Source organism: Haliotis rufescens, unplaced genomic scaffold (genome assembly GCF_023055435.1).
Source record: "Haliotis rufescens isolate VD_foot unplaced genomic scaffold, xgHalRufe1.0.p SCAF_71, whole genome shotgun sequence".
In the NCBI taxonomy this organism is placed as follows: Eukaryota; Metazoa; Mollusca; class Gastropoda; order Lepetellida; family Haliotidae; genus Haliotis; species Haliotis rufescens.
In genome coordinates this window covers 1,075,087-1,138,326 of record NW_025964363.1, presented here as the reverse complement: position 1 = coordinate 1,138,326, position 63,240 = coordinate 1,075,087, and the positions used below count along the sequence as shown (strand labels likewise).

At 42.1% G+C, this 63,240-nt stretch overlaps 2 protein-coding genes and 1 long non-coding RNA gene across 5 annotated transcripts; 2 read left to right on the top strand and 1 right to left on the bottom strand.

The window, feature by feature from the left end:
• Window positions 1-985: 985 nt before the first annotated feature.
• Window positions 986-29,036, bottom strand: LOC124122574 (inhibitor of nuclear factor kappa-B kinase subunit epsilon-like). Of its 3 annotated transcripts, none has more exons than XM_046485636.2 (19): window positions 28,952-29,036; window positions 19,577-19,860; window positions 18,744-18,881; window positions 16,776-16,905; window positions 16,264-16,354; window positions 15,652-15,745; window positions 14,522-14,682; window positions 13,964-14,074; window positions 11,745-11,924; window positions 7,946-8,148; window positions 7,331-7,481; window positions 6,865-7,051; window positions 6,264-6,376; window positions 5,943-6,059; window positions 5,152-5,253; window positions 4,376-4,472; window positions 3,809-3,870; window positions 3,293-3,364; window positions 986-1,956 (listed from the first exon to the last, which is right to left on the bottom strand). In XM_046485636.2, the coding sequence occupies exons 2-19, from the start codon at window positions 19,760-19,762 to the stop codon at window positions 1,896-1,898; spliced, it is 2,256 nt and encodes a 751-aa protein (XP_046341592.2). In that variant the 5' UTR covers window positions 19,763-19,860; window positions 28,952-29,036; the 3' UTR covers window positions 986-1,895. The 3 variants fall into 3 exon arrangements, with proteins under 3 accessions (XP_046341592.2, XP_046341593.2, XP_046341591.2); XM_046485637.2 differs by having other exon boundaries at window positions 28,948-28,966; XM_046485635.2 differs by lacking the exon at window positions 28,952-29,036 and adding an exon at window positions 22,875-23,043.
• A 16,535-nt stretch (window positions 29,037-45,571) lies between these two features.
• Window positions 45,572-52,110, top strand: LOC124122581. The gene is made up of 3 exons (XM_046485654.2): window positions 45,572-45,731; window positions 49,026-49,496; window positions 51,803-52,110. The coding sequence occupies exons 2-3, from the start codon at window positions 49,091-49,093 to the stop codon at window positions 51,865-51,867; spliced, it is 471 nt and encodes a 156-aa protein (XP_046341610.2). The 5' UTR covers window positions 45,572-45,731; window positions 49,026-49,090; the 3' UTR covers window positions 51,868-52,110.
• Window positions 52,111-57,705: 5,595 nt separating this feature from the next.
• LOC125376729 lies at window positions 57,706-62,253 on the top strand. Its single transcript, XR_007219220.1, has 3 exons — window positions 57,706-57,762; window positions 58,185-58,701; window positions 62,013-62,253. It is a non-coding gene; the product is annotated as an uncharacterized LOC125376729 (long non-coding RNA).
• Window positions 62,254-63,240: the final 987 nt, after the last annotated feature.

Here is a 63,240-nt window from a genome sequence, read left to right as displayed (position 1 = left end):
GCTTTTACTTCTCAGCCCCCTGGGGAGTATACATCCCAAGCTGCCTCTGAGGCACTGAGTGGATAACAATCACATTGCCATCTCATCCTACCGGGTACCCAGTCACTGCTAATGTGGGGTAATGTGTGTGACCTTTTGATGTATATCTTCATCCACAGTTTTATCTTCTATGATTGTAAAACTAATCCTGTGTATTTCAATATTATATATTGATTTTTTCATCGACCGTGTGGTTATTTCACAATTCCAGCCACCTCGATCACCAATTCTCACTGATCTCAAATGCAATGAAGTGTTATATAGCAGTGTAATTTATTGTTTCTATTGAGATTCACTAGAAGTTAATAGCATTGTGTTGTGACAATGGTTAGTTGTCAGGAATGTATTTCTATCTAATGTAAGCAGTGGTGTGGAAGTTACTATATTTAGATGCTTCAGGAGTCAAGTGTAATCTAAACTAATCAAGCACTGTATAGAAGCTTTATCAGGGGACAAGAGCGTGCTTCTCGCATCTCACATTACATCAAGACCAGTGGTTGTGTGAAGATCATTATTTTCCCCCTGGATATTCAGCCTAGGCCTAGTTTAAGTTTGACCACTGCCGCTGCCAGGTGAATATTCTTTTTAATGACTTATTTGTTATTGCAACTGCTTTTGTACTTTGTACGGTCATTGTATTTGTACTGCCATAGAAGATTGTTCTACCTCTCTATTGTATACTACCATTGTATTACTTTAAAGTCCTTTGTATTTTTATTTGTAGACCTAGTTAATTTTAAAATACAAGTGTTTATTGTATAGCATTTCTTTGCTGTTTGTTGGTCCACACTGACTTTTTGCGTACATATTTCTGGGTTAACTTATTGTTTCAATGTCGAGGTGAACACGTGACAAAAGCCTGACATTCGCGGATCTCAGACGCAATGAAGTGCATGGAACCACGCATACTGCCCTCTGGTGGCGAGTCACAACACGATTACAGACATACAATTCAGTTATGTATTTACCTTTATATTTACAATCAGCGGTTGCTAACAGATGTGAATGAATTGGTATCAATAGATGCATGTAATTACAATGGGAAGAGAATTTACTTAATATATATATTATCAATTTATTTCAAAGTTCATTTCTTAGACAACAGGCTTTACATAAATATTTACCAAGGTTACATAACTGTTTAACATCTTTTATACTTACCATTTGTATAAGTTGCATATTAATTGACATTTCCATTAATATCGTTTAATAAATATTAATCTAAGACAGAATATGGATATTTAATATGAGAACAGTAATTAGATTATTCCTACTGGTTGGCTGCCGATATATGCCCACGAATTGCAGTTCTTCTCAAGTTGTTAATCGCATTCCGCAGAAACGTCTTTTGTACAACTGAGATACTGTTGCAATAGTATTGTGATATTACTACCAGTACCTTAACCTCCACACTATGTTATAATTGTCTAGATATCACAGATTTGCTTAGCACATGTATTTACATGTCCACGTGCCTCCAAGGATTTATGGGAAGGCCACGTATGTTTATGTCTCTACAAGAGTCCATCTGAAGAACATGTATGTCCATATGTATCCGACAGTCCATCTGAAGATAACCTATGTCCGTATGTATCCATGGGTTCATCAGAAGGATGCGTATGTCCACAGTCCAACTGACGCACATGGATGTCCTGATGTCTCAAAGAGTCCCACTGACGCACATGGATATCCATATGTCTCAAAGAGTCCCACTGACGCACATGGATATCCATATGTCTCAAAGAGTCCCACTGACGCACATGGATATCCATATGTCTCAAAGAGTCCCACTGACGCACATGGATGTCCTGATGTCTCAAAGAGTCCCGCTGACGCACATGGATGTCCTGATGTCTCTAGCTGCTGTCCAGACTGAGCAACTCCAGTTCCGGCAGATGGTCCATAAGGTCCACAAACCTGCAAGGACAACAGTACACGTGGTCACGGTGATACATCATCCACATATTCTTGGTAATGACTTTGTAACCCTAATTTGAGTTGTGGTTTGTTTGTTGTTTAACGCCGCACTCAGCAGTATTCCAGCTATATGACGGCTGGTTTATCTTCACGTGGTTTACTTTTGTCATGTCGAGGGAGCATTGTACGTTTATAAGTATAAATAGTTGATGCAAGAGAATACCCAGTATATATTACCCGCCCAAACAGATCCCATTTGGCGCACAGGTCAAACAGCTGTGGAAATAGTAGGGAATGTGGTGTGGGTGTCGTCACTGTACACTCCATCTCATCTTCCTTGGTGAGTGAGTGATTGATTATGGTTCTAAGCCGCTGTTTGCAATATTCCAGCTATATCACAACAGGGGACACCATTGTACCCATGTGAGGAATCAACCCGGGTCTTCGGCATGAATAGCGAACGCTTTATCCACTGGGCTACCCGACCGTCCCCTACCTGGATGAAGCTACAAGGAAGGAATTTAGACATTTCTTCCTTGGTTTGTTCTCCCGAAGACTGAAGTAATTATTCCAGATCAAATGTTCAAGATAGTCAACGATTCATATTACATGGCTCGAAAACCTGAAGTAGCACGAGACTTGAAGATGATATCCCTTTCTAGGCACCAATACAGTGCAAAACCTTGATCAACAAACATTATTTTCGCAAAAAGGTTAAGCACGCTCTACCAGTAGCATCACAACGCACTCACAATATCCATAGCAAAGTTGTTAGCCTATTATTGTATTGCGTGCACACCCTCAGCACCTATCTGATAACGAAACTGTTTCGCGAACACCTGGTGGCATCTTTATATATTTGTGACAGCATTTATCTATTTTATTTTGTCACTATTTTGTTCGGCCTCTCCTTTAAATGTCGTTGATATAACAAGTCAAGAATACTTCCATATCTGTTTCAATAATAAGGAAATACGACCTGCTTCCGGAAGACATCGAGAGACACGGGACGCCTAAAGTAACATTGGAATTACCTTCCTGCACACGGCCCAAATGTACTAACTATCATTTGAGACTTATATGTAGAACATCCCAGTGACGCTATAAAACGCACAATGATGAAAGCAACATTTTGGGATTAAACGTGCAAAGAATGAGCGTTCACTGACTTCCTTAATAAATATAAGCATGATAAGATTCCTGCAATTCCAATTTCAGCTCATACAATAAACATGGTTGCTTAGTTACATTTTGGATCAAATAGAACACTGAAGACTTTTTATAAATAAGAGTTATATTCACATTAATGGAAAATAATTATGAAATAACAACAAACCGTTTTTTATTGTTTTCGCATTCTTCTGTCAACTGTCTGACGCTGAACCGAGAACGCCGGGAGGGACCAGATCTACAAACGAGGAGGGAGTTTCAACAGCGTTGTCATCTGTTTCAATTCTACCAAGGTGTGTCAGTTTCAACTCAATAGTCTACCAATTTGCTGTCACCCAAAAGCACGGTTACGAACATCGGATTCTGGCACGCCTAAGGGACGCAACTCTACTCAGCGACTTGCGGCGCCATTGACAACATAGCCATCACTGTCACCGATCTAAAATGACTTCACTGGATAACAGATGCGTTTTTAAAACTAAACTCAAATTTAAACTGAGAAACTATCAAATCTATAAGTTATTAATATGTACAAACCAGGGAACTAGATGATACAGAAATACAACAAACGGCCACGAATATCATACTCAGTTGGGGAAACATGTCTAGAACTGTTAACTGTTGTACAATGTTGTAACTAGACACATATATTGTATTGGGAACTTTAACGAGGTCTACTTACTGAAACAATGTGGCGACACTTGAAGCAATGTGTTTCCAAGCAATGTCCGAGGATTTCCAACACTGCAAAACAAACACCCCACGTCTTTAAAAGGCAATTAGACGTGATACACATCAGGAACAGAATTTATAGATGTCAACTTCTTAATTATGAGGAACACAACGTTTCCTCGGGTTATGGAGGAGTTCCTCATAATAAAGAAGTTCCTTAACCACGTCATGTTGAGATAGCGTTGTTGACTCTCAGTGTCCCGATACCTAATAACTAGCCTTGTTGTATAGAGAGGCCACCTTTCTTTGGAAAAGTACAATAAAATGTAAAATGTGTTTGTATAACAGAAACACAAATTGGGAATATGTATCTCAAAAATATTGTTTAATTGCATTTCTTTCCAACCTAAAAATTCGGGGATATTCAACCTCAAATGAACTCAAAACAAAATGTATTAGTCAGTTTCATACGTCTTTGCGTTTTCATAGTAAAACCAAAAAAGGTTGAGTCACACAAACTGTTGTTGTACCCGTCTGTGATTATGTGACAACAGCGTATATGCAGCTCGCGACTTACCTCTTTCAGTTTTTCTGTTAAAACCGCACTCTCCATGTCGAGTTCTTCTAGCATCTTCTGAAACTGAAGCAACGTTTCCTGGTGTTCCAAATACACCCTGAAAGACAAAACATATCACCGTGGCATTGACACACAGATACATCAGATGACATGGTTACATGCAGATAACGTGGCCCTTCAAATGTTGATTGTTGTAAACGGTAAAAATTGAATAAACGATCCGAGATCGTTACTTCCAGAGGTTTTGTTTGTTGTTTAACACCGCACTCAGCAATATTCCAGTTTTTAGACGGCGGTCTGTAAATAATCGAGTCTGGACCAGACAATCCAGTGACTGATATCATGAGCATCGATCCACGCAATTGGGATACGATGACATGCATCAACCAAGTCAGCGAGCCTGACCACCCGACCCCGTTAGTCGCCTCTTACGACAAGCGTAGTCGCCTTTTAAGGCAAGCATGAGTTGCTGAAGACCTATTCTATCCCGGATCTTCACAGGTCACTTCCAGAAGTTGAAGAAGGGTATTGTCACAGACCTGTCACAGAACTGTCATAGATATGTCACAGACCTGTAATTGAACTGTCACGGACGCGTAATTGAACTGTCACAGAACCGCCATAGATATGTCACAGGCTTGTAATTGAACCGTCACGGACGCGTAGTTGAACCGTCACAGAACCGCCATAGTGTCTGTGTCTGTTCTTGGTGACAGTGAAGGTTTTACGACAATGCCGTTTCGTATCATATACAGAAAACTATAAATTCAACTTACCCCTTGCATTCCTTGAACTTTAAATGTGATGGGTGCTTGTGATGCATCTGATGATGTTGCCAGTGAGATATGCTTTGCTGGCACAGCTGTTCCAAGTCCCGCCTGGAAACAAAGGGTACCAGTGAGCAGGGAGAGCCTGATCATTCATCACGTAGGAAGTAAAACAAAGATTAGGGGCGAGGGACTGAATTGTGCCCATTGCACTACTCGGCATCGTTATGTTGTCTACTCGCCGGTGTCCGCCTGGAGTCTCTGATCACATGGATGTTTACTTCATGTATGTGGACAGATGACGGAAGGGGAAATACAGAGTTAAATATTGCCAGACACTACCGGACATTAATCTGATTCTGTAATAGAAAGGAAATGAATATTGACTGGTGAAAATGTAAGATTTGGCCTGGTACTTAGTATTTTTAAGGCCAACCTTTCATTTGTCCTTTCAAGCCAGCATTCCTTGTTTTCTGAAAACCAAGAGAGCTACAGCCCATTACTGTTGTCATGACAACGTTAGCAATCCATAGCCACCATTCATACACAGAACATACATAAACTCCATCTGATTTTGACTTCTCGACGTCATATTCTATGAAATGTTTAAAGGAACATAGGCTATATATGTACGTTGAAGGATGGTCCCTCACACAAGATGGTTACCGTTATATTGTTTCGTCATCAACTTTCAAGGATGTTGAGGCGTTTTCAGGGAATGCATTATAGCGGTGAAGTGTACACATACGTTCACACGTCATCCGGATAGTTTTTGTTTTATTCTCCTGTTTACAACCCACCTGTCCTTCTTGTGCATCAACTCGTCACATTCTGACAGCGGCAGCGAACTTCTTCTCCTCCGGATTCTTTGCAAAATAGTTTTTGTTTCTTCAAAAATGCTTTTTAACATAATGGGACTGAAACAAATACAAACGTAATGAGTTGAAATACATTCTACCTAATCATACAACTTTGACAAATTGACATTTTCCTTTGTAAAGAAATAAAGTTATAAACGCTTGGATATGCATATAATGTTTTCATGATGGCTGTTAATAAAACACGTTGAGTTAATGAAATTATGATCACATAAAATAATTGAATAAAAAAAATGTCAGTACCAGTTTAAAAGATCCGAGGTATCAGAGATGATGGGTGATGATTCTAAATGTTCGTTCCATTTTTTCCTAAATCTACATATTTCATTCTTCAGTAGACAAAGTTTTCGATGAATCTGGAGAAGAGAATAATGAACATTATAAACCAGATTTTGGGGTGATTACTATTCGTCATGATAATATACGCAGTATACATAAATCTACTGAAACTAAAAACATTTACAGTTATACGATGTGCAAGCTGTATGATGGTGATGACTGGGTCCCGCCATTTTGTTTGAAAGAAATGCAAGTTATATGAGAGGTGGAATCTGATTGGACAATAGGAGGGGCATAGAAGGGATATAACTCGTAAAAGCCACTGGTGGCGCTACTAACGAGCCCAGAAATTCCAGCCTTGTTCAGCAAGGGTGGAAACTGGACTTTCAGAGTCAGTTAACTCCCTTGCCTCGGGAAGATAAGAACAACTATGTCCGGGAGAAGGCGGATGTTTCAAATGACAGGTTCAACATTAGTTCCCCGAGAACGGGAAGCCATAGTTGCAAAACTGTGTGTCACAGTGTTCCAAAGGTTGAGCGAGTACTGAGTGTTCGTGTGTACTTACTGTACATACTGACTGTTTGGCTTTGTTTGTGTTCTGGGATATGGTGGAGTCATATTCGCGACTGATTTCCTTTCTGGTAGATTCGTAAGATTTCATCATTTCAAAGCGGGACTGCTTTTCCTGACAGGTTTCCGATAGAACTCTGAACTTCTTTTCAACTCTTTCCAACAAATGTTTCAAGTAGGACCTGAACAAACAAATACGGGTTAGAATAAAGGTTTCTCCTGACAACGTTTAAAACGTACTTGGATTACAAATTACATTTGGCGTAAAACACAATTTGGTGATGAAAGTTTCATAAATGCATCACTAATGACAGTGGTTCCCCAAAATACGGTTTGTCTCGTCCTCTCACAGGAAGGAATTGTTTTGAAGAAGTGACACACATATTCAAACAAATATCCCGTCCCGCCCCTATTCTATGGGCAATTGATGGGCCATGAGTTATGGAGAGAAAGGTTCCTACCACAAAGACAGCTCTGCTCGCTTTTGGCCTTTCTCCACCCTAGCCGATGTCATTACTTGAAGTAGAAGATGGAAGACAAACACACATATTTTGGACGCAGTCTTCAGGTCAGAATCTAGAGATGGACGGACGCCGAACGTAGGCTCTTGGCCTGGAAAACAGAACAAAGCACATTCATGTAGCTCCTGGCTTTCCAGGGAATTTACAAAGAGTATTTTTAGTAGTAATGTTATAGGATCTATTTGTTTGTTTGTTGTTGCAATATTCCTGCTATATGACGGCTGTCTGTAAATAATCGAGTCTGGACCAGACAATCCAGTGATCGACATCATGGGCATTGATCCACGCAATCGGGATACGATGATATGCATCAACCAATGTCAGCGAGGCTTACCACCCGATCCTGTTAGTCGCCTCTTACAACAAGCATAGTCACCTTTTACGACAAGCATTGGTTGCTGAAGACCTATTCTACCCTATTCTATTCTATAGGATCAATAAACACACAGTAAAATGTTTAGAGATGACGACAATATATGAACTGAAGTACCAAGCCATGGAAAATAGACCAATCATGTCATGCTTCGCGGAATTATATTGCGAATGGTGAAGTACCCAAAGTGCGGTTGGAGCAACTCTCCTCCTCCGACTCGTCTTTGTTGACTAGAATGATTGGTTCTTCCTCGTCTGCATTGACTGCACTCAATGGATAACTAGCATTGACCACCTCCCATAGACGCTGGTCATGATGGAAGAGCATTTGGTGCGGAGCTGGAACCTCCGTTACCATGGCAATGGCTTCCTGAAGCTCGGACAAGCTGAAACAGAGAAGTTTAAAAAAATCCCCACACTGAATAATAGTACGTCCGCGCCACAAGGTTGAGCTGTGATGCACGGCACACGTAAAACAAAATCTTATGTATGATGGCGCCGTTGTACATAACAATCTCAGCACGACGACTGTCGTAAATCTGGAAGTAACGACAACCTTTGCGCTAAGATCGCCATGGACAACAGCTCCCATATTGGTAACGATTGAGAAGGCTTACACTGAGCTGACTGCCATTCTAAATAATTCCAACTTCATTAATATCGATTCGGGCACAAGGTATATACAAGGATTTAGATTAAGAAAACATACGTCTTCAACTGACGCAAGGACGCAAAAAGGTAAACAATGTGTTCCAGAATATGCAAGAACAATATCTCCCGACGTCCTAAACTATGTTAAGGTTCCAAAAGGTATTGTTTTGGTCCTTCTTTCTTGAAGAACTGAAACATATTCAGTTTCCAAGCAACCCTCATCCGCAAGCAGACAAATCCATGAACATATATTGGGTGGACCAGCTGGAACAATACGAACCAGAACTAGCTTCAAAGACCGTCATGCGACTCTTACTCAGAAGCTTTTGGATCAAGGTTACAACATTCAAGGCCTCAGTAAAGCTTTCAAAATCGATGTTCGATGCAATTCCCTATTGTGACTTGTACCATATGTTGCCGGGTTTTTCAGATGAACATTTGACTTGCCTTTGCATGTGTTTGTGACGGGTGCCACCGGTGGGCAGGATACGCTCACCTTTTCGCGAACACCTGGTATCATCACTATTTGATAGTGATTCCTAAACACATGCTCATGATATAGTCGGAATCGTACAATCGACAAATTCCTATTGGATATGGAACGGATTTGTCGCTTTATTTATGTGGGAGGTGACAATACCTTGGTGATGTAGAGGTATATAAGGTGTGAAGTGACAATACCTTAAAAAAGCTTGGTGATGTAGAGGTATATATGTTGTGAAGTGACAATACCTTGGTGATGTAGAGGTATATAAGGTGTGAAGTGACAATACCTTAAAAAAGCTTGGTGATGTAGAGGTATATATGTTGTGAAGTGACAATACCTTAAAAAAGCTTGGTGATGTAGAGGTATATATGTTGTGAAGTGACAATACCTTGGTTATGTAGAGGTATATAAGGTGTGAAGTGACAATACCTTGGTGATGTAGAGGTATATATGTTGTGAAGTGACAATACCTTGGTGATGTAGAGGTATATAAGGTGTGAAGTGACAATACCTTGGTGATGTAGAGGTATATATGTTGTGAAGTGACAATACCTTAAAAAAGCTTGGTGATGTAGAGGTATATATGTTGTGAAGTGACAATACCTTGGTTATGTAGAGGTATATAAGGTGTGAAGTGACAATACCTTGGTGATGTAGAGGTATATATGTTGTGAAGTGACAATACCTTGGTGATGTAGAGGTATATAAGGTGTGAAGTGACAATACCTTGGTGATGTAGAGGTATATATGTTGTGAAGTGACAATACCTTAAAAAAGCTTGGTGATGTAGAGGTATATATGTTGTGAAGTGACAATACCTTGGTGATGTAGAGGTATATAAGGTGTGAAGTGACAATACCTTGGTGATGTAGAGGTATATAAGGTGTGAAGTGACAATACCTTGGTGATGTAGAGGTATATATGTTGTGAAGTGACAATACCTTAAAAAAGCTTGGTGATGTAGAGGTATATATGTTGTGAAGTGACAATACCTTGGTTATGTAGAGGTATATAAGGTGTGAAGTGACAATACCTTGGTGATGTAGAGGTATATATGTTGTGAAGTGACAATACCTTGGTGATGTAGAGGTATATAAGGTGTGAAGTGACAATACCTTAAAAAAGCTTGGTGATGTAGAGGTATATATGTTGTGAAGTGACAATACCTTAAAAAAGCTTGGTGATGTAGAGGTATATATGTTGTGAAGTGACAATACCTTGGTTATGTAGAGGTATATAAGGTGTGAAGTGACAATACCTTGGTGATGTAGAGGTATATATGTTGTGAAGTGACAATACCTTGGTGATGTAGAGGTATATAAGGTGTGAAGTGACAATACCTTAAAAAAGCTTGGTGATGTAGAGGTATATATGTTGTGAAGTGACAATACCTTAAAAAAGCTTGGTGATGTAGAGGTATATATGTTGTGAAGTGACAATACCTTGGTGATGTAGAGGTATATAAGGTGTGAAGTGACAATACCTTGGTGATGTAGAGGTATATATGGTGTGAAGTGACAATACCTTGGTGATGTAGAGGTATATATGTTGTGAAGTGACAATACCTTAAAAAAGCTTGGTGATGTAGAGGTATATATGGTGTGAAGTGACAATACCTTGGTGATGTAGAGGTATATAAGGTGTGAAGTGACAATACCTTGGTGATGTAGAGGTATATATGTTGTGAAGTGACAATACCTTAAAAAAGCTTGGTGATGTAGAGGTATATATGGTGTGAAGTGACAATACCTTGGTTATGTAGAGGTATATAAGGTGTGAAGTGACAATACCTTGGTGATGTAGAGGTATATATGTTGTGAAGTGACAATACCTTGGTGATGTAGAGGTATATAAGGTGTGAAGTGACAATACCTTAAAAAAGCTTGGTGATGTAGAGGTATATATGTTGTGAAGTGACAATACCTTAAAAAAGCTTGGTGATGTAGAGGTATATATGTTGTGAAGTGACAATACCTTGGTGATGTAGAGGTATATAAGGTGTGAAGTGACAATACCTTGGTGATGTAGAGGTATATATGGTGTGAAGTGACAATACCTTGGTGATGTAGAGGTATATATGTTGTGAAGTGACAATACCTTAAAAAAGCTTGGTGATGTAGAGGTATATATGGTGTGAAGTGACAATACCTTGGTTATGTAGAGGTATATAAGGTGTGAAGTGACAATACCTTGGTGATGTAGAGGTATATATGTTGTGAAGTGACAATACCTTGGTGATGTAGAGGTATATAAGGTGTGAAGTGACAATACCTTAAAAAAGCTTGGTGATGTAGAGGTATATATGTTGTGAAGTGACAATACCTTAAAAAAGCTTGGTGATGTAGAGGTATATATGTTGTGAAGTGACAATACCTTGGTGATGTAGAGGTATATAAGGTGTGAAGTGACAATACCTTGGTGATGTAGAGGTATATATGGTGTGAAGTGACAATACCTTGGTGATGTAGAGGTATATATGTTGTGAAGTGACAATACCTTAAAAAAGCTTGGTGATGTAGAGGTATATATGGTGTGAAGTGACAATACCTTGGTGATGTAGAGGTATATATGGTGTGAAGTGACAATACCTTGGTGATGTAGAGGTATATATGGTGTGAAGTGACAATACCTTGGTGATGTAGAGGTATATATGGTGTGAAGTGACAATACCTTGGTGATGTAGAGGTATATATGGTGTGAAGTGACAATACCTTGGTGATGTAGAGGTATATATGTTGTGAAGTGACAATACCTTAAAAAAGCTTGGTGATGTAGAGGTATATATGGTGTGAAGTGACAATACCTTGGTGATGTAGAGGTATATATGGTGTGAAGTGACAATACCTTGGTGATGTAGAGGTATATATGGTGTGAAGTGCCGCATCTTCAGCACTGATGATGGTGAACTTCTTCAGACTTTTCAGCCTCTGCACAGAATACTCCAGGGTCTGGAATGTCCACTGCCGATTCCGATCTGCTTCTAACAGACCAGCTATAATCGACACTGACCTCTCTCGAATAGTTCTGAAAACAACAAGGACATCCATAGTATATTATCAGTCGAACAACCCCTGGTGGCATCCTCAAGTACATAACCAGCTCTTTGTCAGGGTTCAAAGTTACCGCTTGTCCGCAATTCCCTATTTTGTGCCCACGTTTTTTTTCGTGTGAACAATTGACTTGCCTTTGCATGTGTTTGTGACAGGGTGCCACCCGGTATTCTCACCGGGATAACGATTCCTAGACACATGCTTATGATATAGTAATGTTTAAGATTTATATCAGCAAAATAACACCAACTTCACCCAAACGACGCTTCCCTTTACACATGTCCCCCTTTCTAGTCACCATTAGGGTCAGTCGGGTAGCCTAGTGGTTAAAGAGTTCGCTCGACACGTTGAAGACCCGGGTTCGATTCCCGACATGGGTACAATTTGTGAAGCCCATTTCTGGTGTCCCCCGCCGTGATATTGCTGGAGTATTGCTAAAAGCGGCGTAAAACCATACTCACTCACTCATTACCTCCGTACACACGAAACATGTCGATTAATAATCCGTCCCTAGTATTCGTAATAACTTATTTGAATTTGTTTACGTTTTAATTTAGAATTCGGGACGTCATGCATGACCGAACATAAAGCCTCTTCTCTGCTAAGCCGTGTGTTGAATACGGCTACAGAATGTCTTCAAGATATGTCAAACCTGTTGTACAGACGTTACTCAATAGACTCTGACACAGTTTGAATACCATTTGACTCCTTTAACAGACGAGTCATGCATACCCTACAGAACATACACATACCCTACAGAACATACACATACCCTACAGAACATACACATACCCTACAGAATAAATAATGCCTTGGAAAATTCGTTTGTCTTGTTTGAATTTTTTTTCCACAAGAACCTCAAAGCATATTTATTTATTTAACCTCAGTATCCTTTCACAGCCCCCGTGAGGCTGTTTGCGCAATGAAGAGATACCTTTGAAAGATAAAAATCCAACATGCGTCATGTTTGACTTGCTAAAGTTCTTCCTTGTTGTTGTACACAAATGAACATCACTTAGAACGTCGATGAGTGAGTGAGTGAGTGAGTATGGTTTTACGCCGCTTTTAGCAATATTCCAGCAATATCGCGGCGGGGGACACCAGAAATGGGCTTCACACATTGTACCCATGTCGGGAATCGAACCCGGGTCTTCGGCGTGACGAGCGAACGCTTTAACCACTAGGCTACCCGACCGCCCGAACGTCGATGAAGACAGACGTTCATCAGCATACTTTACTTCAGCAGGGATGAAGAGATAGAGTAATTGAGGAATGGTTCATGGGGGTATGTTGTTTGTTTGTTTGTTGTTTAACGCCGCACTCAGCAATATTCCAGTTATATGACGGCGGTCTGTACATAATCGAGTCTGGACCAGACAATTCAGTGATTGACATCATGTGCATCAATCCACGCAATTTGTATACGATGACATGCATCGGTGTGTGTTAGTGTGTGTGTGTGTGTGCATGGGGTGTGTGTATGTGTGTGTGAGGTGGGGTGGGGGGTCGGGGGTGGGGGTGGTGTTAGGGGTGTGTGTGTGGGGGGGTGTATGTGTGTGGGGTGGGTGGCTAGGGTGTGTGTTAGGTGTGTGTGTGTGAGGGGGTGGGGGGTCGGGGTGGGGGGTTGCTAGGGGTGTGGGGGGTGTATGTGTGTGAGGTGGGGGGGTGTTAGCGGTGTGGGGGGGTGTATGTGTGGGGGTTGGGTGGCTAGGGTGTGGGGGGGTGTATGTGTGTGAGGTGGGGTGGGGGGTCGGGTGGGGGTGGTGTTAGGGGTGTGTGGGGGGGGGGTATGTGTGATGGGTGGGTGGCTAGGGTGTGTGTTAGGGGTGTGTGTGATGTGTATGTGTGTGTTCGGGCTGGGGGTGCTGGGTGACTGAGTGTTTTACCACAGTCTGCATCATGTCATCTCTATCACTGTGGCATGCGGTCGTGTCTCGACCAGGCAAACAGGTGCTTGACGTGCAAAGTCCTTGCAACAGAGGGTGACGGGTGACGGATGACGTCATTACTCACGGAGACAGATTGCATGTGTCTGGTAGCGTCCTCTTCCACCTTATGTCTTCAGAGGGTGACCGCTGTTCTCCTGCTATCGTGCCTGCTGGCTTGCACGTGATCATCATGAACCTACAGAACAGACACACATCACTGTAACCAGCACGTTCACGTCTCCATACCTACGACTTGAATCATAAGCCAGCACGGAACTATTATAACCCGTCATCATTCAAACCGAGGTCCATTCAAACTGCATTCTCGGATCCCTGGGGAGTATACACCACCTCGCCCCAGTGTTTCCTTTCCCGCGGGGAGAACACAGACACATTTCGAGCACAGTTACAAAAGGAGACGAAGGGCAGAAGTCGTAGACGATTTTGCGATCCCACCCACCTACTCTCCGCCGCCAGCGTAACGTCACCTGACTCATGACAGACGGATACTGATGTAATTTAAAAGCACAGTTGTCACGACATAATAGTCACTGTTCCCGGGTTTGTCCAGATCTGATGAAAAATACATGCATAGGCGGCTGATTAATGGTCAAGTTTTGTAGCTTGTTAAACGTTCACTCACATGACATTCCTGTTGTTGCGGACGCCGCCGTAAGGTTTGAAGGGAATGTTGCCGGTGCAGGCGTGGTAGATGGTGACGCCAAAACTCCACAGGTCTGCAGACTCGTCAAACACGGTGTTGCCACCGCTGCCCATGAAGGCCTTCTCGTACATCGCTGGATGCTGATAATAATAATAATAATAATTATAATAATAATAATAATAATTGAGATAACACTTTCTTTGTAAAGTACAGATTCTCGTACTTTTTTTTTGGGGGGGGGGGGGGGGGGGGGAATGAAAGTCCGACAACTGGTAGTCTAGATCACGTACTTTGTGTACCCCTTAGACAAGTGTAAATTGGCACGGCTCCCATTGCCGAAAGCTGTGATCCAGATGAGGTGAGGTGAGGTGAAACTGGGTTTTACGTCGCGTCCAAGATTATTGCACATATATATATATATACGTGCCGATTTATAGTGCTAGCCCACTGAGATACCATGCCGCAGTTTAACATGAATACCCAAATCAGACACAGTATACTGACTCCGAGCCGACCAGTCCTTGTTTTAGCCCCTTAATGCCGAGCGCCAGACAGGGTAACAACAAGTACCCTCGGCATTGTGTGTCCAGAACTCTTTCTGTTCCTTGGGAAACAAGAGCTCGTTCATGGATCCTACATCACTATACAAATGTACCGCGGACAATATACTTCACGGGGCTGCGTGTGCCAGTTAGCTGTGGCGTCAGTAAAAGGGATATTCTTTCCACACATCACGACAGATTTAAGACAGATGCAGAACTTGTGACAGTATATTATCAAGATAGATAGGTTGTGCTGATAGCCATTAGGTTTCTCTTCACATTTCAATTAGGGGGACTACTTTTATAACCCGGACATTTCTAGGTCTCAACTCTGTCTAGACACCATTTGGGGCAGTGGGGTAGCCTAGTGGTTAAAGCGTTCGCGCGTCACGCTGAAGACCTGGGTTCGATTCCCCACATAGGCGCAATGTGTGAAGCACCTTTCTTGTGTCCCCCGCCGTGATATTGCTGGAGTATTGCTAAAAGCCGCGTAAAACCATACTCACTCACTAGACACCATTACTGAATCATCACAAAAAGTATAAGATCATCAGAATGAAGACGCACCAGGTACTCCTCGGTCCCAGCGAGAGACCGAAACTGTCCATTTTCGTGTTCAACACTCTTGCTGGCCCCGAAGTCAGCCAACTTGTACACCACACTGTCAGAACAACAAAATACTGAAAATAATTACACGCATACGTTCATGTGTTCCACGTAATTAGAACCGCTCCATTCTAATATAATTCAAAATATAATAGAGTAACTACGTTTATAACGAACACTCTTATAACGAACTGACCGAAATAACGAACTTACTTTTTTTAGTCCAGGCCATTTGTTGTATATATGTTGTATATATACTTATAACGAACTACGGTCATTACGAACTAAAATTTATGATCCCTTTGAGTTCGTTATAACCGTAGTTTACTGTATAATCAATACAAAAATGTGTGTTGTGACGTGAACATGTACAGAATTGAATAATGTCTACAATTGTTAATTAAAAAAATATATTGTCATATAAATGTTTCAGTTCATAAACAAGAGGCTTCAACAATCAGGGCCCCGTTTCACAAAGCGATGTTAGCACTATGGCCATCATAACCTCGTGTTAAAGTGGGTTAGACGCGTTTATCTCTAAAACCCGCGCGGCTACCACAGGGCGTTACAAACCTTGAATCTGGCTTGACGTCTCTCAGGATGTTGCCCGGCTTGATGTCGCGGTGCACAAAGCCACGTTGCCGGAGGTACTTCCATCCCTGGCCTTCATGAAACAGAAATTTAGTACCAAATTACAACATATCTTACCATGATAACCGATCGCAGGAACGGTTCTTGGGGGCGATATGTTCACAGCAGCACCGTCAGTCTGAACAACATGTGTGGCGTCTCCATGGCAATGTGGATGTACACCCTCTAGCGCCTAACAGGCAGTTTGGGTTGTATACTCCCAAGGGAGCTGAGAATGATTCTGCACACTGATCCAGTGACCGGGATAGTAAAAGCGCTTTGAGCATGTCCCTGAGTGGTGTGGAAATATGCGCAATATAAATGGCCTATTTTTTATTATTTATTATTTACAGATTGAAGTAATTTATTGTTGTTGGGTTTTTTAAATTATCATTATTATTATTATTATTATTATTATTATTATTATTATTATTATCATTATTTCTACTACTTACATGTGTCATTTAAAAAGATGAGGAACTGCTGGTCATCCAGACCGTGCATGTTCTCTGGTTGCTGGAGAAAGGAGTGCAGGCTTCCCCCGGAGCAGTACTCCATCACAAGAACTCCTCGACCTGTGCCACACTGACAAAACATCCCGCATTGAAACACATGGACAACACACAGCCCTGTTTCATCTACGAAACAAGAACGAGGTCTCTATGGCAGTCACTTGGTTTCCGGAAATTGAACTGAACTGTCAATAGAATAACCTAGGACCCCTATGTCACCACTTGAACTGTCAATAGGACAACCTACGAACCCCCATGGCATTATTTGAACTGTCAATAGGACAACCCAGGACCTCCATGTCACCATTGGAACTGTCAATAGGACAACCTAGGACCTCCATGGCATTATTGGAACTGTCAATAGGACAACCTAGGACCTCCATGTCACCATTGGAACTGTCAATAGGACAACCTAGGACCTCCATGGCATTATTGGAAATGTCAATAGGACAACCTAGGACCTCCATGGCATTATTGGAACTGTGAATAGGACAACCTACAACCTTCATGGCATTATTGGAACTGTCAATAGGACAACCTACAACCTCCATGGCATTATTGGAACTGTCAATAGGACAACCTAGGACATCCTTTGCATTATTGGAACTGTCAATAGGACAACCTAGGACCTCCATAGCATTATTGGAACTGTCAATAGGACAACCTAGGACCTCCATGGCATTATTGGAACTGTCAATAGAACAACCTACGACCTACATGGCATTATTGGAACTGTCAATAGGACAACCTACGACCTCCATGGCACTGTCAATAGGACAACTTAGGACCCCCATGTCACCACTGGAACTGTCAATAGGACAACCTAGGGATCCCCATGTCACCACTTGAACTGTCAATAGGACAACCTAGGACCCCTACGTCACCACTGGCACTGTCAATAGGACAACCTGGGGCCCCCATGTCACCACTGGCACTGTCAATAGGACAACCTAGGACCCCCATGTCACCACTGGAACTGACAATAGGACAACCTTGGACCCCCATGTCACCACTGGCACTGTCAATAGGACAACCTAGGACCCCCACGTCACCACTGGCACTGTCAATAGGACAACCTAGGACCTCCATGTCACCACTGGCACTGTCAATAGGACAACCTAGGACCCCCATGTCACCACTGGAACTGTCAATGGGACAACCTAGGACCCCCATGTCACCAATGGAACTGTCAATAGGACAACCTAGGACCCCCATGTCACCACTGGAACTGTCAATAGGACAACCTAGGACCCCCATGTCACCACTGGCACTGTCAATAGGACAACCTAGGACCCCCATGTCACCACTGGAACTGTCAATAGGACAACCTAGGGACCCCCATGTCACCACTGGAACTGTCAATAGGACAACCTAGGACCCCTATGTCACCATTGGCACTGTCAATAGGACAACCTAGGACCCCCATGTCACCACTTGAACTGTCAATAGGACAACCTAGGACCCCCATGTCACCACTGGAACTGTCAATAGGACAACCTAGGACCCCCATGTCACCACTGTCACTGTCAATAGGACAACCTAGGACCCCCATGTCACCACTGGAACTGTCAATAGGACAACCTAGAACCTCCATGTCACCATTGGCACTGTCAATAGGACAACCTAGGACCCCCATGTCACCACTGGCACTGTCAATAGGACAACCTAGGACCCCCATGTCACCACTGGCACTGGCAATAGGACAACCTAGGACCCAAAGTATAGCCCTAGTTCCCGTCTACACACTTACTGTCATTATGATCACTTCTTCTATACTAGTATTTAACATAGCACCGTCATTCGACAGGGACTATATCAGAACGACACCCACTAGAGAATGTGTTTCACAATGATAAAGACATTCTTATATTACTTTTTTTTATAAATGAATAGTAACAAAAACGTACTCACCTCCTCTTCTCGTCGAAAATAGCCCACAATGTTTCGATGGGACATTCTCGTCAAAGCTTCAACTTCTCGAACGTTTTCTTGAGAGTTGCTCCATTGGGCATCCTTGAAGATCTTCAACGCATGGGTTTCGCCTGTCGCCTTTCAAAGACAATAGAACGTAAACTGCTGGAGATTCCCAACACGAGTGACATGCAACAAGAATCACTGTGTATCCGATACCGACATCATGTTGCGATACCGTATACAAGTCACGAACAACGTCCAGGCAAAAGGGATGTTCATATTCACTTCTCTGTCACACCTCTGTCACACGTCTCTGTCACACATCTCTGTCACACATCTGTCACACATCTCTGTCACACATCTCTGTCACACATCTGTCACACATCTCTGTCGCACATCTCTGTCACACCTCTGTCACACCTCTGTCACACCTGTCACACACCTCTGTCACACATCTCTGTCACACCTCTGTCACACATCTCTGTCACACCTCTGTCACACACCTCTGTCTCACACCTCTGTCACACACCTCTGTCACACACCTCTGTCACACATCTCTGTCACACCTCTGTCACACACCTCTGTCACACTACCAAAACAGAAGCATCACAATCAAAACCTACATTGTTACAGTGATGACACCAGGTGTTCGCAAAACGTATGCCCCGCCCTATAGCTACCATCCACCGTGAAAGACAGAGTTACAAGCAGTAGATGACCGAGTCTAAAAAGGAATACAGCCACTGACGGCTTTACACGGGTTCCTGTTCCCGAAGGCGAGGAACCCTCTAATGACCTTCTATACACAGCCAATATCCACTTAGTCTTACTTTTTCAACGCCGATGAAAACGTCACTCGAGGCTCCCGTGCCGATTTTATTTTTATTGAAGTAAAAATGCCTTGTGGTTTGCCCAATAGAGCCGTCTGTGACACGAAGCATTGTATGCAGTTGTAGAAGTTCCAACACGATGTACATGCATGTCAGGGCGTCGCCGACGTTGATCCTTAGCAGCATTTATTGCACCTCCTCAACCGCAGAGGAGAGTAGTCTTGACAGTGTGCACCAAGCACAGCAAGACCTTCACTTCAGCTCGGACGTCATCATTGGATTGGCTGAAAATATATAATCCATTCCAATCACGCATTCCTTGCAAATCAGTATGAAAATGATCGACGATTGACCATCAATATGAAACGAATGTTGTCTCAGAAACACACATACACATTGCCTTTCATTTCATTTACGAAGGGACCCGTGAAGATCCGGGATAGACCCATGCTTGCCGTAAAAGGCGACTATGCTTGTCGTAAGAGGCGACTAACGGGATCGGTTGGTCAGGCTCGCTGACCTGGTTGATGTCTGTCATCGTATCCCAATTGTGTGGATCGATGCTCATGATATCAATCACTGGATTGTCTGGTGCAGAGTCGATTATATTCAGACCGCCGTCATATAGCTGGAATATGTCTGAGTGCGGCATTAAACAACAAACAATTCATTTACGAAGGTGAATGTGACGATCGGGAGCTTATCAGCAAGAGAGAGTGAGTGAGTGAGTTGGGTTTAACGCCGCTTTTATATCACGGGACAACGTTATCTAGGAGGAAAGTCGAATTGATTCGCAACCATCGAGCCGACAGAACAAGGATCTTAATCGGAACCAGTCAGGGACTCTGACTCTAACATACCCAATCTTACCGGAAAGAAAATGACGAATGTGCTATTCATGTAAAACGCCCGTTTTTCCGCATTCGGAATAGATATGGACGTAACAATGGTCTTATTATAGCCTCAAATAGAAGTAGTTACGATTATAGATTATGTTATCTTCATCTGTTATGTATGTGTGTGGGGCGGTGGGGGGGTAGCCTAGTGGTTGTGTGAAGCCCATTTCTTGTGTCCCCCGCCGTGATATTGCTGGAAACGGCGTAAAACAATACCCACTCGCTCAACAAACAGTATGTACATGGTTCGCTCATGGGCGTGTGTCATGAACACTGATGCTATATGTTGAACTAGATTTTGGTCAGATGAACATCTGAACAGATTTTCTTCGTCCATCTAGATTGATGAGACTGCTCACGGAGTGGTCAGGGCGATGTATTAGCCTACTGCTTACAGTGTTCGCCGGTCACGCCGATAACCTAGGTTCGATTCCTGGTCACACGGGTGGTATGCTTGAAACGATGTGTAGATTTAAATGCACCCGTTTCTTAGAAACCGTGTCTGATATTGTCCATAATACATATTAGTCAGTTCGTAGATATGTATTAAAATCATGTCCATCCACTGAGTGAGTGAGTGAGGGAGGGAGTTAGATTTAACGCCGCTTTGAACCGTACTCCAGCTATATCACGGCGTCTCAGTTTGATGTGGGGAAACATCCCGAAGAGAGGCCGGTCTCAGACGTTTACCACTTAGTTAAAAACCCACGAGTACGGGTATAGTGCTGACAAACCCACGAGTACGGGTATGGTGCTGACAAACCCACGAGTACGGGTATGGTGCTGACAAACCCATGAGTACGGGTATGGTGCTGACAAACCCACGAGTACGGGTATGGTGCTGACAAAACCACGAGTACGGGTGTGGTGCTGACAAACCCACGAGTACGGGTATGGTGCTGACAAACGCAAAACTATAATCAGGACAAATCTGGGATTCGAACGCATGATTTTTTGTCAGGACCAAGGGACGCAACTCTGCACAACACCTAATCGCCAGCACACAAAGTCAGCAATCTAACCCACTCAGCCACCGAGGCTTCCATAAACTGGTAGTCTAGATCACGTACTTTGAGTACCCCTCTGACAAGTGTAAATTGGTACGACTCCGAGAATCTGTACGTTGCTAAGAAAGTGTTATCCCAAATATAACATTTGTTACATTTGACCACTTTCTAAATGGCATTGTGTATTCAAAGATTTCGGCCTTGGGGGCCGTGCCAATTTACACTTGTCAGAGGGGTACTCAAAGTACGTGTTCTAGACTACCAGTTGTCGGACTTTCATTTTTGTGGAAGCCTCTGTGGCTGAGTGGGTTAGATCCCTGACTTTGTGTGCTGGCGATTAGGCGCCTCACTCTGGCAGTGTGACTTTCGAATCCTGGACAGGACTCAACCCAAAAAAACACGAGAATCTGAACTTTACTAAGAAAGTGTTATCCCAAATATAACATTTGTTATGCTTTAGAAGTTTCCTTTTTTAGTCACCAGTTCTATTTAAAGTTTTGAAAAAACATCTCGTTAACCATGTACTTCTAAAAGAGGCGTGCAAGGCTGGTCACAAAGTTTCCCTGAAACTGGCCCATTTTCAGTTTCGAATATACTTTCGCTTTCACTTTTAGAGAACAAATGCAAACCCTATGTTAATACTCTACAGATAAGAGGCGAGGGTGTAACCAAGTGGTTAAAGCGTTCGATCGTCACAACGAAGGCCCGGGTTCTATTCCCCCCTGGGAACAATGTGTAAATAAAAGCGACAAACCTTCGATATTCATAAGAAGATTCTGCCAAAAGCAGAGTCAATTGTGCGATTCCGACTACATCATGAGCATGTGTTTATGAATCACAAACACATACAAAGGCAAGGCAATTGTGCACCTGACTAAAGAACAATAAAAGAAACCCAATTAACAGCTTCTTACGACAAACGCCGGGTGCTAGACCCTCTTGCCCAGTGTTCCGTGTGGACGGAATTGATATATGACATTTAATGTCCTATTATAGGGTACTGCCCATTTTAATGTCATTCATACAGCCCAGACAGAACACAGTCGTGGTGTCACACGGCTAGAGTGAGTACCGACATCGTATTTAAAAACAGTTCCACCTGGAATCCATATTTATTTCTGAGAGGAATTCTAGTGTAATAGTAGTACCCTCTCAGCTGCCGGGGCGGTAGGGTAGCCTAGTGGTTAAAGAGTTCGCTACTCACGCCGAAGACCCGGGTTCGATTCGCTCCCTACAAGGGTACAATGTGTGAAGCCTATTTCTGGTGTCCCCCGCCATGAAATTGCTGGAATATTGCTAAAAGCGGCGTAAAACCATACTCACTCATTCACTCTCAACTTCCAAAAATCATACTGTTATCATTAAAATAAGCGTTCGTTCAATTCGTTCACCTACCTCAGCGTTGCACAGACATTCGTCGTCTACAGACCAACAACGTTGGCTGGCGTATCTAACAACACACCCTTGACGACTACGATCAATTGACCACAACTGGGAGCACGTCTATTGGCGTGTTCCCCAAGGGGGAGCAGCCTCGTGTTCACAGATTCAGTGCTGGCTACATCACCATGATGCCAAACTGGCCTCTCTCTCGGTGGCAGAAATACAATAACTGTATCATAGTTTACCAAACATGATTGATAACACCTACTGAAACTATATTCAAAGTTTGCATATAAAATGGGCCCGAATTCGTTTTATCTATGATAACCTTTAACCTTCCTTGTAGAATAATGATGCAATAAGGAAGCTTTGCAAAGTATTGTTTACAGAAACAAATGTCGCAAACAAAGGTCGCTTGTTGCCAATGTCAACAGCTTGATTGCTAACATCATCGGGAAGTTCAGAGCCGTCAGAGCTATAAATAGAAGCAAGGCCTTGGGTTTTTCCATGCCTTTGTTATCACCAGTGTGACAGGTGTCCGATTGACGAGACCTTTTGGGGCAGCTGTGAACAGTCAGTCACACTTCAGTGGATACCATGATGAAATTATTATTATGTTTTTAACATGAGTTGAACAGACGACTCGAGAGGAAGGGATGGGTGGAAAGTATAACATCGAGAGAGATCGCCCATTGGACTTAAGCCCCCAACAGATTAAACAGATATACGTCATTGACCAAAATATGGACCTGATGAGCTAACTGTCACACACACACACACACACACACACACACACACGTCGTCTTCTAACACGCTGTATTCAAATAACGGGATGTGTTCGGGGATTTTTGAAAGGATCACGTTATTTAGGTCCTGGTGTGCAATATCTCTGCGTGCTGGTTACCGCGATATCCGCATTCTCTGTAAATCTCCGAGCAGGAAGGAAAACGTGATTGTCACCAGTGACACACAGCTGGAGAGTGTTTATCTACCCCGCGTACCTCGTGTAAGACTGAGTGTCCACTGATTGTTCAGCCCTGTATCTTACACACAGACGAACCATTGTGTCATGACGTCAACACGTGATGTAACTAGCGTGGCTATAAATGGACATCTGTGTGTACAGTATGCACCGTGTGCGAAATACGCTACAGTCGGAAAGCGCACGTTAAATCTCCTATATCAGTCAGTCAGTCAGACAGTATGCAGTGTTAAAAATACCCGCCTGCCCGACAGACCGAGACTGTTGTAAAACAACAAACAAATAAACAAAACGTATATGTGCGCAGTTTGTACGATATAATGTCCAGCTAGACAACCGGTTGTGATTCACTGAAATGGGTAGGTGGGGGTCGCAACAGGTGTAATAATCTGAAAGGCGAGTAAGCCCAATCCAAATTACCTCCCCTTAGTTGGTGCTTGTCCCCCATGTGCTTGTAATGCGTCTCAGCTATCCACACATTGAACCTGTGTGTGATTTCACGCTTCCATTCTGTTCCATTCTTTTGCAATTTCACAATTTTAAACATCATTGTAAATCAAGTTTGTTTAAGAGTGAGTGAGTGAGTGAGTGAGTGAGTTGGGTTTAACGCCGCTTTGAATGGCACTGCAGTTATATCACGGCGTGTCAGTTGTTTGTGGGAGGAAATCCCGAAGTGATGCAGGCCTCAGACGTTTACCACTTTGGTGAAACCACGAGCACGGGTATGGTGCTGACAAACCTAGAAACATAATCGGGGTGAACCGGGATTCGAACTCACAATCAAAATTTTCTGGCGTGCCCAGGAGACGCAACTCTGCACAGCGATTTGGGCGCCTTAGGCCAACTGTGTCCCCGTTTGTTTAATAAGCAAATAGTTGTCTATTAGTTATTCCAGTGCAGATGAGGGTGTAGTGCGTGCAGTGTGAATATACACGGGAAACAAGCTCCACTTGTACCAAGTCTGCTGAGACCCCCGTACCCTCACAAGGAATGGGCGTGCAGTGTAAATATACACGGGAAACAAGCTCCACTTGCACCAAGTCTGCTGAGACCCCCGTACCTTCACAAGGAATGGGCGTGCCGTGCCACGCCCAGGAGACTGTGCTATATTTAGGACATAAACAACGAGTGGGAGTTGTTTATCGTACAATAAAACACTGCATGGACATTAAACCACGAGGTTTAGGGCGGAGCTCCCACTCGTCGTTTATTTCTTTTCAACATAATGTACAGCCTCTTTAATGGTGATGATAAAATGTGCAAGCTTCAAATATATATAGGGGCGGTCGGGTAGCCTAGTGGTTAAAGCGTTCACCCGTCACGCTGAAAACCCGGGTTCGATTCCCGACATGGGTACAATGTGTGAAGCCCATTTCTGGTGTCCCCCGCCGTGATATTGCATGAATATTGCTAAAAGCGGCGTAAAATCAAACTCACTCACTCAAATATATATACCCGTATTTAAATAATGATGACTCCCTCAATAGAATCCGGCCTCGGCAATGTCGGACAAGTCCATTTCATGCACAGATGGGTATTTCCCGCATATTCTCACAATCCTCACGTCGATTACCTGTACCTTTTCTCCCAAACCCGATTGTCATATCTCTCCCGGTTTGGGATGAGATCGTTCGGTCTTCGCGTTTACCTACGTTGATCAGCTACACCTATGGGGAACAACTCACGAGACACTCACCGTACAAAAACATCGTCCAATATACGACGTCATCAAGTTGCGAGCGCATGTTCGAGTCTCCAGAAATGACGTAAAATAAACGTTATCATTTTCTTTGCGATTTATCGCATAGCTATGTTATATATTGGCCATTCGTCACCACTCGCCCCTTTCCGTAACCCACAAGAAGAAGCCTACCCCTATCGATGAATGTTTTGTGCGAAAATATGACAAACCAATCAGAATGCGCGAATGATTTCAAGTTCTTAGACAAAGAATGCCTCAGAAACAATCTAAAAACAGATACCCAAGACACAGTTAAATGTGTTCAATCATACTGTATAATTCCGCATGTCCAGATGTGCTGTAAATTGCATCTGAAATATATATAATATATGGGGACATATATGTGAACCATTACCCAAGAGTTGACAATTGTTTTAGGTATGCCCGTTTGCGCTAAGACGGAACCCGGTCGCAAAAATGGCCACGAGAGGGGCACGGGTTGCTATTCGGCTTGTCCCTGAATGACACGAGTTAGTCACGAATGATATATTTGCGTAACATCACTGACATGACGTCATTACAACCATTAACTTCGACTCGACCCGAATAAGGCGATCAACAGCGGATCTCAACCCAACCTTGGATATTACATAACATATATGTAGATGTCTCGTGCTCTGTATGACGTGGTTTGCCATATTTGAATGTAAAGTTCCACACGAAATATTATCACAAATGTTTGTTTACATTTGAGGGAGTGTGGCAATTTACTACAGTGATATATAACAGATCGATAACTGAGGCATTGACGAGAGTAGTATTCTGTATCTAGGCGTGCATCTTGAAAGGGATGGGACGGGTAGCCCGGGTACTCGGGTCGGATGGGTCCTGAGTAGGACCCGGGTACCCACAGTACTACCCGGACCCGTGGTTAGTCACGTGATGTATTGTTTAATGACAAAAACTCACTATAGCTCAGTGGTTACACTACAAGTCGCTAATGTTCACATTTTGTTCTGATGATGCACACATTCCTTTTGACTTGTATATGTTTGAGTAAAGATAAAGCTTCAGTCAACCTCAGTGTACGCATGATTTGATCGTTTCATAAAAGACCGTATATCTATTGTATGGTCTCTGGTTTCATAAATGTATCTAAACAGTTTTTACCAGGGCTAAGGTGTAACTATTCCCAATTAGACATTGTGTTCCCAACTCTTGAGACCTACAGTGGAAACCCGGGTAGGATCGGGTAATAGGGGGTCGGGTACCCGGGTAGTAAATTTTGACTCGTCCCTGCCCTAATCTGTAAGCTGCTAGTATATGATTCGGGGTCTCTGTGCCATGATCAGCCATTCCTACCCGTGTCCTTGACAGTGGGAATCGAATGACTCTTTACAGCGACATTGTGACACATAGCAATGACGAGGAGTCCCCACTCTTACATAGCGGCATTTAGTATTTGAGTAACACAACCGTACAGAATCTGCTGTCAGGATACCATATGGTAGGCTAGTGGTCAAGAGGCTATCTCGTCACACCGAAGGTACGGGTTCGATTCCTCACACGGGAACAATGTGTGAAGACCATCTTTGGTGGCTCCCGCCGTGATATGGCTTAAAGCGGCGTAAAACTATACTCATTCAGAACAGGACCATGATACGGTCTTCAAAACCGTTCTGCTTGATCTCAGATCTGTTCGTGTACTTTAATTGGATTAATAAAACATTATTATACCTACATGTAACACTATTATACCTACATGTTCAACCTATTATACCTAAATGTAAAACGAATATTATACCTTTTTGTACAACATACATTTGAAACAGATTTCTTGAAATAGACATGTCAAGTTACATGTGAGGGATTTTTTAACTTTGTGTATGGCGAGGTCAGCAAATCAGACAGAATTTCGGCGATTTTCCAGTTCAAGTCAATAATGACCGCTATCGTCGTCACATCATTACTCTATGTAATAGGAATGAACTCCCGTCACAACTGCAGGCCTCGACTACAGATAAGAGAGGCTGTGCAAGCCCACAAACCGTCCCTACTGCGCCGGTGCGGGTCCATACTCTGCTCTGCTTCACATTCATGCAATGGTACAATGACTGACTTATCTGTGAAAATCTTTAACGTTGTCAACTAACTAAACACTTAGGTTTGAGGGGATGTGGGGTATGTCTCAAAACCTAAGGGAAATAGAACTAATATTATATTTGGTAGGGCTGGAACGGGTCCAAATTTACTACCCGGGTACCCGCCACCTTATTACCCGACCCTACCCGGGTACCCGCTGTAGATATTTAGAGATAGGTACAAACTGTCCGATTTGGAAAGGTTTGACCTTAGCCCTGCAAAATGTATTTAGATACACGTGTAAAACGATCTGGTCTTCCATACACTGAAGTTTACTGCATCAAGTTTTATCTTTATTCAAACATATAAAAGTCAGAAGGAATGGGTGCATAGTCAGAAAGAAATGGGAACATTAGTGACTTATAGTGTAACAATAGAGTTTTTGTCATTAAAGAATATATCACGTGACTAACCACGGGTCCGGGTAGTCCTGTGGGTAGCCGGGTCCTACTCAGGACCCACCCTACCCGAGTTACCCGTCCCAGCCTTAATATTTGGGATAACACTTCCCAAGTAAAGTACACATTCTCGTATTCTTTTGGGTTGATTCTCGTACTTTTAAGGGAAATATGATTTCGTGTCCGTTCGAGGAGTTTTGAGCGTCTGGGGATATCCATACAATCTATTATATATAGCGCACACAACTGTCACGCCCGTAATATCCATATTCAGCTTATCGCGGTCATGCACGAATCTATCTCGCATGTTAGTCAGAATTGTATGGCCTCATTTTAAGCACTCTGGTTCCTCTGTGTGAAGTAGAATGACCCATCAGAGTGACCTGGCACTAATTCTACCTGTCATTGTCAATGAGGATTTGTAAAACTATTTACTTCCCGTGCAGTGACTAATGGAAAAACTCATTCTACTTCCTTTTTGAAAATACGGCGTCATTCGATGCTTCGTCGACGGTGTAGAAACTGACGCGGGTCTAATTATGCACAAAATGACTTCATTTGGCACTCGTAGAATGTTATTTCATAAAGAATCAGCTTTCTCCAGCCCTGATCAAATACTAGTATATTAATAATGATAAGCATGCTACCCTTCAGCAAGTTTGGGTGTAGTTTCATGTTTATCGCTTAAACTTAAACATCATATTATTTCAAATCAGTAAATAACTGATATGAAGTGACATCCTAAGCTTGTCGCGTTTGTTTACATGATGTTTGCGCATGCGTGTAAAAGTCATAGGGTCCATATGCCAAACTCGCTGTAGAAAACATAGTGTTCACAAATGTACCCAGCTTATTTAAATAGTGGATGAAAATGAAGCGTACCTACCTTTCTGAACCTATTACTTCGTCCGCAGTCAGATTTGCAAATGAATTTTGAGACGACAACATATCTATTTTTAGATGGGTTTTACCGCTTGGAAAATCCCTTACGTGTTCCAGCTTGATCACGTGACTGAGTCCAGCAGTGCACGCTTACTTACTTACTTTGGAGATTTAACGTGCGCTTTCCGACTGATGCGTATTTCGCACACGGCACGCTGCTTGTGGGAGCTTAATATACATGGATAATGTCAACCTTTGTTTAAACAACAACTAATTAAACATTAAGCACAAACTGTTTCAATTGTTGTTTTCAAACTGGGCGTTGACAGCACGTGCAGCTGTGAATTGCGGTCGAGACACATCCACACACCTTCAGGCGGCCATCAAGGAAGTCTCGCTTTGAAGATAACTAACACAGACTTAAGACCTTATAGAGTTCAACCGCTGAATAAAGGCATATAGTCTTGGCAATTTTACCTAGGTGTCGTTTAAAATTTATGTTATGTTCCGATAAATAAGTAAAATCGCTTGTCGCCTCGCTAAAATGTTTGAAGAGAAAAACAACAACGTTACTTCAAAATCACTACTACTACTACTACTACTACTTCTACTACTACTACTACTACTACTACTACTACTACTACTACTACTACTACTACTACTCTCTCTCTCTCTCGTTTTAATTGTACATGATTTATTAAATATTCTCCTTCATATTCAGGTCCGAGGTATGATTGGTTGGGTGTTGGAGTTGGTCAGTTCTTTCAAATACTTAGAAATACGAATTTATTTTGCATTAATTAACTTAATATGAATAGATTCATACAGTGTTTAAACAATGGACAAGATGTAAACAAAGCTTTGTTTACAATGTCAAGTGGATGTAAACAGGACTATGTTTACAACATCCAAAACATAAAATATTTTAGAAGATGAGCACATAAGAAGTTTGGCGAACTTCAGTGGTTACATATAGATGTGTAAAAAGTAATGGCCGCAACGTGTGCATAATTGGGAGTTATTTTGGTTTGGAGCCACTTAGAAAAGTATTTATATCACGGCGCCAGTATACAGCGGGAGGACAACACGGCGTGTATTGAAGGGGAAAATAAAGTGTACCGAGTTTGTTTTTTATGTAATTGAAAATTGAAAAAAAAATGTTGTAGAATTTGATCACGTCAATTTAACCATCATTGATTCCTGCTACAGTTTGTAAACAGTAATATGTGGCTGGGTAATTGTACAGTGCAGTTACAGTATACTACGGTTATAACGAACTAAGAGGGACCAGTAATTTTAGTTCGTTAGTACCGTAGTTCGTTATAAACATATATACAACAGATATGCAACAAATGGCCGGGACAAATAAACAGTTCGTTATATCCGCCAGTTCGTTATAAGTGTGTTCGTTATGTCCGTAGTTTACTGTAATTTCATGTATATAATATCGCCAATGTGCCATAATTAATCGTTCACCGCTTTGCTGAAACACATGAGCTGACAAATTAAGGTTGATCGTGAAGATTATTATGGGATTCGAACTTACAACAAACAGATCCTGGCATAACTAAGGGTGGCAACTCTGCACAGTGAATCGCGGCGCATGAACTCTGAAGCACCCATGTCCCCTCCTCCGAAAACGATGTTCGTGTCAGGGGAGGCAACTCTTTTTTATCATAGTAAGTATACAATATTCCGTGAGTGTCCGTCTTCCACCAGTTACAAATCATATATGCTGTGACAGTACTGTGCCCATTCAAGAATCCACACACACACGCGACGTTAAAATCCCATTTCACCTCACCCACCTTATACTTAATGACTATGGAAACGCTATTACAAACGGTATGGCAGCCTACTGGTTAAAGCGTTCGCTCGTCACGCCGGAGGCCCGGGTTCGATTCCCGACATGGGTACAATGTGCGAAGCCTATTTCTGGTGTCCCTCGCCGTGATATTGCTCGAGTATTGCTAATAGCAGCGTAAAACCATACTCACTCACTTTTAAAGGGGGACTCTGCTGGACGTGGCATTATCACCTTGATCAACTCAGCAGAGAGAAACCCCTTACCACATACTAGTAGTTTTATAAGGCTATTTCTAATTGGGTGAGACCCCCCCCCCCCCCCCCCACACACACACACACAGCCACACACACACACTGCATCTGCATCATGCTCCATATATAGATGTAGGTAGGATTACGAAATATGGACGGGATATTTCATTGACAGGATATTCCTCTCACATCTTTTCTCACGATCATATCTTATAAATACAATACAATACAATACAATACAATACAATACAATACAATAAAATTCAATACAATACAATACAATACAATACAATTCAATACAATACAATACAATAGTTACACTCATTGTGTCGTGGGTCATGTTTGTAAAATTACATTTTTGTACTTCAAGATGTTGTCCTCTTCTTTTGGGGTCACGCTGAGCAACATTAAAGCTATGCTTTATCTATCGTATATCTTACTGACATGCAAACATGTTACATCTGTTGTCGATGTGTGTTTCATGTATGTAGAGTAGAGTATCTTTCTTGTGACGAGTGTTGTCCATGCTACGTGTTTGACGCACACAGAATCATCCTCGGCTGTCGAGGGCAATATATACTGATGGAAATCGAATAAGGGAATCGTGCAAAATATAGGGAAATAAACTTTACTGTCAGTACATTGGCTATAACGCACATACAAATTCAACACGACAGAATCAAATGTTGAGATGTGTTTGTGTGCATTGTTTCCAACGCGTATTTGGTAGACAAGGCTGGGAACTCATGATAGCATATCATTTTACTGTGTCTAAAACGTAGTGTTCCCTTATTTATTTCCACCAGTATAGATAGTATTATGATATTATGATTAATAATTGAGTAGATATATACTAGTAGTACCCAGGATAGTCGAAGAATATAAATGGAATATAAGTGAGTGAGTGAGTGAGTGAATGTATACGCAGTTCAACTATGTTACGACAGCCTGTGCATTATCGAATATGACCCTGATAAACCAGTGACTGATATCATGAGCAGCCATCACGCCGTCTGAACTATGTCACACGTAACCTTGCAAATAGGGGCGGTCGGGTAGCCTAGTGGTTAAAGCGTTCGCTCGCCACGCCGAAGACCCGGGTTCGATTCCCAACATTGGTACAATGTGTGAAGCCCATTTCTGATGTCCCCCGCGTGATATTGCTGGAATATTGCTAAAAACGGCGTAAAACCATACTCACTCACTCACCCTTGCAAATATATTTTAGTTCATTCCATCAACATAACGGATGTGTTTCTCTTCGAGTGAATAGTGTTTCAGTATGAATATTATCATCACACGATTCCAAGGGTGAACGTGGAGAGAAAGACTTCGAGCATGGCAGTTACGGAATATCCCAGAACCCTCATCTTGAGAGTTGTAGCAGTAATTGGATCCAAACATTAAGAGATATATTCACTGCACAGAAAAGTGGTCACTATACATGTTGAGGGTCTGTACAGCATGATAGCGGGTATCAACTATGTAGAGGGGAATGTCCGAGTAACTCTCCATTCCTTAAAAATAAAGGAGCAGAGGCCCATTATTTTTAAGGAATGAAGAGTTACGAGGATATTCCCCTACTTAAAACTCATCCCTACTTTAACACTTTGACAAAATATTCTGTAGTTGAAAATATTTGAAAAATTCAAATGCTTTTTCAGGATAATGTACAGTTGACAAGCAACTCTCCATTCCTGAAAAATAATCGAGCGTTCAAACAATAGAATGACGTCGCAGATGTGTTTTAATCCTGAGGAATGGGCGGGAGTACCGGAGTACTTGTATGACATAATCATGTAATAGTCACGCTACATTGAACCAACGATCCATTGAAGCACGGGTCACCGTGCCATGTATAATTCACCGTAACACGTGAAGAGAATCGTTCAAATATTCCACCAGTGTTTGTTTGTTTGTTTGTTCTTTGACGCCGCACCCAGCAATATTCCAGCTATATGACCACCGTCTGTAAATAATCCAATCTGGAGCAGACAATCCAGTGATTGATATCATGCGCATCGGTTTACGCATGTGGGAAACTATGTGTCAGAACACAAACCCATGCAGCCACCCCTTACAGCACGGGCTGACTTACATTCTTCCCAGACTTGCCTCGTGTTGCCCGGGATGTCAGTGTCGAGATGAGTTCATGAGCTCCATGTCATCCCTGTGGCGAGGAGGAGGTATTCTGAAACTTCCACTACAGGTATGACTGCAACGTTAGAAATGCGTCTTTGAAATGTCGGAAGCAACTTGTGAACGATTCCAGATAGGTAGATAGATACACGGGGGTGTAGGCGTTGAATATGCACGTGTGTTTAGGCGTTGAATATACACGTGTGTGTACGTGTTGAAAATACACGTGTGTGTCGGCGTTGAATATACGGGTGTGTGTAGGCGTTGAATATGCACGTGTGTGTACATGTTGAATATACACGTGTGTGTCGGCGTTGAATAAACGGGTGTGTGTAGGCGTTGAATATGGACGTGTGTGTACGTGTTGAATATACAGGTGTGTGTAGGCGTTGAATATACAGGTGTGTGTACGTGTTGAATATGGACGTGTGTGTACGTGTTGAATATACACGTGTGTGTCGGCGTTGAATATACAGGTGTGTGTAGGCGTTGAATATACACGTGTGTGTACGTGTCGAAAATACACGTGTGTGTGTAGGCGTTGAATATGGACGTGTGTGTACGTGTTGAATATACACGTGTGTGTCGGCGTTGAATATACAGGTGTGTGTAGGCGTTGAATATACACGTGCGTGTACGTGTCGAAAATACACGTGTGTGTGTCACATCAGAGCGTGTGTTAGGAATTCACGGGGAATTCCCTCCACATCTCCACTTTCAGGGTCACGTGAGCCAGTACAGTGTATTGACACGCAGGTTCAATTCAGGCACTGTGGAGGTCGTAAATCACCTGCTCAACGCGGTGGTTATCACAAATCAAACAATTTCCAACAAGTTTAACTCGCCACGCCTGGACATGTTTCTTCCTGGATAGAAATAAATAAACCTGCCCTGCAAGTGTTCAGGAAACGAACAATGCAACTCAACGTCTTGTCACGAGTCTCGTCACGAGTCAGAAAAGAGATCACATCTCAGCAACATCTCCGATTGAATTACGGCAAACATGATGTACAGGGTAATAAACTATACTGAACAACAAAAGTTCCCGTGACATTGAATAAGATTTAATGCAAAGTTATGATTTTTTACCAAATCTGAAACAATTTCGGGTTGCAACAGATAAAAGACTCCTGCAAGTGTTCAAATGGTTTAATTTGCCATACTGACTTCAGAAAATGCGTGATTTAATAAAAAAACATGAATATGCCAAAATGTCAATTTACAAGTCAATAGCGTGTGTGTCCACCTCTGGTTGCGATGCAAGCAACACATCTTCGTCTCATGGAATGGACCATGGCCAGGCGTCACACAAAGTCCTTTGGGATATCTGTCCATATCTGCTGGAGCATGTTTCGAAGTTCCTCGAGTGTCTGTGGAACACGTGGTTGACGTCGAAGGCGCCGATCCATCTCATCCCACATGTGCTCGATTGGTGAGGATGGATGACAGGGGATGACATTCACGTTGTTTTGTTGAAGAGAACCCTGAACAAGTCGAGCAAGATGAGGCCAGGCGTTGTCATGTTGAAAGGTAGTGCCTGGGCCATGACGACGCAAAAACGGTAGAACAACAGGGCCGATGATCTTGTCGCGGTAGCGCTGTCCATTGAGATTTCCCTCTACCACTATCAAACGGGTCCTCTATCTTGCTGTAATCCCACCCCATACCATACAGCTGCTGCCCCCGAACCGACCTTCTTCCATGACACAATGATTGACGAGACTCGTCAGTGAATAGAAATTGTCCCAACTGCATGGCCGTCCAGCGTAGACGCTGTCTGCACCACTGTAGACGTGCTTGACGGTGGTTTCCTGTCAAAATGGGACGTCTGGCGGGTCTTCTGGCGACAATCCCTGCACATCTGAGGCGGCGACGTACGGTTTGTGAAGATATACGTCGAAGGCCAGGGATGCTTCTTGCAGTCACTGTTGCTGGCTGGAATCGATTTGGTAGGTGTGCTGTTCGAATCCAGTCGTCTTGTCGATTATTGGTTACGCGTGGCCTGTCACTCCGAGGATGGTCTCTGACTGCATTCGTCTGTTGCCAACGTTGCCATAAACACCAAAATGGTGTTTCTGTGGACGTTAAATTGCAACATCACGTTGACTATATCCTGCTTCAAGCATACCAATAGCTCGCAGTCGCTCAGGGGCGGTCGGGTAGCCTAGTGGTTAAAGCGTTCGCTCGTCACGCCGAAGACCCAGGTTCGATTCCCGACATGGGTACAATGTGTGAAGCCCATTTCTGGTGTCCCCCGCCCTGATATTGCTGGAATATTGCTAAAAGCGGCGTAAAACCGTACTCACTCACTCACTCGCAGTCGCTCATTTTCGGACAGGCGTGGCATTTCGTAATGTTGAATAATTGCGTAATTTTGTTGTTTTTCTGAGTGGTTGTCAGCACGATGCTAAACAATGCATATGGAATCCCGTTAACGCACATGTTTTTATACCAATTTTTGGGTAGTGAAATGCATGGGGCTTGCATAAAAGTCAACTTTTGCATGGAATGCATGCTTTTCTGTAGCAGTTGCGGTTTTTGTGACTTGATTCCATAAATGTACTACAATATTGAAAAACAAACTTTACTTGTTTGAAAAATACACAAAAATATTAGTGTCACAGGAACTTTTGTTGTTGAGTATAGTATACGAACAGCACACACGGACATGGTAGGGCAGTCTATATATAGTCTTGTTGAGGGTGGATCTTAACTCACTGAGTTATATTTAGATTGTATTTGAACGGATGAGTAAGTTGGGCGTGAGTCGAGGCTGCGTGGCCGGTATTGTTACATGCGTATTTATAGATTACGCGCGCGTGCACCTTTGTTCACAAAAGCGTGATTCATTATCGTCACGTGACTATAAACATGAAGCGTTACGAATGTACGAGGATATTCCCCTACTTGAAACACATTCCTACTTTTACCCTTTGACAAAATATTTTCTTGGGGAAAATATTTTCAAAGTAAACCAGAACTCTGTAAACCAGAGTCTGTATTTGTACTGCGTGAGGCGCCCTTGCGTGATGCACGAGGAATGCGTCCTTTGCCGCAGTTGCACGTGCACCAAGCACCGTCGCGAGTTGATATTTACAATGCATGGTTCAGGGCTCTGCATAATTTCGTGGGGTCCTGAACTAGTATTATATCAATCGCTTACACGTTGGAATTATACGATGGCGGGGACCCAATGGACAGACGCAACGACAACGCAACGTTTACAATTTCATGTTCCTTGACATGTTCAGTCGGCCATTCATACGTAACGTATGTCCATATAGTCACGCATATCCATAAAGTCACGTATGTCCATATAGTGACGTACGTCCATACAGTCACGTATGTCCATAAAGTCACGTATGCCCATATAGTCACGTATGTCCATACAGTCACGTATGTCCACATAGTCACGTATGTCCATACAGTCACGTATGTCCATATAAGTCACGTATGTCCATTTAATCACGTATGTCCATTTAATCACGTATGTCCATATAGTCACGTATGTCCATATAGTCACGTATGTCCATACAGTCACGTATGTCTATATACGTTGTTTGTTGTTTGGATGTGTCAACCTTCGTCTCGAGCTCGGGTCTGCTTACAACAATTGCCGCATTCGATTTCTGCGTCGGCAGAACACAGAGCTAAGAACTCAAGGTTTTAAAGCCTATGAAGTTGATAGTCATAACATTGACACATCTATTCTACAGATATGTATAGTTACAGTAAACTACGGTTATAACGAACTCGAAGGGACTATTAATTTAAGTTCGTAATAACCGTAGTTCGTTATACGCATACATACAGCATATATATATACAACAAATGGTCGACACTAAAAATAAGTTCGTAATATTGGTCAGTTAGTTATAAGCGTGTTCGTTATAAACGTAGTTTACAATAATTTAGATAACTGGGTTTAAATTCATGCCTTTGAATTTCTTTCAAATGTGTGGTCGGTATCCTGGCGTCTTGACATCGGCGTCACTGAAGATACCACCACCGCCTTCTACTGATCCGACATCCCCTCCACCTGCATTCCACACCATGGAGGGGCGGTGAATACACAGAACAATCTAGACAGTGTTAAACGTGGGATGAATGAAGTCTACAGTGACTCACGTGTGTTGCACGTGGCCGGCCTGACATGCGTGTAGGAACCTATTCATATTTTTCACTTGTCTCACATGCCACATTTCTTACTCAGAGGAAATGACCAATACTATACGTTGCATATCTTCAGGTTGTGTGTCACGCTCTTCAATACCACAACAGCGCCGTGTTTAACAGCAGGGAACAAATTGTCTTTCATAGCTCAACCACTGACAGGTCATACAAGCGACACGACAGTATCGAAACAGCGCTAAGTACTTCTTCGAAGGATCGTCACGATATGGCCGAAAGTTTCCCGATGTGACGTTTAATTTTGACTCACTCACTGATACTTCGAAGGAACAATACTGTTTTGTCAGACGGAACAGAACGTCTTTGCTGGAAAGATTGGTATTGATTTGTTTGTTTGTTTGTTTAACGCCGCACTCAGCAATATTCCCCTATATCACGGCGGTCTGTAAATAATCGAGTCTGGACCAGACAACCCAGTGGTTGACATAATGAGAGCATCGATCCACGCATTTGGGATACAATGACATGCATCAGCCAAGACAGTCAGCGAGCCTGACTACCCAACCCCGTTAATCGACTTTTAAGACAATTAAGTACCATTCGCCTTTCACGGCAAGCATGGGTTTCTGAAGATCTATTCTATCCCGGATCTTCGCGGGAGGATTGGTATTGAGCATACAGTGAGACCCCCTGAGTCCAGGACCCCTGCTATCCGGACGACTCTGTGGGGGTGAGTACATCTGTACTTAGGACATCGTGACATTACGTTGTTAATCTGGACGCTGTCACTGGCAACGGTACCATCAGAATTGACGAAGAATCGCTTGATGTAAATGTTAAGAATATTAAAAGTGAGTGAGCTAATATGGTTTTACGCCGCTTTTCAATATGCCAGCAATATGACATCGGTCGACACCAGAAATGGGGTTTACACATTGTACCCATGTGGGGGAATCGAACGTGACGAGCGAACGCTTTATACACTAAGCTACCTCACCGCCCCAATAATGATGTGAGTCGGCTTGGTTTAACGCCGCTTTGAACAGTACATTGTGATATCAAGCAACTGGAAGTGGGCGAAAAGCCTGCAAAGATGCATGTCTCGAACGTTTACCACTTTGGCGATCACGGGTTGTAATGATTCCGGAGACAACGTGTTTTTTTAGCCAAAATGTAGTCAAATAGTTATTCTTTTTTTTGATAAAAAATACGCGACTCTACAATTTCATTAATCATAAGAAATATCCTGTGTACGATTCCGAATACTGAGTGTATCATCGTCACGTGTTCAGGAATCACAATCAAATAGTAATGATACCAGGTCCCACCGGCGGCACCCGTCACAAACACAAGCAAAGGCAAGTCAATTTTTCACCCGACAAAAGCACGGGAATGTATGGAACAAGTCAATAGAGCTGTTCCTCTTAACATGTCGGTACCGTCACATGGTAGTGTAATTGTTAAACAATGTTGTAGTTTGTATTACATTGTTTCTGCTGAGATTCAGTAGAAGTTCATAGCATCGTGTTTCAGCAATATTTAGTTGTCAGGAATGTAGTAATATCTAGTTATGCAGTTGTGTGGAAGTTGCTATATTTAGATGCTTGTGAAGTAAAGTATTTTACTCGAATCTTCTGGAATGTTCTAGTATAGCTGTTGTATTTTGTACTGTCATTGTACTGGTACTGTCATTGTACTGGTACTGCTATTGTAACTACCTTCCAGTTATTTTTATTGATGTGTAACCTAGTTAATTTTATAATACAGTTGTTAATCGCATACTATTTCTTTGTTGTTTGTAGGTTTCACACTGCGTTCTACTGCGCACGGACTTCTTGGTTAACTTATTGTTTCTATTTAGAAGTCGGCACGTAACAATAATTACGAATCCAATCAAGATTCGAACATGACCAAGGTCTGAAAATCGGTTAAGAGGAAACAGGTATAGTCCGGTATATGTCAAGTTCATTTTGTCAAAATGTCCTGATAGTCTACATCCGTAGTACAACTTAACAATTTAATCCATTTCTAAATTGTCAAAAAGTGCCGTTTTGCACCGATTTGGTTTGAAATAACAAGTGTTACGTTTCCTCCCTCCAATGCCCCGACATGGCCGGCGTTGCTGTCACTGTCCGAGCCGGCGTTCACGTCTTGCCTGACCCAAGACGAGCTGGCGTTGCCGTCACTGTCCGAGCCGGCGTTCACGTCTTGCCTGACCCAAGACGAGCTGGCGGTGCCGTCACTGTCCGAGCCGGCGTTCACGTCTTGCCTGACCCAAGACGAGCTGGCGGTCCCGTCACTGTCCGAGCCGGCGTTCACGTCTTGCCTGACCCAAGACGAGCTGGCGATGCCGTCACTGTCCGAGCCGGCGTTCACGTCTTGCCTGACCCAAGACGAGCTGGCGGTGCCGGCACTGTCCGAGCCGGCGTTCACGTCTTGCCTGACCCAAGACGAGCTGGCGGTCCCGTCACTGTCCGAGCCGGCAGGAAAACAAAGGCAATAAAGCGACAAAACCCTTTCCCTATCCACTGTACGATTCCAACGAGCACGTGTTTATGAATTACTATGAAATAGTGATTGTACCAGGCGTACTCGAAAAGGTGAGCGTATCCTGACCCACAGGTGGCATCCGTCACAAATACATGCAAAGACAAGTCAACTGCCCACCTAAAAAAATTATAGGTACAAGTCAAAATAGGGAATTGCATCGGACATCATTTCTGTCACTGATGCGTCAAATTTGGTAATGTCTTCCAAACGTCTAAAAAAAAACTTTTTGAAAGCTTTGCTGAGGCTTCGAATTTCGTTACCTTGATCAAACATGTTATATGTGCACTGAAAGCTCTGTACATACAAACATGTCACGCCGTATTATCTCCAGCATGGCGTTATGTTATTATGTGTAAAACAATGTGTAGAACAGAACGTTGTCTCTTGCAACCAACTGTGTATACATTTAGAATTACATTAAGTCTTTGAAGGGCATTTAGAAGAGATACAATTCTTCACGGGTCAAAATGCATAAGTATTAACTTTCAAGCGCAATAGATTTTATATTTATTATTGCTGCCTACATGTTTCAGGGAGTATTTGATGTTTGTCATTTCACGTATATACATTCACGTGGAGGAGATAAATAAATAAATCCTGTCGGAGAAATTCGCCCCCAGCAGGCCTTTGGTTATCATTTCTTACAGTGAGTGAGTGAGTGAGTATGGATTTACGCCGCTTTTAGCAATATTCCAGCAATATCACGGCGGGGGACACCAGACATGTGCTTCACATATTGTATCCATGTCGGGAATCGAACCCGGGTCTTCGGCGTGACGAGCGAACGCTTTAACCACTAGGCTACCCGACCGCCCCCATTCCTTACAGAACCCTGTTACACTCCTATAGTTCATAAAATGAATTACTTAGGACAAGTGAGTTAAACATGACGTCTGTACATCTACCATCCACTCAGATCGATACTGTTTATAAATATACTAGAGAATATAGGATATAGGATATAGTACACTGGTGGCGCTGGCAGGGCGCTGGCTATCGGGACACAAGCAACATGGCAGTCAAGATGGCTGTTGTGGATGATGATGTAATCACGTTATCATGATACAGCCTTTGCTCATAATAAATTATTTGAAGAAAAATAAATATTCACTGTTATTGTTGATGTACATAATGTGCCATCAAAAGTGTGACATTCTGTTGAACGGATTAGAGGCAATCACTTTTGGAATCGTGAGAATCGAAAACAAGGAACGGCTGTTTCACGGATTTGACGAGCGCTTCGATCAGTTCGTATACAAGGGAGATAACTGTAACAGCACCATGGCGTTAAAGGGTGGAAAAAGAAAGGTTCAAAGTCACAGGACGACACTTTCCAATGTTTTATATCCACCGACACGTCATATTACCTAACTATGTTCCAGAAGGCTTCGATGTAATATATTACTGGTACTAAATCGTTATTCAAGCATCACAATACCGCAGCGAGACGAACCGCCCACACATGACCGATTTTGTGTAACACTAGCGAATGCTTTAGTTTTCGTTATTGCATGTTGCTGTGTTTACAGCCCAGCACATCCACACACCAGCTGTTGGCCGAGATATTGTAATTCCGCTAAACGAAAAAATATTTAAAAACGTTTCTATTAGTTTTGATTAGAGACACACAGAAGCCTTTTAAGGCCATTGGCTTTTTGACTTTTTGACTTTTTCTTGAAATTTTAAGATACTAAGTTGAAATTTAAATACTGAATTTTCAATGACTTATCTTGAAGTTTTAAGGTCATTTACTTGAAATGTTAACGAAGTATTTTGGAAATGAAGAAAAAAGTCATAACAGCAGATGGCCCCAAAAGGCTTCCGTCGTGTATTTAATTAAATTATTTAGAATTTATTTAAGAATAGATGTAAATTATATGTGGAACTTCTTTTTCAAATGTATATCATTACATACGTTAGGAAGAAGTGAGGTGAGGTGAGGTGAGGTGAGGTGAAATGGGGTTTAACGTCGTGTCGAAGATTATTGCATTTAAATTTATATAGCGACGTGCATGCACGTGTGTGTGTGTGTGTGTGTGTGTGTCTGTCTGTCTGTCTGCTTGTACTAGTCCGGCACTAATGTACTAATGCCAATTTATAGTGCTAGCACACTGAGATACCATGCCGCAGTTTAACATGAATACCCCACTCAGACACAGTATACTGACTCCACATCCCAAGTGACAACTGGCTGTTCCTGAGCGCCGGAGAGTTTTTGCGAGCAGGGGGTGGTCCAACACGCTACTAGTTTGGCATGTCAATGGACTTGAGCGATGTTTAGATGTTTAGATGTGTGTGCCCTTTGTCCAGCACGTTGAAAGCTTGTTTTTGCTACCCCACCTCAGTTCGAGCAACTGTCATGCAAATATGAGATACTGTATGACTATCATTTTAAATGTTGATTTTGATCTTTTCAATACTGTAACATTTTACTTCATACTTCATCTTTATTTGTTTTTAAACTTGAGTTATTTCAAACTATGGTAAAGGTTCCTTTGACCGTCAGTTAACATAAACTAGACCTGTACACTTATGTGTGCGCGCGGACAGGTAATTGTCTTTTTCACTTATTGACACTGGAAATACCATCTGAGACAAAACTATACTTTGCCAAACCTTTATAAGGAAAACTATCCCACAGCCTGAAACAATTTGAAAACCGTAATTAGTGACTATGACCCGTGAACATCCGGGGTAGAAAAGGTCTTCAGCAACCCATGCTTGCCGTAAAGGCAGCAAACGGGATCGGGTGGTCAGGCTCGCTGACTTGGTTGATGCATGTCATCGTATCCCAATTGTGTTACTCGTTGCTCATGATGTCAATCACTGGATTGTCTAGTCCAGTCTCGATTATTTACAAACTGCCGTCATATAGCTGGAATATTGCTGAGTGCGACGTTAAACAACAAACAAACAAGACTAGTGAATATACTTTATACTGGCCCTCCGAACCAGATGCCGCACACAATGGTGTTGTTTTCTACGGTAATCACGCAGATCTACAGTTTCAGTTGTATATATATATATACATCCAGGTGAAGGAAGCTATCAGAGTACTTGTCCCAGCTTGCGTTTTCGCCGCTACAGGTGTAAAAATCAATAAATCTGATCTACCTGTCATCTGCTATCTTCCAGACCTCTGACAACAGCTGTACGTGAGAGGGATCAAATGTGGTTCGACTTTTATGATACGAAGTATATCATTAAACTTTTTATGATGCTTGATTGTTTAAAACATATTGTGTTTTAAATTTTTTTGTCGATGAAATGTGTTATTTATCTTTACAATTACATAAATAAAAAAATAAAATAAAAGTCTATGTTTATGAAAAAAGGATCTTGATGGGTCTTTAATTACGTACATTTAACAGCTATTACTATTTCAAGCATACAGTTTATTGTCTTCTTAAAGTAGCATTATGACTAAAATACAAAAGCTGATAATAGAAAGAAAATCATTCACAAAACGTGCAATGTCGTTTTCGAGTTATGACAAAATTTGACAAGCTTGAAAACACCAGCCGAGGCCACGCGGTTCTGTTTAGGGACATATCATAAACGATATAGCATATAAAGTCGTTTAAGGTAGATCTCTCGCTCTTGATCACGTAACATGTGATGATCGACATATCAGCCAATAGAGAGAGAAATATATTTGTCCTGACTTTGAGTTGAATGTGATAATCTTCAAACATTCGTTCAAAATTTGAAATGAATGACGTGGTTATGAAACGGCCCCTGGCGACGTCCTCCATGGAAAGGAAGCCCGTTCAGTGAAACGTGTGAGGTGTCAATTTCATCTGCGAGATTTATTTTAGGAATGATGGAATTTCGATGATTGTGTGCAAAATTCTAATTCTCAAACACAAGGTGAGTAAAATCTGTACACTCAGTAGATTACAACCTTGGTAGTTTCTATTTCAAGTGTATTTGTATTCGCTGTCTTTGACAGTTTTGACATTCCCAAACTCACAGTTGCCACGTCGGTGGGCCAAAGTGAGATCGCCTGTTCTCGCTGAGCCTTGTTTCTGGTGGTTGGGAACGCACATTATGCGTGTTTGATTCAGACTAACGCTTAGTCTCTGAAAATATATAATTTTGATAGAAACAGATAACTCAATTTAAATTGAAAAGGAGCCTCGGTGAGATGGTAGATTTAATACCTAAGAAAATCTAGACTTGCTTCGTTAAGGGCTTTTGTATCACAGAAAGGGCTGGGAGGAAGGGAAAATAATATGGTTCAGGGCTTGTGCCACAGGCTAGTGTTTGATCATGTGATTGTTTATTACACGCGGAACAGTTAGATCTCACGATCAGTATATTTTTATATCAATGATTGATAAGGAGTGGTTGACAAGGGCGTGTCACCGTGACATATAAACAAATTAATTTTAAAAAATTCAAACGGTGAGGTTTGGGTGTAATAACGGAAGCTCTTTTGCGATGAAATATTTGGCCTTTTGGAGTCCCTCCACGTTCCGCGCACTCTTGTTGTTACTATCTATTTATATTGTCCGATTCATGCTGCGTTCAAAATATTCTAAATATATAATAAAGTATTGTTTAGTGTCTAGCTCTTCCTGGAATGCTTTCGGACTATTCTGATAATAGAAGGGGTGATAGGGTAGCCTGGTGGATAAAGCGTTGGGCCGCTATGACGAGGGTCCGTGTTCGATTCCCGACGAGGGTAGAATGTGTCATATACACTCACGGTGTTCCCGCGAACATGGGTGGATCCAGGGTTTTGAGGGTGGGTCTCTTCTTAAATTATAAACTTCAGTGGGTAAGCTGGAGGCAGGGGAGGCGGGGATATGTCACGGGGATACCCGGTATTTCAATGATACAGTGGTACATATTTTATATAATTAAGGTTCTTGTGTTCTTTTGCAAACATGGCTGGGGGTGTTTGTGTTAGTGTCGACACCCCAGGGAATAAGTTCCCATCCCCTACCCCACCCCCCGACAGCATCCCCGTCCCCCTACCAAAAGACGTTAAAAGATGGAAAGATGGTACTTGTTGTTACCCTGTCTGGCGCTCGGCATTAAGGGGTTAAAGCAAGGACTGGTCGGCTCGGAGTCAGTAAACTGTGTCTGAGTGGGGTATTCATGTTGAACTGCGGCATGGTATCTCAGTGGGCTAGCACTATAAATCGGCATCAGTCCGGACTAGTACAAGCAGCCACACACACACACGTGCATGCACGTCGCTATATAAGTGCAATAATCTTGGACGCGACGTTAAACCCCATTTCACCTCACCTCACCAATACTCGACCGCCTCCGTGGTCTTGTGGTAGAGCGGAAGGTCCAGGGTTCGATCCCGGGCCGCGTCATACAAAAAGACGTTAAAAGATTGTACTTGTTGTTACCCTGTCTGGCGCTCGGCATTAAGGGGCTAAAACAAGGACTGGTCGGCTCGGAGTCAGTATACTGTGTCTGAGTGGGGTATTCATGTTAAACTGCGGCATGGTATCTCAGTGGGCTAGCACTATAAATCGGCATCAGTCCGGACTAGTACAAGCAGCCACACACACACACGTGCATGCACGTCGCTATATAAGTGCAATAATCTTGGACGCGACGTTAAACCCCATTTCACCTCACCTCACCGTCCCCCTACCCCCTCGCCCAACTCGTATTAACTGAGATATGACGGGAATGACATTCACTCACTCCGGAAATTAGGATGATTATTATGACAATACAGTGCACAGGAGTCCGCAGTATTTGGTGATAAGAACTGTAGACAATTGTGAGAATCGACAACTGCCTTCAAGACAAAACAATATCACGTGACAAGGCTATCGCGAGGTCACACTGTGGTGGATCGGACATCTTGAAATACTCTCGTCTACAAGTCTCGGTTTCATGTGAAGACTTTCCTCCATCATCAACTGAAAGAGTCGGTACGTTTGATGTGTTTCATCATAACGCCTGTAAACAAATGGAAGTGTTATTTTATATATAAACTTCTTTTTTTTAAACATAGTGGAAAAATAAACTTGATTTTTAAATGTTTTACAGTTTGACAGTTTGACACGAGCAGGGTTTGGCATCAACTAGTACGACTGGGAATTGAATAGATTTTTTTACATTAAAAAGATTTGGTTTTCTTCTTTATTCTGAAATGCAATATTAAAGACAAATCACCATGATAATTTGATAAATATCAATGACGGGAATTGGTTTTGTTGACAACTTAAAATATGCTATATAATATAAAATGTCAACGCCAGAGAAGACTCATTCTCGAATATATACCATAACAGATTCCATTGAACGTTAGCAGGCAAACTAGTGATGGAAGTCATGTGCATGTATCACTGAATGGCACGTATGTCACACTACTACAATGTGCCGTAAACATTGGAACGCGTCACAAACACATGCAAAGACAAGTCAATTGTTCACCTGAAAACATGGGAACATATGGTTTAAGTCAAAATAGGGAATTGCATCGGACATAGTGAGTTTATATCACACTCTGTCTTACATGACCCTGATAATAGTGCAGCATCTGATTGTAATTACAAGTGATTGATATTACAAGTGATAGATATTACAAGTGATTGACATTACCAGTGATTGGTATTGCAAGTGATTGGTATTACAAGTGATTGATATTACAAGTGATTGATATTACAAGTGATAGATATTACAAGTGATTGACATTACCAGTGATTGGTATTGCAAGTGATTGGTATTACAAGTGATTGATATTACAAGTGATTGATATTACAAGTGATTGTTATTACAAGTGATTGATATTGCAAGTGATTGACATTACAAGTGATTGTTATTACAAGTGATTGATATTACAAGTGATTGGTATTACAAGTGATTGATATTACAAGTGATTGATATTACAAGTGATTGACATTACCAGTGATTGGTATTACAAGTGATTGGTATTACAAGTGATTGATATTACAAGTGATTGATATTACCAGTGATAGATATTACAAGTGATTGACATTACTAGTGATTGATATTACAAGTGATTGGTATTACAAGTGATTGATATTACAAGTGATTGACATTACAAGTGATTGTTATTACAAGTGATTGATATTACAAGTGATTGGTATTACAAGTGATTGATATTACAAGTGATTGATATTACAAGTGATTGACATTACCAGTGATTGGTATTACAAGTGATTGGTATTACAAGTGATTGATATTACAAGTGATTGGTATTACAAGTGATAGATATTACAAGTGATTGACATTACCAGTGATTGGTATTACAAGTGATTGGTATTACAAGTGATTGATATTACAAGTGATTGATATTACAAGTGATAGATATTACAAGTGATTGACATTACCAGTGATTGGTATTGCAAGTGATTGGTATTACAAGTGATTGATATTACAAGTGATTGATATTACAAGTGATTGTTATTACAAGTGATTGATATTGCAAGTGATTGGTATTACAAGTGATTGACATTACAAGTGATTGATATTACAAGTGATAGATATTACAAGTGATTGACATTACTAGTGATTGATATTACAAGTGATTGGTATTACAAGTGATTGATATTACAAGTGATTGACATTACAAGTGATTGTCATTACAAGTGATTGATATTACAAGTGATTGATATTACAAGTGATTGACATTACAAGTGATTGTTATTACAAGTGATTGATATTACAAGTGATTGGTATTACAAGTGATTGATATTACAAGTGATTGATATTACAAGTGATAGATATTACAAGTGATTGACATTACTAGTGATTGGTATTACAAGTGATTGGTATTACAAGTGATTGACATTACAAGTGATTGTCATTACAAGTGATTGATATTACAAGTGATTGATATTACAAGTGATTGACATTACAAGTGATTGTTATTACAAGTGATTGATATTACAAGTGATTGGTATTACAAGTGATTGATATTACAAGTAATTGACATTACAAGTGATTGACATTACAAGTGATTGATATTACAAGTAATTGGTATTGCCACTGATTGTTATAACAAGTAATTGGTATTACCAGTGATTGATAATACCAGTGTTTGACATTACCAAGATTGGTATTACCAGTGAGTGATAATACCAGTGTTTGACATTACCAAGATTGGTATTACCAGTGAGTGATAATACCAGTGTTTGACATTACCAAGATTGGCATTACCAGTGAGTGATAATACCAGTGTTTGACATTACCAAGATTGGCATTACCAGTGAGTGATAATACCAGTGTTTGACATTACCAAGATTGGTATTACCAGTGAGTGATAATACCAGTGTTTGACATTACCAAGATTGGTATTACCAGTGAGTGATAATACCAGTGTTTGACATTACCAAGATTGGTATTACCAGTGAGTGATAACACGAGAAACTCCCCACACGGTCGGGGTTGCTAAGTTACCAAGTCTGATCACCCGAAAGTCGCCTCGTACAACAGACCGCGGTTGTTGAGACCTATTGTCATCCCCGCGAGGATCACACGTTATAAATAACCGTAGGCAGTGGTGTTGGCGACATTGGAGTTGCCGACAGTGGCGTTGCTGACAATCTGAATGTCTGCTAAATACATGCACGTGTTCAGTATGTGAAAGTAATAGGATAGACACAGTAATATTGTTACAAGGGATGGCATTCCCCGTGCGTGTATCCCGGTGAGATTGTAAGTGAGTTTGCTGTGTCACGGACAAGGCCACATGTGTTCCGATATTAACGATATAATACATAATCATAACGATATTACCATACCGTGCAGTGCTTCATTTTTACTACATATATTTAATAACTCGACCATAGAATAGTTATACGCTGAGCTCAACAGTTTGTCTTACGCTCGGAGTTGTGTATTGAACTAAATACGTATAAAATGTCTTTACCCCAAGACTGAAAAGTAGGTAAGAATTACTTAGCAGTGTTGACAGTTAATATAGTTTTACACCGCTTTTAGCAATATTCCAGCAATATAACAGCGTTGGACATCAGAAATGGACTTCACACATTGCACCAATGTCGGGAATCGAACCCGGGTCTTCGGCGTGACGACAGAACGCGTTACCATTAGGCTACCCCACCGCCCCAATTGTTGACAGAATGCATCCGGGCGGGTATGTTAACAAAAGAAAATCAACTGGTTTTTTTCAAGGCAAGTATAATGTTTTGGGTTTGAATAGAGAACTGACAGCGATGTACATGCTGCTGTTACAGGAAGTCGTTATCAAACAGGATGCTGGAATAACCATCTCCGGGGGCGCTCAAGACGACTAGGCGACATGTCAGGGAGCAATGCTACAGCCGCCGTTCATGTCGGCGTTACCAGCACACTGTTGGAAAATACTTCAGCAGCGACACAGAGCATCATCAACCCCACAACGACACAGAACATCGTCAACACCACAACGACATCACCTGGGTTCTTTGACCAGAAGATTTTATCGGAAGCTTGGGATGCCAACAAGACGACCGTGGCCTGGCTGGTGCCTGTGATCGTCGTCGTGGTCGGGATACTGGTGCTGGTGGCTCTGGCGCTGGTGTATGTGATCCGGGGGTTCGAACTGTGGGTGTTGAAGTGCTGCCACAAGGTGTGTGGTTGTTGTGAGGCCCCCGCCCGACGCCTGGACAACGAATACACCCACCTGACGGAATCCATGCACGACAACGACGCCGTCAACATGACAGGTAACACAGGAATTAATAAACTAATTGCGATAATTCCTATTAAGGGCAATTTATTAAATACGAAAATAATATTTATCCCCGTTTTGTTATGCGTATCCCTCAAGAGAGAAATTATTATTGGTTTGTTTGTTTGTTGTTTAACGCCGCACTCAGCAATATTCAAGCTATATGACTGCGGTCTGTAAATAATCGAGTCTGGACCAGACAATCCAGTGATTGATATCATGAGCATCGATCCACGCAATTGGGATACGATGACATGCATCAACCAAGTCAGCGAGCCTGACCACCCGATCCCGTTTGCCGCCTCTTACGACAAACATAATCGCCTTTTACGTCAAACATGGGTTGCTGAAGATCTTCACGGGTCATCTTGATTATCAACACGTCAACTGATTTTATACAAGGTTTGAATCGTACCACAAACATTTGTAGTTATCCGAATACGTGCACTGTCTGTCTGTCACGATCTATATAATCGGTATATGAACTTTAGGTTCATTTGAGCTTCAGGTTTGAGCCATATCCTTTGAAATTATAGGCCCCATGAAGCTGAGTGTCTGTGTGACTGACCCCAACAACGGTATTTCACAATGTCATTAGTCAGCAGTTTTTTTTCTGCATACTGGAGATCATACTTCCTGTGCGGTATCCGTGTTTATGTTAAAACTTGTGACACACCAATTCATTTTATCATGCCAACAAACTAAATTTATAGCATGACAAACCAAGTGTGATGCATGACTTAGCTTCTCCTAAATAAAGATTTTCTTACTGAGAACATATTTCAAGAAATGAAACTGGCAGCACACATATATGTGAAGAATGTCCTATGCATCCTGCGTCCTGTTGTGAAGGCAGTCGGCTTCAACTATGTCATTGACGTCAGTGATGCAGAGGTCATAAACACGGATGCTTTGACTACAGACAGCTCCTGATATGACGAACCACTACTGTGCTCCTCGCGTTGATGTAATAGTGAGTGAGTTGGGTTTAACGCCGCTTTTAACAGTATTCTAGTTATATCGCGGCGTGTCAGCTTAATGTGGGAGGAAAGCCCGAAGTGATGCAGGTCTCAGACGTTTACAACTTCGGTGAAACCAACGAGCACGGGTATGGTGCTGACAAACCTAGAAACATAATCGGGGCGAACCGGGATTCGAACCCACAATCATAGGTTTCTGGCGTGCCCAAGGGACGCAACTCTGCACAGCGAATCGCGGTGCCTTAGACGACTGGGCCACCTGTGCCCCCCGCGTTGATGTAATAGCCGATGGCGACAACGGGTCCACTACGGCTATATATTTGTATACAAATGCGACAAAGGGATATGTTGGTTTACATCGATCTAAATGAGAAAGAGAAATCACAATATCGCAGCACGGGAGAGCGATTTTTTGCGAAAACGGAATTTTCAACGTTTTTTCCCAGAACTCGATTTGAGCTGAAATATTGTTCCTGTGCTTTGACCTATTTGGGCTCAAGTTCCAGTTAGGTTTCGACTGTATATGCAGTTGTTAAACATACATACACACATCAAACATCCAGCAATATTACGATGGGACACCAGATGTGAATTCACATTGTACCCATGAGGGAAAACGAACCAAGTCCTTCGGCACGACTAGCGAACGCTTTAACCACTGGACTACCCCACCGCCCCCGATACAACAGAATGAAACCACACTGAGACCTATTTAAATTTGAGAATTTCATGTCTGAATAATACTGACCATAAATGTATAATTTAAGGTTTGTTTGAGACGCTCATGTTCCTCAGTCTAGACGCCTTGGTTCACTGCGCAGATGCGTCTGTTGGGCGTACCAGGATCCTGTGATCGCGGGTTCGAATCCAAGACTCACCTTGCAGCTATGACACAGTATTTTTGAACTAAATATACCCACCAACAAAAGAAACGCGAATGCGATATATGTTAGTTAATATACGACGAATTACTCTTATTCAAGAGATATTAGGTTGGTTCGATGAAACGAACATACTGTTATGTTGTGTGAACCGATGCTCATGAACGCATCACATGTGACGTCACAGATCCATGACTCGAGATGCACCATTTGTCTGGTGCAGGATTAGCGTGTAAAGTTCGAAGTCACGTTAATAAAGACACTGTGGTAACACTTGACTGATCGTTAGTTTTGTCATTAAGTGGTCCACATTGGAAACATCTCTTCTTAACGTACATACTTCTCTATATGTTTCTATGGTTCACTTTTCTTTTAGCGGTGAGCATACATTGTTAGTTTTATATTTGCAATCCTTGAATCTCTTGTCTCTCACATTTCAGAATTTGAACGAGGAAGCGGGTCATCAGCGGCCTATCGAGGCCTTAGTTCAGACAAACAGGACTAAATGAACTATACGAGGTAAACAAGACAACACCACTGACATCTACCGTGAGACGGACACAAGGAACGGCGGAATATGCTGGGACCAGTTTGTCTGTTAAAATATATAATGTCAGTACCATTCGTCATGTCGCATGTCTGCACACAGGACTGAGTGAACTAAACGTCTGGAGAAATGCTGATATGTTTCAGCTTTGGCTAAAGCGGTGTTGTATTGCATAGGTTGGAATAAACCGTATTTGCTGCACGTGTTGGTTTGTCGGATGTGTTTGTTTGTTTGTTGTTCAACGCCGCACTCAGCAATATACCAGCTATGTGACGGCGGTCTGTAAATAATAGAGATTGGACCAGACAATCCAGTGACTGACATCATGAGCATCGATCAACGCAATTGGGATACGATGATATGCATCAACCAAGTCAGCGAGCCTGACCACCCGATCCCGTTAGTCGCCTCTTACGACAAGCATTGTCACCTTTTACGGCGAGCTTGGTGTTGCTGAAGATCTATTCTACCCCGGATCTTTACGGGTCCCCAGGATGTGTGCAGCCCTTGGTTAGGGTATTGGGGTACTGGGTTAACAAGGGATACAGCGACTAATTTGGGATGCACGGTCATGACGTGCTTGATAACGGGGTTAGTATATACAACGAAACGTTAAATTAATGGTCATGAAGAAGTTGTGTATCTATAGAACTATCTCCCTTGTTCATCATACCGACTTCTAAATGCCTATCCACGTTATTATTATTATTATTGCACATGCAGCTATCATCGTTAGTTAATGGGGCGGTGAGGTAGACTAGTTGTTAAAGTGTTCGCTCGTCACGCCGAAAGCCCGGGTTCGATTCCCCTCACGAGAGAGAGATGGTATGGAGCAGGTCGTGTCATGTCCTGGGGACGAATCTGTGGGGACTTGAAAACGGTTAATTTATCATTTCTTCAACAACAACCACAGGGCTGACGCGGGGCTTCCTCGACAATATGAACGTTCCTGCTTTGTCATGGCCTGCATATTCTCCTGACATGACCTTGACAGTGAAGTCAGAAGGCGGTCAGTACCACAAGGCACCGTCAGGACCTGGAGAGAGACATAGCTGAACTGAACTTAACTTAAAAAGCTTTATGACACTCAGGGCACAGTCTCTGCCTTAGCGGTACAATATGTACAGTGCAGTGCTTAGAAAAAATTGACGTCCAAAAGAAACTTTACCAGAGTTTGAAATCACTCTTGCTCAAAAACAACAAAACATACATGCATGAAGTAAAGTGTATTGAGAAGATCAATATATCAACATAATCAACACTGAAAATGACAATCATACCGCGACCGAGAATGACGTCAGAGCCCCCCAAAAATGGGTGTGGTACAAAACTCGAGCTTTCAGAATCATGGACAATAGGCAGAGTACATAAACAATCGCTCACGTTCAATAACAAATCATTAGTAGCGTGTGTGACCACCAAATGCCTCAATACACGCAAAAACTCTTCGACGCACAGAAAAAGTCAGTCGTCTGATGAGGTCACGTGGGATTTGACGCCATTCTTCTTGGAGGGCCAAGATCAGTTCTTGCCGGTTGGCTGGAGAGTGTGGTCGTTGTCGAACACGACGATCCATCAAGTCCCAGAGGTGTTCTATGGGGGACATGTCGGGTGAGCGTGCAGGCCACGGCAGGCCATTGGCGTTGTTAGTGACAATTCTTTCTGTATGGGCTCTAGCGTTGTCATGCTGATAAATGACACCACGTGGCTGCTGTTGGAGAAATGGTAGGACAACTGGACGAAGAATGTTATCAATGTAACGCTGAGCTATCAAGTTTCCGTCAACGATGACCAGCGGTGTCCTCTCCTGCCCACAAATCCCTCCCCACACCATGACACTCCCTCCACCAGATGGTACGACCTCCTGCACGCAACACGCCGCCGTTCGTTCACCCCTTCGGCGTTAAACATGTTGTCTTCCATCAGCCCTAAACATACAGAATCGACTTTCGTCAGTGAAGACAACCCTCTGACAGTCACGTCGTTGCCAACGTCGTACAGTCCGGGCCCATCTCAATTGCAGACGACGATGTTGCGCTGTCAATAGCTGTCCTCTGTATGGTCTAAAAGCTCTGATTCCATGAGCCCTGAGTCTCCTGGCCACTGTCTGTCGACTAACCCTGTGACCTAAGGCATTTGTCGCCGATGACGTCACTGTCAGGAAGCGATTTCGGAGGTGCAAGGTACGCAAGTACCGGTCATCATGGGGCGTGGTCACCCTGGGTCTGCCTGTTCTTGGCCTGTCAGCGGTCCGCCCTGTCTGTCTGTAACGTTGCATCAAGTTGGTAACGGCAACACGGGAGCAACCGAAGGTTCGTGCAATATGGGCGTGGGTGGCTCCCATCTGTACCATACCCAAGGCTCGTTCACGTTGCTCGACTGTGATTCGTGGCATTTCTTTTGTGGGTTTTTTATCACATGAAATGATTTTGTAAAACTAAAATTGATTCGATTTCTTACAATTCCATTGAACTGTTGGGATAGTTATTTGACCCTTGACCTACACAGTAATGGCCAATTTGGCTGAGTTTCGAACTTGACCTCTCATGTCAAATGCTATCAAAACACACTGTTCGTAAGGTTATAAACCCTTTTTTGCCCCTTTATGTAGTGAAAATACCTCCTAAAAATTCTATACAGTGCTGGACGAATCTAGCTGTTCAGGAAGAGTCCAGATTACACTTGACTCCAAAAAGCATCTAAATATAGTTACTTCCACACCACTGCTTACATTAGATAGTACTACATTCCTCACAACTAACCATTGTCAAAACTTCTACTTGTCTCAACAGAAACAATATGAGAGAATTATAACATTGATCAACAGTTACACTACTATATAACACAACTGATCATTGTACTGACACGATTATTTACAGCTAGAATATTGCTGAATGCGACGCTAAGCAAACAAATAAACATACAAACTAATCGGATGTGAGTGTTTAGGCTGTCACAGTGTGACGGTGTCGGAGGTCAATTATGGTACCAACTTTCTCCGACAACAATTATTTGGAAACAAAGCTGAAATACACTGCAGCGGAACATAAGAAATCAATGCACTATATATAACAGACAATTATGAACAGATTTGTTGTGGCGTGACGAATATGTCCTATAAAAAAAGCCTATGTCCTTTGTTGTAGTATGTCCGGCAGAGAGACGGGACCTGGGAATCCTACTGGACAGTTCAGGTAGCCACTCAAAGCCGCAATTTGAAGAGTCAAATCGTTTTCTGGCAAGTTTCAGCGGTCTTTGAAGTCAGGCCACAGTCAGGTTACTTCATCTTTATTATGTTTCAGAGGGGACATATCAGTTTGAGGAAACCTATTCATGGACATAACCGTTTTCTATATTTGAATCTGTCATACTGAGTGAGTGAGTGAGTGAGTGAGTGGGTGGATGGGTGAGTGAGTGGGTGAGTGAGTGAGTGGGCGACTGATTGAGTGAGTGAGTGAGTGAGTGAGTGAGTGAGTGAGTGAGTGAGTGAGTGGGTGAGTGAGTGAGTGAGTGAGTGAGTGAGTGAGTGAGTGAGTGGGTGAGTGAGTGAGTGAGTGAGTGAGTGAGTGAGTGAGTGAGTGAGTGGGTGAGTGAGTGAGTGAGTGAGTGAGTGAGTGAGTGAGTGAGTGGGTGAGTGAGTGAGTGAGTGAGTGAGTGAGTGGGCGACTGATTGAGTGAGTGAGTGAGTGAGTGAGTGAGTGAGTGAGTGAGTAAGTGAGTGGGTGAGTGAGTGGATGGGTGGATGGGTGAGTGAGTGAGTGAGTGAGTGAGTGAGTGAGTGAGTGAGTGGGCGACTGAGTGAGTGAGTGAGTGAGTGAGTGAGTGAGTGAGTGAGTGAGTGGTGGGTGGGTGGGTGGGTGGGTGGGTGGGTGGGTGGGTGAGTGAGTGAGTGAGTGAGTGAGTGAGTGAGTGAGTGAGTGAGTGAGTGAGCGAGCAGTATTTCAGTTCTAACACAGGGTGAGAGGTAGCATATGTCCAGTCTGGTTAGTTCGGTGAGGCCTATTTGACAAATGGATCACTTATGTCGTTCATCTTGTGATGTACTTCACATGTTTCAGAGGTTTCAATGCAAACCACAACGTTTTTATTAACCCCCTGCATTGTATCCAGGTATTAGTGCATATTATTGGAAATGCTTAGCTCAGTGACTCCATTAAGTAAATAACCTGTTAAAGTACGGATGGTGTCATTGAAAGTTTGATACAGACGGATTTAATGACATGTATTGGCGGTGGGTGGGAGTTAGAGGGGGGCATGGTTGTGGGTGGTGAGGGTGGTGTTCTAGGCGATTGATGCAGTAACAGATTAATCAGAGGATGGAGGATTCAAATAGCATTCCAGTAAAGGGAGGCAATCCATATACACTTGTTAATATACAAGTGTAAATCCTAACGACATCAAGATCTTTTTTCTACATCTGGTATTTAATATTAATGAAAGTGACAAATTCCCTTCCATAATCACGAGAAAGCAGAACCGATCATATCATGAGCTTGTGTTTATGAATCACTATCAATAATGTATGATGCCAGGTGTTCGCGAAAAGGTGAGCATATCCTGCCCCACCTGTGTCTCATGTATGACTCAAAATGGAGAAATGCATGTTGGATGCAAAATTGTTTCTAAAACAGATCCCTCTTCTTCAAAACAGTCCCCGTGGTGCCTAATACGTGGAGTGACTAGAACTATACTCGTGTTTCTTTTGAGATTTATAAGTCGGCCAATCTTAAGTGTCATTTTCAATATTGTCTACTATTATCCGATGCAAGTTGTCATTTTCATATTGTCAACTGACACCTGACATACGCGTCCACGTCGACAGTGTCCACTACCACCCCATATACACTGTCGCTTCACACCGCGTATCTGCAGTGTCACTCAGTACAACGATACATATTATAATAATAATATTGTGCACTTTTGCACACATTTATTTGTCTGACGATCCTCTTGTGAAACATGTCAAGACTCATGATGAAAACAAGGCATTCCACAGTTTTCTTAAACGAGCCAAGGGTGTAAGACATAATCTCAATGTCAGTGTTGATTTTGTTGATGGTTTTGTACTTCTGGACGGTACAGAAATAAGTGTCAACCAAGCGAAGTGCCTTATCAAATCGGCCAGGACTCAGTTTTGCAAGGAGAGGCTGTCTCAAGGACCACTGCATCGAGTTTATGTGCAGTGTGTTGAGAAGATCCGCAACCATGCAGAGTCCTTCGCTTTGATGAAGTCGGCTGTCCTGAAAAGTAAAACAGAAGGCTTTCTGTTTGCTGCTCAGGACCAGTCACTTCCCACTCGAAACCGTCAATGTGTGATTTTGCATCAAAATGTACATATGAAATGTAGATTATGCAATGACACTGTCCAACACATTGTCAGAAAGCTGCAGTGTTGGGGAGTCTTCACATTCTCCGAAAAGTTCTGGTAGGGTTTGACAAGGCAGGGAGAAGACCCATTCGATGTCTGGGCTGCGTGTAGAGGGGGCAAGGGCCCTGAGCTGATGATTAACCCATCCAGCTTCACTGCCAGGATCAGCCAAACCCTCTTGCTGCATTTTTTATTTTAATATGTACATAATAATAATTAGGGGTGATCAGGTGACCAAGCCAATTTCTGTGTAATTCATAGTGCCACCAGTGTTGTGTTGTGAATAATATCATACATAGTCATGACACTATCCCCTATCAAGTAACCTACATCATATTTGTCAGGGGGAATTCGATGAAGACTCTAATACAATGGACCGCGTAATGTGGTATATGATTTGCTTGTAATTCCCTCAGTCGACAGCAAAGATCGACACTAAGTCTGATGGCTCGTTGAGTTCACCAGCTTGTGTTTCCTGCAGCAAGGTAGTAGACTTTCTAAATGCGTGTATATATGTCTTGGACAAAAACGGTGTCGGTTTAACACTGTTGATTGGTTGAACACTTATGACAGATGTTACATTGAGGACAGATGTAACATTGAGGACAGATGTAACATTGAGGACAGATGTTACATTGAGGACAGATGTTACATTGAGGAGAAATGTAACATTGAGGATAGATGTAACATTGAGGACAGATGTTACATTGAGGACAGATGTAACATTGAGGACAGATGTCAAGATGCTGGCAATGTTAAGATTTTGGCATGAATGTCTGATTGCCAAAACCTTTTGATTAAGACGTATATAATAAACATGGTATTTTTGTGTGAGGATCTTTTGTCATTTTAAGGTTTTAATTAATGCCCTGTGAACATTGCATTGATATGAGAGTTTCGTTTTCAGAACTTCTCTGAGGCATGCACACGGTGAGTAACGACTTCACCTGACCAGGACACCAAGAAGACGTGACAGCATGCTGGTTGAGTACGATGGTGCTGCAGCGGGCTTATTCCAGACTCACAACATCCCCGCAACGACTCACAACATCCCCGCAGCGACTCACAACATCACGGCAACGACTCACAACATCACCGCAGCGCTGGAATCACAAATCGTGACAACGACTCAGAACATCCTCAACACTGGAAGCAGATCATTCTTTGACCCCAGGGTGTTAGCCGCAGTCTGGTATGAACACAAGGTGACGGACGCCTGGCTGGTACCTGTCATTGTTATCCTGGGTGGGATTGTGCTCATTGTGTCCGTGGTCATGATGTTCGTGATGCGGTGGGTGGCTGACCGGGTCTGCATGTACTGTCACAAAGTATGTGGATGTTGTGGGCCCTCTTCTCACGGGATGGACAATGAGCAGACCCACCTGACCGGCGCTCGGCATGATAACATTGACGTCAAGTGACAGGTAAATTAATAGATATAATCAAGCAATCTTTTCTTTCATTTTAATAATGATAACTAAATTCACTTATCTCGGTTTATGTTTGGGGCGGTCGGGTAGCCTAGTGGTTAAAGCGTTCGCTCGTCACGCCGAAGACCCGGGTTCGATTCCCGACATGGGTACAAAGTGTGAAGCCCATTTCTGGTGTCCCCCGCCGTGATGTTGCTGGAATATTGCTAAAAGCGGCGTAAAACCATTTCGCTCACTCGGTTTATGTTTATGTTGTCTGAACGATTGAGTGTTGTTTTATGCCGCCTTTAACTACATCACAATGTGTCAGCGTCTCTGGTAAATACGGGGGTGTCGGTTGTTCACCCATGAGGCATACTTGGGGACAAACTGTACTTCGAATACTCGCTTAGCCTGTCCCGGAACAGTTGAGGTAAACAACTCTGTAAGGTTATTGAGTGACTGATGTTTTAAGACAACCAACTTTGTTTGACCGTCGCAAAAGAGTAGCTTTTCTCAACCTTCACCATGATCCCCAAACGGTCATTTTACACCGCAACTCTGGCAACAGCCCCTATAAATGCCATTAGAGTTATGTCTTGAAGTTTGAAAGTATTGATAAAATATTTATTGGCAGAACTCAACACTTACAGTATGTATGATTGTGACAATATATTTTCATTAAATACGCGGTATATGTTGAAACAATAATTAGTTCTATATTTGTTTTGGTTTGTTATCAGTTATAAGCAGTTTTCTTATCGTCATATCGTGATGCCACTGTGTCCATACATCTCCAATGAAGCCACTAGGGTCATTAAGCTAAATGTTTGTATATTCAATTCATGAACGAAAATACGATCTTTTTTCAAGTATGACGCCATTTTTAAAACAATGTATGAACCATTGTTTTCATAATCAGCAAACATATTAATGTTCAATATGGAGATGGACGGTACCAATTAACCGCGACTAAATATAAATATTTTTTAATAGATGAACTATGCACTGGGATGTTTATGTTTGAAGGGCATGAAGTTATCAATTTCCCCAACTGAGCACTAGGATGTTTAAGTTTGAAGGGCATGTAGTTTTCCTTCTCCCCAATGTACTGAACACCGGCGGTGGTTTTGTGACTATGAATAAATATAACCTGGGAATATGAACCATGATCCTGTTCAGGTGATATTTACATGGCTAATTCAGTCAGTCTTTATACTCGCTCATAAGACATTCTAGATGTACCCCTGGCATATAAATATTAACTTAAAGCCTATATCTGTTATTGATACTGCAACTGTATAACGGTTTTCATTTATTCTTGCAACACGATTGTATTACGATTACAATATATATTAATGTGACAAATCAAACCTTGATATTATAAAGTATCATTTAATCTCTTACAGGCTATCCTTGTTCAGACCTTATATTTCTCCCTAAACCCCGGCTGGTGGTACAAAAGCAATGTATTACATAATTCACAGAAGACATTGACTACAAGATGACTATCAGTTCTTACATCTTATTTCATTTCTTTCAAAGTGGAAGTATAAAATAGGCGTTGGAAAGAGAGCTTTTTTGCCAACATAAATAATTTTTAGATGGAACAAATGTTATATTTGGGATAGCACTTTCTTAGTAAAATAAAGATTCTAGTGCTTGATTCGGGATTCGAACCCACACCTAATCGCTAGCACACAAAAAACCCACCCAAAAGTACTGAATATGAACCTTACGAAGAAAGTGTTATCCCAAATAATTTTTTTTTTACATTTGACAACTTTCTTAATGGCATTGTGTGTTCATAACTTTCGGCCTTGAGAGCCGTGATAATTTACACTTGTCAGAGGGATACACAACGTACCTGATCTAGACTACCAGCTGTCGGTCTTATATTTTATGGAAGCCTCTGTGGCTAAGTGGGTTAGATCGCTGACTTTGTGTGCCGTGGAATAGGTGCTTCTCTCTGGCTGTGTGGGTTCGTATGGCGTATGGGACTTTTTCCAAAATAAATATATCATTTGTTACATTTTACCACTTTCTAAATGGCCTTGTGTGTTCATACTTTTTAGATATGTAAAAAATTCTTTCTTCTTTAAATACCTCACAACGAAATATGTAATGGAAGTCGTCGGCAATAGCTGGTGATTTACATAATGTACAAGTTCTCAATGGACCCCATAGATTGTGACAGGTAGAATCTGATTAGTAAATTTTGGGGAAAAATAGCTGTTGAGCATGATTTGCAGAGAGATGGAAGTTGTTCAACAAATTGCTCGTCATTGCCTTTCGGACTACTCAAATATCGCTTCCACGTTTTTGATAAAATATATCCTTTAGCACTCTATAGACATTTGTGGCAATCTATTCGTTATGCAAATATGGAGGTGCGAGAAATACTTCGGTCAGGCCGCAGTTATTCGGTATTTGCTCTATACAGTTTACTGAGGGTAAACAGTTGAGCTGGCATATGGATCAGCCATCATTAAGTTGATATCACGTTTGATATTATTTTAAAGTTACTTTCTATTGCAATATTATGCCAGTACGTGGCTATTCACGTTGATATTTGGGTATTAAAACACACTCTTCCCAGTTTACAATATACCATGGAGTTGGGGTTATAGAGTTTAGCCAGAGGCAAGCCTAAGGATGTACTCTGTCTACAACTTCAGAATACCCAAACCCCCATATTTCAGACCCATACCGGAGAAGAAGTGCAATTATCACAGTAGATGCTCTGGTTTGACACTAGATTGGAGGTTAACAGTTCTGACATATTTGGGTAACCAATATGAATCCCTTTTAGCATTCTTAACCAAAGTTTTAACTGCGTGAGCAAATTAGCCATCTGAGACCATATCAGCAACTGTCCTAATCACAACACCAACGTTAACTGGGACAACGTCCAAATCCTTTCCAAAAAACCTCCATGACTTCACTAAAAGAAAAGCAGTCCACATTCGCCGCCACAAGCCATCAATCATCTGTTAGTGTTTACAGCTAATGTCCCCATGCCCCAGGTTTTTCCCTTCCGTCAACACCTCAAATAGTCTTCTCACAGTTTACTCACTTGGGAAATCGAATCTGAGCCTTCGGTTTGAACCCCGCGGCGACCAACACCGCCCACAGGGAGAACATAATGCATGTTGTGGGTCACATATGTTAAAGAGTAAACACGCCAAATGAGGTATTTTATCAAATAAATCACACAGATGATCAAAGATTAATTTAATTTAAAATTCATGACAACCACAAGTGTAAGATGTATTTTCTCGAGTGATGTATTCACAAAATTGAATGTCTTTTTTGACATATTTCAGAAGTTGAAGGAGACCGCGGAGTCCTGTGGGATCCAATAGACGACCGAGAATCTGTGCATCACTTTCCAGTGCTCAGTACTGTCACTAATACGTGCAATTCAGGGATTATGTCCTTACCTAGAAATACCTTGTTTTGTAACAAAACTGTCAGCAGTTCAGTAGCGTGCGGTCAGCAGACATTTCCTACAACCTGTACAAGAGGGACTGTGACGGCGCCCTGAAGTCAAGGGGTAATAGATTCCTGGAGTTACACATGCGTTCTGCGATTTTCATCGGTGTAAACGACCGAGATTCTATCATGCCATTCTCCCTTTCCCCCCCCCCCCCCCCCCCCCCATACCGTCTTCACCATCTGTGTGGAGTAGGAGAGTAAGTTGTGTTCTTCGTTCTTCGTTCTTCGTTCTTACTTTAACACATTGTTCATATATGAGCTATTATAAAAACAATCGGATAGAGAAATGAGTATCTCTCATTTGAGATTTGGGGGTGTGGTTTTGGGGTAGGGGATGGCTGGGATTTTGTATCGAGATTACATATTTTTTAGCTACAGATACAAAACCAGATATTATTTTAGTTGATTTTTTAAAACAGAAAAACACCTTGCAACATTGTATTGTTCATTGTATTGTATTGTATTTCCTAACCTTTAACTCGATGGCACATACTTATGTATACTGAACAAAGGAGCACCACTTTTAAAGATAATAAGACACTTTTTTAAAACAGAAAAACACCTTGCAACATTGTATTGTTTGTGGTGGGCACTTTCCTTTATTCAACAGTCTGACGCATGCAGATGTATTTATTATTTTCACGAATTTTCGGGGACAATATTTATTTTCGATAAAATCCCCCTCCAGAATACCAATGTCAATGCTGTATCTATTATTGTTGTTATTGTTTTCGGGTTATTTTTTTCATCATTATGAACACGCTGTGATTATTTCCTAACCTTTAACTCAATGGCACATACTTATATATACTGAACAAAGGAGCACCACTTTTAAAGATAATAAGACACTTTTAATGGGTAAAAATCCGTTGCCATGTGCAACACAATGACAACAAACAACATGTGACCAATAATCAATCACCCGTCAAAATGAGAGTATCTGACCAAAACTGAAAGTAACGAAAGTCAAAAATCACGAAAACACGTTGATTTACCAAGAAAACAGCTCGTATGTGATTCACGTGATGCGTTCACATCTTGGCACCGTCGTCTCAT

What these genes read in the sequence shown, in the direction of transcription:
- LOC124122574 (XM_046485636.2), bottom strand. Translation starts at nt 19,762, where the DNA reads ATGCTGCTAAGGATCAACGTCGGCGACGCCCTGACATGCATGTACATC. An exon ending in ATTTTCGACGAGAAGAGGAG is followed by an intron (nt 16,906 to 18,743) that starts GTGAGTACGTTT and finishes ATGTTTTGTCAG; the next exon opens with TGTGGCACAGGTCGAGGAGT. An exon ending in TTGATGCACAAGAAGGACAG is followed by an intron (nt 5,254 to 5,942) that starts GTGGGTTGTAAA and finishes CTTTGTTTCCAG; the next exon opens with GCGGGACTTGGAACAGCTGT.
- LOC124122581 (XM_046485654.2), top strand. Translation starts at nt 49,091, where the DNA reads ATGTCAGGGAGCAATGCTACAGCCGCCGTTCATGTCGGCGTTACCAGC. An exon ending in CGACGCCGTCAACATGACAG is followed by an intron (nt 49,497 to 51,802) that starts GTAACACAGGAA and finishes CTCACATTTCAG; the next exon opens with AATTTGAACGAGGAAGCGGG.